Source organism: Hippopotamus amphibius, chromosome 3, assembly GCF_030028045.1.
Source record: "Hippopotamus amphibius kiboko isolate mHipAmp2 chromosome 3, mHipAmp2.hap2, whole genome shotgun sequence".
NCBI lineage: Eukaryota > Metazoa > Chordata > Mammalia > Artiodactyla > Hippopotamidae > Hippopotamus > Hippopotamus amphibius.
In genome coordinates, this window is record NC_080188.1 from 30,774,837 (window position 1) to 30,835,882 (window position 61,046).

Genomic DNA, 61,046 nt, shown 5'->3' on the forward strand with positions numbered 1-61,046 from the left:
AATGGGCAGCTCTCACTAAAACACAAAACGCAAAATTCCACTCACTTGATCTCTGATGGAGGTTCCAAGGAGGCAGATTTCAGCCCAATGTTAGGGAGAATTTCTTAGTTACTAGAGCTGCTTAAAAATGGGGTGGCTGGGTGTGTGCCAGAGGGATGGGGATGCTGAAGGGCAGTTTCTGCACTGGGTGAGAATTTAAGGGAGCTGAACTTTAACATGCTGTCCAACTCCAAGAATCTGTAAGTCTAAAAGTGTCTCCATGGCCAAAAATAGCTCACTATCGATCTGCTCCTTCTGCCTGAAATTTCTGATTTCCTTTGGGTTTTAAAGCATTCTGTTCTCTCTAGGTCAGAAGCCTTTATTTATCCTAGGCTGCTACTTTTCAATTACATATGCCCGTGGGAAAAGCAAAACAGTAAAACATGATCAGTTCTTAACAATTTAATGTGATTTCCTTTATTAGCTAATTACAGCTAATATTGTGTTTCCCAAAGTGTGTTACATAGATGTTAGATTTTAAAAAGGGGAGAGGGTCAGTTTGACAAAGAGGTCTGGGAAATCCTGGACCAAAACACATTAAATAGGATTCTTTACATAGGACTTTGCAGAGCTGTTACCATGCCAGTGTGCCCTGGGAATTTCCAAGAAGAGGGATGTAGTTTGCAGCATTTCCAAGATTCCTTTAACCACAAATCTTTTGTTTCACAGAGAACATCCATTGGTATATATTAAAGCTACCACATATTAAAGTTACTACAGTGTGTTTTGCATAGGTGAATTCCTATAATACTTACCACGACTCTCTGAGATTGACATTATTATTCCCATTTCAAAGATGAGAAAACTAGGGCTAGAGTATGACTTGCTGGTAAGTTGCCGAGCCACTATTCAAGCAGTAATGAGTGCACTGGAAACCATCCGCTGTTCCGCCTCTGTATTCTGCTGCAGCCATACTAGGGAGCTAGTCACATGGCTCTGAGTTCTCCTGCTGGTCCTGGGTCACCAGGCTCAGGTATCTTCCTGCCTTCAGCTGCCTGACGGAGGCTCTGCTACTCTTTGGGACACCACTTGTCCTACTTCCAATTTCTACCTAACACCTGGCGTTTACTCTATCATGCACAGCTACAGCACTTTACAGTAAGTGCCAGCTCTAAGCATGGTGAGAACAGAAAGGGCTCCATGGAGGGTGAGCTCACTGTGGGGCTGGAGCAGACAGGAAGGGGCTCAGGAATGAGGAGGCCTTGAGCTGTCTCCCAACAAGGGACAGGACTTGGAGTGGCTGAGAGGCAAGGTACGGATGTTTCAGATCAGGAATGGCATGAGCAGAGACTTCCACATAAGAATGAATGTGGCAAGTAGAATAGGAGGAAACTTTCCAACTCATTCTGTGAGGCCAGTATTACCCTAATACCAAAAACCAGGCAAAGACATCACAAAAAAAGAAAACTACAGACCAATATCCCTTATGAATAAAGATATAAAAATCCTAAACAAAATACTAGCAAACTGAATCCAACAACTTATAAAAGTGATTATACACCATGACCAAATGGGATTTAAGCCAGGAGTACAAGGTTAGTTTTATAAACAAAAATCAATAAATATAATACACCAATTAATCAATAAAATAAAGGACAAAACCACATGGTCATCTCAGTTGATGCATGAAAAAGCATTTGACAAAATCCAACACCCTTACAAGATAAAAACACTCAAAACTGGGAATGGAAAGGAACTTCTTCAGCTTGATAAAGGACATCTATTAAATCCACAGCTCATATCATACTTAATAATAAAAGAATGAATGTGTTCCCCTTGAGATCAGGAAAAAAGACAAGACAGACTTCCCTGGTGGTACAGTGGCTAAGACTCCACGCTCCCAATGCAGGGGGCCTGGGGTCAATCTCTGGTCAAAGAACTAGATCCTACATGCCACAACTAAGAGCCCACATGTCGCAAATAAAGATCCTGTATGCCGCAACTAAGACCCGGTGCAACCAGATAGGGAGATAGATAGATAGATAGATAGATGATAGATAGATAGATAGATAGATAGATAGATAGATAGATAGATAGATAGATAAATGGCTCTTCAACACTGTACTGTACTATACTGTAGGTTATAATTAGGTCAGCTAGGCAAGAAAAAGAAAGAAAAGGCATCGATTTTGGAAAGGAAGAAATAAAACTAGTTGCAGATCCCATGATCTTATATTTAGAAAATCCTAAGGAATCCACAAATAAACCATTCGACTAATAAAGCTGAACAAGGTTGCAGAATACGAGATTAGGGTTCTCACATTTCAGTGTGTCTGCTCCTCCTGAGAAGAGTCCAGGCTTCCCACAGCCCTCCTGTTAGTCCCACTGGCCCTCCAACCAGCCAAGGGAGCTTATTTTCCCTGTGTTGGACCCCAGGACGGGGGCACCCAATATGTGGCTTGAACCCTTCACTCCCCAGGGAGGATCTGTGCCCATACATCTCTCCCCTTCCCTCTGAGTCCCCTCTCTGGGACACAGGTTCTGACCCAATCACTTCACACCCATTAGGAAGGCTATAGACAGACAATAGTAAGTGTTGATGAGGATGTGGAAAAATTGTAACCCTCATACATTGCTGATAATGTCAAATGATGCAGCCACTTTGGAAAACACGTTGACAGCTCTTCAAAATGTTAAACATAGAATTACCATATGACCCAATAATTCCACTCCTAGATATATACCCAAGAGGAATGAAAACATATGTCCACACAAAAACTGGTACATGAATGTTCTCAGCAGTGTTATTCATAATAGACCAAAAGTGGAAACTATTCAACTGTCCATCAAAAGATGAATGGATAAATACAATGTAGTGTATATGCACATGATGAGATATTATTTGGGAATGAAAAAGAATGAAATACTCATACATGGTATGACATGGATAAACTTTGAAGACGTTACATTAAGTGAAAGAAGCCAAATAAAAAATACTACCTATTATATAATTCCATTTATATGAAATATTCCAAATAGGTAAATCCACAGAGACAGAAGGATTAGTGGTTGACAGGTAGAGTTGGGGGTGACTGCTAATGCGTACCGGGTTTCTTTGGGAGTTATAAAAATTTTCTAAACTTAGGTGGTAGTGATGGTTGCCCAATTTTGTGAACATACTAAAAATCATTTAAATGTACCTTTTGAAAGGATGAATTTTATGGTGTTGGAATTACACCTCAATAAAGAGGTTTTTCGGACTTTCCTGGTGGTGCAGTGGTTAAGAATCCACCTGCCAATGCAGGGGACGTGGGTTCAAACCCTGGTCCAGGAAGATCCCACATGCCATGGAGCAACTAAGCCCATGCGCCACAGCTACTGAGCTTGTGTGCCGCAACCACTGAAGCCCATGTGCCTAGAGCCCGTGCTCCACAAGAGAAGCCACCGCAACGAGAAGCCTGTGCACCACAAAGAAGAGTAGGCCCCGCTGGTCACAACTAGAAAAGAGTAGCCCCTCACACAGTAATGAAGACCCAGAGCAGCCAACAAACAAACAAACAAATACATAAATTTAAACAACAGCAACAACAAAAAATATATATTTTTTAAAGTAGTGAATGTAGCATTGATGAGATCATACCTGGCTGCGGTGATAAGTTTATGTTGGCAGGAGAGAAAAGGGGCTTATTTTCCTCCTCTAAATCCTTAAAATAAGAGGTAGAAATTTGGGGTGGAACGGAAAGGGATAATTTTGAAGTAGGACATAAATGCAGAGTGTGACAGTCTAGCTTGGAAGGCTAAGACAGTTTATCCCATTTACTTAAGGGTTTTGTACCCTGCACTGGGGGTACATGGGCATCTTGATAGGAGAGAGGACATGGGGAAAGATACAGGTCATGTTTGCGCTGCCTGTGTAAACTGTTTGCCTCTGGTTGACCCCACACCCCTACTCCTCCTCCCCCCACCACCACCCAACAATGTAAATTCTACTTTCCGCTTATATGATACCCTTATTCAGTAGTCTCCACCACCCCCACACACAGATACACACACACACACACACACACACACACACACACACACACACACACATGCACCCACCAGCGTTAAAAGTTTAAGTAATTTTTAGTGCTGATCCAGTACCTTCGAGATATGACTAGACTCCAAGTCAGCTGATTTTGCACATGGTAATCCTTTTGTCTAGAACAATCCCACCCCCACCTCCACCTCCTTCACCCAGCTCATTCCTCTTCGTCTTTCAATTTTCTGCACAAATGCACCTTCCTTGAGGCAGCAAGCTTTCTCGGGCCCCCAGAGCCTAGATCAGGACCCCCTGCCATTGCTCTCACAGCTTTCTTTACTTTTCCGTAAAAGTAGGCCTGCATGCCTTGCCTTTCATCGTGTTTGCAGCCTCTAGCATGGTGCCTGGCACATAACAGGCATCCAGTGATTATTCATTGAATGATGAGTACATGAATCCTGCCCTTTTTACCATACTGCTCCCACTGTACCAGTCAGTGTTCGTCTAATTCATCCTTCAGTTTCCCACCATGGTGAAGAGTGTCACCGTCCCTCTGACCTGTTGGAAGAGGAAAATGACACGGTTGGTGTAGTGAGACAGCTTGTCACCAATGAAATTACAGTGAAGCTCCAGCTCCCTGATTACCATGTGCTGCTTTTCAGAAGATGAAGTCAGAAGAGACTTATTCTACTTGATCATTTATCCTCCATCCAGAGGAACCTGGGATGTGCTGAAATTGAATAGGGAGTAGAGAAGAGTTACGAAAAGCATTAAGTGCATAAAACCGAGGACTAATCAGGAGAAGTAATAGAGCTGGGCTAAGTTTGAGGAAAAGAAGGTTGATGAATCAGTTTCGGCAATTATTGGAGATACAAGATGTGGGAGAGCAACAGATCAGGAGCCAGGGTCCTGTTGTGAATCTAGGTGTTTTCACTCAGAAGCTGTGACCTAAACCGAGACGGCCTCTTTATCTGTTAAATGAATATGCTGTCTTCGAGGATTATTATGAGGACAAAAAAAAAAATGCATGTGACATTGTTACTGAGTCTAAGCTCGCTCTGCTCACCACATGACAGGCCAGTGAATTGGAGATGAGGTATTGAGGCAAGGAATACAACTTTATTCAGAAAACCAGCAGGCCAAGAAGATGGCACACTAGTGTCTCCAAAAAGCACCTTTTTGGGGTCTGGATGCCAGTTTCTTTTATAGAATCAAAGAGGGAGAGGCGTGGGGAAGTAAGGTAAAAAGGCAGAAAGACGGTGAGGAAGTAAAGTAAAAGGGCCATCTGTCTTGCAAAACATCTCCAGGAATGACCAGCCTCTGTGAGGGGATGTGTTCTTCTTTCTTGCAGACATTCACAGGTGGGCAGGGCAGATTGTCTCTGTCTGGGAGCTGAATAGAGGCACTTAAGTTTAACATTCAGGTAGAGGGGCAGGGTTCCCTGAGGCAGGCCATCGTGTATGATTATAATAACAAAAGCAGCGAAAAGCAAAGGTTAAAGTCAAAGAAACAGATCAAACATGGAGTCCGATTTAGCTCTTCCCTGTTACATTATACTATCTGCTGTAAAAAGGCACTTTACAAACACAGGGTATAATATTACTACTGAGATAAAGAGGATGTTGATAACTAATCTTCTATTTCCAGAGCACAGACCAAGGCTAAATTGATTCCAACGATGGCTAGAGAGGTTTATGAAAAGATCTTTCTCTAGGTGGGGCATCTGAGGAGTGGAACAGATAACATGGAAGCTCATGGAGTCCCTACAGAGCGTTAGAGGTAGGCCCGTCCCGTGATATAGACACGGGACTGAGCCTAGAGGCTGGAGTAGATGATGCTTTGACTTCCAGTTCTGAGAGTCTGTGTTTTAAGATTCCAAACTTTCTTCCTCTTCCTTGAATTTTTTTATGACATCCTGTTTCTGTTGTAATTATTAGGTGATTTGGTACTCAATAGCTTATTGAGTAGCAGATATTTTCATAGAATACCAGAGTCCAGGATGAGCCTCAAAGATGCCACACAAAGTATAATCTGACTTCACTCTCTCCCAGCAACTCTGGTTTGTTTGATGAGGATAGTTAATTGCTCTTTAGCATTTCATTTGAATGAGACTCACGGATCTGTTTAAGAAGAAAAGTGCTGATCAATTACAATTGCCCCTGTTGTCACGGCAACAAGCTGCAATTGGACTATAATTATATTTCCTTATTCCTGAAGTGAATCCCTAATCATTGCCATGGTAATTACCCAATATCTATGGTCCCAAATTACATGATGCTTGTCCAAAAAAGACAAAGGAGGAGCAGGAGGGCTGGCCTGAGACATGTGTTAACTGTGCAGCTGCAGAGAGCCTTCTTTTTTGGGTGGGGAGAATTTCCCTCTGTAGGCTTGTACTCCAAGGATGGATGATGTCAGTGGGTCTTAGATGTGCCCAGAGTTTAGAGTAGTACCTAGGAGACTCTATCAGGTAGGATGATTTCAGTTGTAACAGAAAACACATCTACTGGTGTCTTTCTTCAACAGTAATGAAATATATTATCTGATCCTGATAGTCTGGAAGACTTTCCAAATTCCAAGGTCCATTAATAAAGCAGTCCAACAACATCATCAAGATCCAGTCTGATTCCTTTTTTTCTCAGGCATTTTCAGGGAGTAGGCTCTTGTCCTCAGGCTTGTTTCCTCATAGCTCCAAGATGGCTGCCACTGTTCCAGGTGTCACATGCAGACCACACAGACTGTTACTGAGTCTAAGCTCACTCTGCTCGCTGCACAGCAGGCCAGTAAATCGGGAGACAGGTGTTGAGGCAAGGAATAGTGACTTTACTTGGAAAGTCAGGTGTCTGAGAAGATGGCGGACTAGCGTCCTAGAGTGCCATCTTATAGGGGTCTGGATGCTAGTTTCTTTTAGAGAACAGAGATGGGGAGGAGGTGAGGAAGTAAATAAAAAGGCCATAAATCTTGCAAAATATCTCCTGGTTTTAGCCAGCCTTGGGGAGGGAATGTGTTAATTTCTTCTTTTCTGCAGCCATTCACAGGTGGGCAGGGTCTGGGTGTCTCCTTGTGAGCTGAACAAAAGCACTTTAGTTTAACATTCAGGCAGAGGGGCAGGGTTCCCCAAGGCAGGCCATTATGTATGCCTATAGCTATAGACAGAACAAAAGCAAGTGGAAAGCAAAGGTTTAAAGTAGAAGAAATAGGTCCACCATGGAGTCAGATTTTGTTTTTCCCTATTAGAATCCCCCACTGTCAATGCCCATTCCACAGTCTTGTGGGAAAAGGGCGACAACTGCTCTAAAACTGCTTCCTTCTGTGTAGAGGTGATGAAGGGTGATTGTGGAATGGAATTGATCAGCCTTGAGCAGGAAATAATTCTCAGAAATTTTGGTAAATACTACTACTCTCAGTTATTTGAACCTGATGCTGTGTTATTCAGTAGAACAAGATTAAACAAGTAGATTAACCCACTCTTCTCCAGAAGTAAGGAAATTGCAATCACAAGTTAAGGAATTTAGTGCTTTTCTATGTATGGGAAGATGCAAGAGTCTGGGCTCACTGAAATCATTGCTTTGATATGTACCTCACCTATCTGGGGCCAGTATCCTGTGTTTTCACATCCTGAGTTTCCTCAAGGCTCACTGTAGGAAGTGGTGGCGGTCTGATGGCTGCTAGATGGCAGGCATTCTTTCCTTCCTGAGTTCCCTCAGTGCTCACCAGCTCACCATCAGTGGTGGCTACAATAGCTGATGACTGGCAGGAAATATTCCATTTCTCAGATCCTCCTCTTGGTCAGGAATTCGACCAATATTTGGGAGACCTTTCATGACCAGATTTGGTCCCACGGTGCTGGGAGGCTCATCCCAGGTCAGGTGAAAATTTTTGTTGATATGCCACTCCAGGTGGCCCTGTTTCCAGTTTCCAAATCAGGCCCTGTTGATAATTACAGATTCTCTGATCGTCTGTCTTACTAGCCTATTGTGATCCAGGAAATGTTTTCTCTTATTGCTTTTTCTCATAACTAGAACCACACTATTACAATTATTCTATAAGAGTCATAAATGTGATCTATTTCCTCAAGATGTTTAGCCATCATCAGTTTTGTTGGAGGCCTGGTTACACACTGGTTACTGTAGGAGGCAACAATCTTACAAAATAGACAGGATATAAGTAATGCCGCTAGTAACACTGACAAAGTCATAGTGCAGCAGGCAGACACAAAGCATAAACAATTTGGAAACAAAGAACAAAGTAAAACAATGCTTAGTATAACTGGTTGTAATCCAGTTACAGTAAACCTTCACATCTACAGGAGAGCCTTCTGTAGATGCCAAATTCTGGCAGGATCAGGTAGACAGAAAAGATAAATGTTTCATCTTTGTTTACAAGGTTATACTTACTTGTTGTAGGTCATAGCATAAGAGAAAAGGTTTTTCAGGAAAACAAAGATTTAGGCCAGTATATTTCCCAAAGTCATAAAGTTATAAATCATATTCATCAGTTCATTCAGTCCCATGTAATTAATTCCTGTTGATCTGGATGAAGTAATCAGGTTTTCCATTAATTTTGTCATTTGTTAACAGTCCAGGGTATAATATAAAGGCTGTCAGAAAGTTATATTTGTTAAAAAGTTTCCTTTTTATGAGTCTTCTTGAAGATGTGGCAGTTTTGCAAAGCATCACCTTAGCTGCCTATGAATGATAAAGGTCTTAAAAAGACAAGGTTAAAGATCTGATTACAGTTCTTCTTGGCAAAGTGTTGCAGAAATTGATCCCACGAGAAACCAAGCACCACACTCAAAGGGTTGGAGAACTCAGGTTTATTGAGCCAGTGGACCCAGATGAGCTAATGCTCCAAAATTCTGGGCCCCGTTTTGGCTGAGACTTCTCCTTTTATAGGTTACATATAGTTACAGTTGACACTAACTGATTGGTTACACAGTTTCTGTAAGTTACAGGTGGTTACAGAACACAGGGGCTACTAAGGGTTACAGGACACCGGAGTTCAGACAACCGGGGAGCAGAGGCAGGAACAGTACATTTTCTACTTATCCAATCATCTCTGCAATTATTAGCAGGCAGTGTTCACAGAGCAGGCCTCAAACTATAGATTTCAAATCTTCTTCATCAAAGAAGCTTATCTAAGTTGTTGCAACATACAAAATTTTAAGTTAACTAAAATTATGATTATATACCAGGACAGATACAAATTTCAGAAACTTTGTAAAATTTCTGGTATGTCTATACTAATACCATTTATTCATACCACATAATCTGAGGAGGCTTATCAATCATTTGACAGTGCTTTCTGTGTAAGTGAGTATACCAACCAATTCTAGTCAGTTTAATATATATATATGTATTTTTTTTTTCTGAGGTGCCTCAGGGGCACAGTTCCCTAGCCCTAAAAAAGGAAGATTCCCAACCAATGCCCCATCAGTCGAAAAGGAGAGAACCTCAACCAGTGCCCCATCAGAGATGCAGCTGAATGAGTGACCAAGGCTAGTTCAAAAGGGAAAATCCCAACCAACGCTCTGCTGCAGGCAAAACCTATGCAATAGGGAAGGATACCCTGGTGTTATCACACACGAGTCCTGTTATTCACCAAAGATGTCTCAGGCAAACAGCAATTCAAATCAGTCTCTCAGGGTCACAGTTCCCTAGCCCCCAAAAAGAAGAAAACCCCAACCAATGCTCTGCAGCAGGCAAAACCTACGCAATAGGGAAGGTTCTCAATGGGCCCTCTGAAGCATGCCAAGCTAATGAAGTCAAAAGAACTTTATAATTTGATAGGAAATTTGTCAAAAATATCAAAATTTTAAAAAACACTTGGTCAGGTAGAATCATAGGTCACTGTGAATATTTGAAAACAGATACAGATTATTGAAAGGCAAGGAAGTTCACACAATCTGTCATCAAAAGCAGCATTCTAAGTAAACTTGCTCTTTTAGCAGAGAGGAACCAGGGCTAGTTCTGCACCAGTCTATTTTTAATAACAAAATCCATTTACCCAATTAGGTTTAATTGCAGCCTGACCATGCATAAAACTCCTTTTTACTCAAAACACATATCCCACTTTCCTATTATATAGTGATATGTTTTATTACTATTAGTAGCTTTAATTACATATTTAAATTAGAATCCCCAAATCTTAAAAACCTTAATTTCTAGTGAAAACCAAGAGGCAAGTAATAGTTATCAAAATCTGGAGAGACTATTTTAAGTAATTTTCAGAACATAATTATTCCTATAGAGTTTACCTAAAAGCCCTTATCTGGTTTGCATTTAATTCATTCATAAAAATTTCATCATACCAAGTTATTTTTCTTGCTGACAGATTTGCAACAGATATAACAAATTTCATTTAACTTCTATTAAACCTATGTGTAGTAAAAGTATTATACTTAATGTTGATGACTCTAAAGACAGGTCTATATTAATTAGATAAACAAGCTTAAGCCACCTTCAATACTGGATATTAGTTTAATGTTGAATATTTTATAGATCACATGAACTCAAAATTCATTCTGGCCAGTTTTATATTCCTGAGTATTTATATAAGTGCTTAATTTTTTTAAGTCAATTAAGTAGAGCTCTTTTATGAATTAATTTTGGTAATACCATATATCTACAACACACACAGACACATACAAACACACAAACAGAGAGACCTCATAGTTCTTATTTCAAAATTTCAGCCCTTAGTCAGGTACAGCAATGTAAAATCCATCAGTTTACAAAAGAGGTTGGATTAAAATTGGGTTTCTGGCAGATGGAAAAAATCAAGCTTACTTGTCTAGATGGCTCAATCTTTTTACTAATATTTACAGAAAAGACACTTAGGATTTCTATTTATCTTTGACAAGTCAATTTCTAAATTACTTTACCCTCTTCTTAAAATTTGCATTTTAAAAAGATGGCAGGGCTTCCCTGGTGGCACAGTGGTTAAGAATCCAGCTGCCAATGCAGGGGACACGGGTTTGATCCCTGGGCCGGGAAGATTCCCCATGCCTCAGAGCAACTACAGCTGTGCACCACAACTACTGAGCCTGCCTTCTAGAGCCTGCAAGCCACAACTCTTGAGCCCACGTGCCACAACTACTGAAGCCCATGGGCCTAGAGCCCATGCTCTGCAGCAAGAGCACACCACCACGAAGAGTAGCCCCCGCTCTCCACAACTAGAGAAAGCCTGCGTGCAGCAATGAAGACCCAACACAACCAGTAAATTAATTAACTAATTTTAAAATAAATAAATAGATGGCAGAGATAAGGGTTCCTGAGAAGACCAGATAGGACGTTTCCATCTCAAAGATACGGGCAAGTTTCTCCTAGGATGACTTTATTTCCCCTTTGTTTAATATTTATAAGCTTTTTAGGATAAATAGGTAAGGTTTTGAGAGTGGTGAAAGAATTGGTGGGCTTTGGATTATTTTTGGAGCCATGTCTTTTGTCCTGTGAAGACAAGATTTGTAAAACAAGGAGAGTTTCTTTGTTTTATTTTGTTTTTCCATTTTCAGAGACTTAGGTGGCTACCTCAATGTTATTGAGGGACTGACATACCCATTTACCTATGTTGGAATGTTTTACTTTTAGCTGCTGTGATTATTCTGCAATAGGAATGCAGAGAAAGCATCTTTCAAGTCCAGGACTGAGAACCAGCCGCGTTCTCCTGGAATAGTCGTGAGCAGAGTGTATGCATTACACACCTCAGGGTGTGAGTCTTGGACTACTTCATTAACAGCCCCTCACATCTTGGACAAAGTGATACTCTGCTGAGTTTGGCCTTTTGACCGGGAGGATAAGGGTGTTATATGGGGACCTGCACGATTTAATCAGTCCTGTTTGCAAAAACTTTTCCAGAATTGGCTAAACTCCCTTTTGGGCCTCTTGTCTCAGAGGATATTATTTTAGATTAGGTGTCCCAGCATCCCTTTTACAAAGGAGATCTCGTCCCAAAAGGGGGATAGGATACTCTGGATATTTCAGGGTGAGGTCCCCTAGCTGGCATTCTAGAGGTTGTAGGAACGAACAGTTTTGTATTTCTCCAGAAACTCCCGTGACAGGGATAGACTGAGATGTTTTCTGTGCCACCTTGGTATTTTCCACAGAACATGTGGCACCCATATCTACTTGTTCCTCACTGTCAGGGTTACCTGGGCTCCTGTGGAGAAATTAGAATCGGATGCCTCAAGTCCAAGGGAGTCCCCAGGCCTCTTTATTTATTATCAGTGTGTTCCTCTCTTTCTATCATATGAGAGGCTCCTGTCTCCCTTTTTATTATTTTCTGTCTTTTTCTTTAGTCTAGGGCAGTCTTTTTCCCAATGGCCTTCCTCCTTGCAGTAAGCACATTGTTCCTTTCCCTGTGGTGGTTTACCTTCCTTTAGGTTATTCGCCTTCCAGGTGTTCAGTGCTGCTGCCAGAAAAGCTGCATTCCGTTTTGCATCTTCTTGCTTCTGTCATTGTTCCCTGTTGTTGAATACTTTAAAAGCAACATCTACTAATTGAAAAAGGTTCATTCCAAATGCATCATCTACCTTCTGTAATTTTCTTCTTGTATCCAGGGTGCTTTGCCCAATGAAGGTCATATGGGTTTTCTTTCAGACTGCTGCACCATAAGGTGGCAGTCCTCTGGCTCCTTTTCCTCCTGATGCAATAGCATAAATGCTTCTACATATGGAATCTCATCTCTTTTCCCGGCCCAGTGGTTAAGAATCTGCCTGCCAGTGCAGGGGACACAGGTTTGATCCCTTGTCCTGGAAGATCCTATATGCCATGGAGCAACTAAGCCCATGTGCCACTGTGCTCTAGAGCCCGTGAGCCACAACTGCTGAGCCCATGCTCCACAACTACTGAAGCCCGCATCTAGAGCCCATTGCTCTGCAACAGGAGAAGCCACTGCAATGAGATGCCTGTGCACCTCAGTGAAGAGTAGCCCCTGTTCTCTGCAACTACAGAAAGCCCGCACACAGCAACAAAGACTCAATGCAGCCAATAAATAAAATTAATTAATTAATTAATTTAAGACAACAAAACAAAAAACATATATTGGGTTCACATCCTATTACAATAGTATATCATCTCTTTCTCAGTCATAGACTCATGGCTATGTTTTGCCCATTTATCTGATACACGCCACAAAGGGCTCTCCTTTGGGATAGATGGAGTATTTCCCATTTTTATAAGTTTGATAACACTAAAACAAAAAACACAAACAAATTCCAACACAAACAGCACAAACAAATTCAACATCGATGCAAACAAAAGAAAAGCAAATGAACTGGTTCCCAAATCAGGTAGAGTCCAACAACAATTCCTCCCTCCAACATGGTACCCCAGTCAAATGCAAAACAAATTGAGGCAGGAATTTGTTCCGGTTGTACACACCAGAGCAACTTACCCTACAAAGGTTGAGTCCGTCAACTCATAGAAGTTTGTTGATTCCGTGCTCCAACTGCCAAGCACTGGGGTAGCCGGTGCTGCTTCAGGGAATTTTGAAGGGAAGATCCTCAGAACAAATGGTCCCACCAGCTGCTAGGGCCTTGCCCCAAGATTCCCTGACCAGGGCCCCCTAGCCATGAGCAGCAAGGCTCCTGGCTGGCTAAGCTAAATTTGTTACCAAGTCCAAGCTAGCTCTGCTCTCCACACGACAGGCCAATAAATTGGAAGACGAGGTGTTGAGGCAAGAAATAGTGACTTTACTTGGAAAGCCAGGTGTCTGAGAAGATGGCAGACTAGCGTCCTAGAGTACCATCTTATAGGGGTCTGGATGCTGGTTTCTTTTATAGAACAGAGATGGGGTGGAGGTGAGGAAGCAAAGTAAAAAGGCCATAAATCTTGCAAAACATCTCCTGGTTCTGGCCAGCCTCGAGGAGGGGATGTGTTAATTTCTTCTTTTCTGCAGCCATTCACAGGTGGGCAGGGGCAGGGTGTCTCCCTGCCAGCTGAACAAAGGCACTTTAGTTTAACTTTCAGGCAGAGGGGCAGGGTTCCCTGAGGCAGGCCATTATGTATGCCTATAGCTATAGACAGAACAAAAGCAAGTGGAAAGCAGAGGTTAAAGTAAAAGAAACAGATCCACCATGGAGTCAGATTTTGTTCTTCCCTGTTACAAGACCAGGAACAGAAAGGGGATCATCCCTATCTTGCATCACATTTTATTCAGGAGGAGACTTTGCCCAGAAACACCTCTCCCAGCAAACTTTCCCTCCCTTCTCATTGTTCCTTTCACCCTGGACCCCACTTCAAACAGTAGTTCTGGACAACAGAACTTAAAGTGGAGATGGCTCTGCTTGACTCCTCCCTGCACTCCTTAGCACTGACAGCACAGTGGGTCAAGGATGGAAGAGCATGTGTAAGGGATAACTTTGTTTTGCTTTCCTTGTCACCTTCTGTCTTGTGCCTAAGCTGCAGTCCGCAGGCCCATCACTCACCCTCTGTCTGATCTGTACCACTTCTGCAGAGAAGCATGGGCATAGGGCACTGGACCTGGGCTTGGACGCCCTAGGAGCGTGGAGCTTGGCATCCTTTGCTCTCAGGCAGCAGCATGTGCTACCAAGAAAGAAAGGGCAGCCTCTTGGGGGAGAAGTGGCATCAGAGCACCAGAGAATTGTTCCAATGAGCTGTCTGTGCAGATGCGCTAGGTGGGGAAGGAGAAAGGAAATCCAGAAGCACAGTGTGGTGGCTGTTTTTGGTCATTCAGCTGTGAGCATCAAGTTCTCCTTCTCAACAGCACCCACATTTCCTTTCAGGAAATCAACCTTGCCTTGCTGTGTGCCCTTCCGACAGGACATAGTGCCTGCTTCATATGACAGAAGGCAAAAGGGCCAGATCTCCTTGCCCTCCCACTGAAGCCTGGCACGAGCATGTAACCCAGCCTGGCCAATCAGTCTTTGTCTCCTAGGGCTTTGACTTGGCAGGTGGGTCCCGGAAGTAAGGACACAACCACGAGAGCAGCCTGTAACTGGGCTCTTCCCGCGATGTGATGGCAGCTGTGGTTCCCGATGCCTAGATCTCTAGAGCTCTCTTTACCCCCGTCTTTCTCCAGGCTTTGACTCTAGCTTTCATTGTTCTCTGAGCCCTCACTCTTCGTCTAGTAGATTTTCTTTTGGTGGAGTGAGACTAAGTTGGTTTCTGTTACTTGCAACAAAGGACTATAACTGACATGGAGTGAAACCTGAAAAACGTGGTGAAGGAGAGAGACGGCGTGAAATGGAAGGTGGGAAACAAAGTCTGGAGCAGTTCCCTGGCTTGAGTTGAAAAGGAGGCCTAGAAGGAACCTTTAAAGGTGCTGAACATCCTGACTTGCCCTCTCTTTGGCTTCTCAGAACTTTCCCTGATGGCCTCCTACGCAGGCCTGCCCTCCCTGAAAAATACCCACTGTCTGAAAATATTCCGCCTCCTCCCATCAGTATGTTTGCATCATGCTTCCACTCCCTCAGTGACCTCTCCATAGGAAACGCCTCTGATCACCCCACAGCGTTAATCGTTTACTCATCTACTGAAAAAACTTATTCACAAACTTTATTTTGTAAAGTTCTGTGGGAGAAACAAAGATAACAGATGTGATCCCTGCCCTCATGCAACTCCTAGTGCTGTGGTGGAGACAGGATGATACCATTATCATTATTAGAATCACATCTGTGGAGCATTTTACAATATGCAAAGCACTTTTATTTTCCCTCTCATTTAAGGCATGATTATACTAACCATAACATAAACGTGTACATAACAAGAGATACATACATAGGGCTTTCAGCAGGAGAAAAGATCCCCTTCTTCCAAGGAAACAGGAAAGCCTATGTGGGGTTGATAAGATGTGAGCTGGACCTTGAAGGATAGGTAGGACCTGAATTGAGAGATTGGCACTGGGCAGTCAGTCCATGGGGAGGAAGAGCCCATGCAGTGATAGAGCCCAAAGAGGGTGTTTGGGGCACTGAATGGTTGGGTTTGCCTTACAGGATGTTTGAAGTAGGGTGACATGTGATAATAATAGGTAACAGTTCTATAAGCACTTAACTCATTTAATCCTAACAGCTGCTCTGTGAGGTAGGTCCTATTATCATCCTCATTTACAGATAAGGAAACTGAGGCACCTGGAGGTTTAGTGACGTGCCCAAGGCCACACAGCTGTAAGTGGGAGAAACAGCTTTCACAAGGAGGCCCAGTGGCCTGAGTCCAAGCGCTAAATCCCTGCATTGCATGGCCTCCGTTTCACGCAGAGTGGTTTAGGGCCCTTAAATGCCAACGTGAAGAGCCTTAAATGCCAAGCCAACATTGCAGCTTCATCTGGAACGACTTTGGCAAAAAGGAACCACTAGAGGTTTCTAAGCTGGCAAATTAACTGCTTGAAGATTGATGTAGGATTTGAGAGTGAGTGGAATTGGAGAGGACTTCAGTTGGAGACCATTTACAGATGTCAATCCTATTTCAGAAATACATGGCAGGTCCTCTGAGGGCAGTTGAAAGGCCAGTGAGTATTACTGTCACTGTCCCCCTGGATTCAGTTCTGTCTTGATCAAGTCTTTCTCTTCACTTCCCGGGGCCTCAGCTTCTTTGTCCAAGAGCACTTCTGTCGTGGCCCCCGTGATCACAGAGTCAGCAGAGACTGCTGGCTGCACCAGGACTGCCATCTGTCAGAGCTGCCACCGCCCTGGATTCGCAGCTCCCTCTCTCGGTGCTGGTTTCCGTCAGAGACACACTAGAGATGTGATGAGCAGCTCTCCGGGCCTCCAAGCACAGTTGTGGAGGAGTGTGGCTTAAAATGGGTCCAGGAGCTCAGGGTTTGCAGTCCTACTCATGGATTTCTTTATTGTTTTTTTGCTTTTTTAAACATTCTTTTTTCTTTTTAAAATTTTATTTATTTTTGGCTGTGTTGGGTCTTCCTTGCTGTACGCCAGTTTCCTCTAGTTGCGCAGAGTTGGGGCTACTCTTCATTGTGGTGCGCGGGCTTCCCATTGTGGTGGCTTCTCTTGTTGCGGAGCACGGGCTCTAGGAGCGCAGGCTTCAGTAGTTGTGGTGCATGGACTTAGTTGCTCCGAGGCATGTGGGATCTTACCAGACCAGGGATTGAACCCGTGTCCCCTGCATTGGCAGGTGGATTCTTAACCACTACGCCACCAGGTAGGTCCCTTGTATTGTTTTTGAAGGATTTCTGCCTGTGAAAGGACAGATGATGTTACTCATTAAGGTCTTTTGCACAATGCCTTTCCCCTAACCAGGGTCTGACCTCACTTACAAAATATTATAGCACATATGGGGATATATGTATAAATACAGCTGATTCACTGTGATGTACCTCAAAAATTGGCACAACAGTGTAAAGCAATTATATTCCAATAACGAATTTAAAATAAATAAATAAATAAGTAAATAAATAAAAATGTTATAGCACAGAACCTGAGGGATAATACTAACAAAGAAATAGGAAAGATTGGAGTTTTGTGGGAAACACTTGATGAGTTTGGTTTTGTCCTTGTTGAGTTTGCAGAGACAGTGGAATAGCCAAGTAGCAGGGTCCACTGTGTAGCTGGAGACATGTGGGTAGAACAGAATGTAGAATTGGAGTTAGATAGACAGTTATTAAAAACGATTGTTAAAGCCAAAGAGTACCCTCAGGCTGTTCTACCATCTCTGCCTTTGGAAGGATAACCGTAGGAGTCAGTGAAGAGGTGAGGAGAAAGACAAAAATCTGGTTTCCATGGGCTGATTAGAAACCTCTGATTAGATGTTTGGAATCCCACCCTCTCTGTGAATAACAATATTATCAATGACAACAACAGCAAAACCTTTCTTTGCATAAGGCCCCAGGAACTTATGCTTTTTGGACCTCTGCGTCCAAACAGACCATTTTTCTGGCGTCTGTAAGTCATGGCTCTGTGATTCTTCTCTAAGCTTATGAAAACTGTTCCTCAGAGCCCAGTGTTGTTCTAAATTTCCCAAGAGGGCCTCTTTTCCTCTCCTTCTAGAGTTTGCTTTTCCCCCATGTGCTCTACATTTGACTTCAGATCTTGTTTAAATTGACTGTTAAATGACTATTGACAGTCTTTAGAAGGTAAAAATCTGGGGGATTTATGGAGGTCTTTATACATCTCACAGTCAATCAAGAGGTTACTCGGTGTTCTAAGCATCACAAGAGAAGCAAGTTTGTTTCTTCCATTTGAGCAGATAGTCTGAGGGTAAGTTGCACCACTGAGACTCAGAGGCCCCTCGCCTCTTGGCTCACTCATGATAAATGGGAGAGGGGAGAACTGGCCTACTTTGCAATCAATTGTGAAAGATCTTTAAATGTCAAGAGTAAAGAAGTCCAGATGAACTCAGCTAAGGTGCAGTTTGTGCTAATTTGCCCCTCCACCTCCTAATCATGTAACTCATAGTTCCCCACTGGTTAAGGACAAAGATCCTACCAAGCTCTTTGTTCATTAGAACATAGTTTCAAGCTGAGATCTCCAAACATGGGCTATTCAGTTTCCATTCCATTCCATTCAGTTTCCTGCCTCAAAATCTGGAACTTTGGGCAACATTCTTACCCACTCTTTGTCTCAGCTTCCTCTTCAGAGAAAAGGAAATAATCTACATTATAGGCTTGTTTGGAGCCAAAATTGGTAACCATGATTACCAAAGATCTAAAGTTACACAAGTTGCCAAGGATGTAATATGAACTCACATTATGTAAACTGAATTATTTAGAAGAGTGTTCATTAGTGTAACTAATAAACCAGTGACCATTCTCCAGCTGTTTCTTCTCAGAGTTTTAAAAAGGGACAAAAACCAAATATAAGAAGAAAAAGGTACAAATGTTTTTCATCACTCTGAAAAGTAAGCCTCTTACGAGCAATGGCCATATCAAAAAGTAGGTTCTGACATGTGTAGAAACTTAATAAATATCAAAAAATGTAGTTACTTTCACTTCTGGCTATAATGAAGTAGCTAATAGAAAATCAGTGTTCCCACTGAGAACAACTGGAAATACATATAAAATATTAAAACAGAGACATCTGTTTGAAGGTATCAGATTGCTGCTAAGGCAGCAGACTTAAGCAGTGAGATCCTGAAGAGAAGGGAGGCCCATCGAGTTGAGCCCAGCTTTCTGCATATTGCTTCTCTCCTGTTGGCATTAATTGACTCCTGGGTGCAGGTCAAGAGACCAAGAAGGCTCAGGTTGGCTGCCAAGAGGAGGAGAAGGCAGCAGAGCTGTAAGGCAGTCTCATGGAGCTGGGAACACAAAAATTAGAGTTAGAGGCTGCCATCACAGCCAGGACTCGAGGGACTAAATTCCCCAAGAGAAGAGAAGCCCAGAATGAACCTAAATGTAGGTGACAGTTTTCCTTTTGAGGACTCTGTTGATAAAGCTGCACAGGGATAAAGGCTGAAAACCAGGGCAGTCTGTGGTGCTGGAAGGACAAAAATTGGAGTTTAAGAACCGACCAAGGAGAAGGGCCTTAGGAAATAACCCAGGTTCTTAGTTAAGACTCCAGGAGGCCTGTACCCTAGACAAAGCAGAGGTAGTCTGAGCCTTACAAAGGTTGCTAACCAGCCATGATCGGTTTGGTTTCTGATTGGATTGAGGTGTTCTCCTCCTTTGCTGTGTGCTGGAGGAGCCAGCAAATCCTCTCTGGAAGGAGAGAACTCAGCCTCTACAGTTTTTCATGCATTATGTATAGAATTCAATTTTAAAAATTACCAGGCAGTTAAGAATCAGACTGTGAGGAAAACGAGATAATGGAAATAGAGCCAAAGAGGGCTAAGATACTGTAGTTTCAGACAGGGTCTTTTAAATAATTATGATTAATGTATTCAACAAAGTAGTAGACAAGATGGATAATTTCACTAGAGAACTGGAATCTATTAAAAAGGATCAAATGGAAATTATCAACTTGAAAAATGCTACTGATAATAAAAACTCAGTAGGTAGTTTTGACAGCAGACTAGACACCACTAAAGAGAGGATTCATGAGCTGAAAGCTAGGTCAGTAGAAAAATCCAGACTGATTCATATTGAGTAAAAAGAATGACAGATACACAAAAGAGGTTGAAAGACATGTGGCTCGTTGAAAAGGTCTAACATTGGAGAATCAGAGGGGGAATGGAGGAAAATGGGGCAGAAGCAGTATTTGAAGAAATAATGGCTGAGAATTTCCCCAAACTGATGAAAGACACCAAACCACAGGTTTAAGGAGTGTTCTGTACCCTAAGCTAGATAAATTATAAGAAATTCACACCTAGCCACAATAGACAGCAACTGAGAAAACCAAAGACAAAGAAAAATCTTAAAATCAACTATCAGAGACAGACTGCTTGTCTTTTCAAAGAAGAGTAATATAAGTGCACCTACAGAAATTCAATAGCTAACATCATAACTTAAGGTAAAATACTGAATGCTTTTTTGCTTAGTTTGGGAATATGACAAAATCCACCATCACCACTTCTATTTAAGTTCACATGAAGATCCTAGCTAGTTGCAGTATGGAGGGAAGGAAGGATGGAAGGAGGGAAGGAGAGAGAGATGGAGATTGAAAATGAACAAATAAAACTGTCTTTTGTCACAGATAACATGATTGTATACATAGAAAATCCAAAAGAATCACCAATCATATTATTATGATTAACAAATAAATTTAGCTAAGCCTAGTTATAACATCAATAATCAATAACCAAGTGATATTTTAATATTCCACCAATAAACATTAGAAAAATAAAAATTATAACTATACCATTTACAGTAGATTCAGAAACATCAAATATATAGGAATAAATCTATCACAATATATAAAAGACCTCTATACAGAAAGCTACAAAACACTATTGAGAGAAAATAAAGAGGATCTAAATATTTATGAATGAAGGAATATCCAGTGTTCATGGATGAAAAGATTGAGTATTTTAAAGATGTCAGTTATCCCAAAGTTTATCTATAGATCCAGTGCCATCACAAAAGTAATCGTTGGAGTGTGGTAGAGTTTGTGTGTGTGTGTGTGTGTGTGTGTGTGTGAGAGAGAGAGAGAGAGAGAGAGAGAGAGTTGATGTAGAAATGCAGAGACAAGAATAGCCATCCTGAAAAATAAAACAAGCTGGAGAACATAAACTGGTAGATATCAAGACTCATTAAAAAAACTATAGTAACTAAGACAATGTGGGATTATTGCTGTAAAAACAGACAAATAGACACAGAGAACACAGGCCAGAAATAGGTTCACACGTACACAGTCATTCAATTTATGGCAAGGCACTCACCGTCTTCAAGCCTCAGTTTCCTCATCTGTAAGTAGACTTAATAATAGTGCCTGCACATAAGGTTTAAATATTGTATATCACAGGGATTTGGGGGTTATATTAAAGAAGTTAGCACACATGGAGGGGACATAGTTAAGTGCCCAATAAGATTTTTAGCCAGTATTAATGTTACTGTGTGACTACTGCTATTATTATAATTATTACTACTACAGCTATGACTCTTCATTTTCTTTATTTTTCAGTAAGATCATCTGGAAGTGAGGAATATGGGGACATTAAATCCTGGTTGGCAGCAAGGAACATTTGGGGCAACACAGAAGAGTAGGAAATTGTCAGTTCTTAGCCTTTCTGGAAAAAAAGCATTAGAGCAGAGAGTTAAACTTCATGATTCAGTCGAAAGATTGACTTGGAAACTGCAAGGGAACTTGGCCTAGTGCTGGTGTATTATGTACATATAACTGTGAGACATTAGTAAACATTCATTAAGCATCTAAAGTGGACTTGTGCATATATGTGTTTGTAAGAATATTTGAGAGCCTGTGTGTGTATCTAAGCCATTTGTAAAAACACTGTGTAGAAAATGAAGTCAGTTACCTCTTCTTTCATCTGGATCATAGCCAGGGAGCTGAGAAAAAAGTTTAGACAGGATATTAAAAGGTTTGATTCCATAACTTTGAATGAAAAGTTTATTTCATAGCATCTTCAGGTGGACTTGTAAGTTCATTTTGTAGCACAGGTCACAAAGTCTCTGAGGACAGGGAGATAAAGATACATTTAATTTCCTTTTCATATTCATATCCTAAAACAATGCCTCGTATTTCGTAAAGTGGGTTTCTGCTGTACAGTGTCTTGTGCCATGTCGCCGAAGGCTTACCCATTATCCCAGCTACTTAGTATCTCCAGCCCTCCAGGATTCTGGCCCACATGGCACTGGCATCCTGTCTTCCTCTCCCATTGACCCACCCACCTCCGTCATGGGAAGGAATCCTAGAGACCTTCCACCCCTTTAAAAGACATCATCTGCCTGGCCTGGAATTGTATTCAGCAGATCTGAATTCTGTTTCTCACGCTACAACTTCTATTTGGGCGACTTTAAATAAGGGGATTTACCCCCTGAGTTTTATTTGCAACAAGATGTTGGTGATGAGATAATGAAAGTAAAACTCTCAGCACAGTGTCTTCATCAAAGTAGGGATTAGTGGTTATTATTGTTATTGCCGAAGATCAGACAGTCAGGAGGCTCGTGTCCACGTCTTTTGTTTCTAAACCTCATATGCTTTGTTACCATGCTACTTGTAATTTGGCAAATTTGATGATATAATTTGGTACTTAGTCTTTCCAAGGATTTATAGGTCTAAACTTGGTCGGGACCCCACCCGCTGCATTTCTGTAATTCAGTTCAGAGGTACCAGCTGGAGGCCTCTTTCCCCCAGTGCTGACTCTTGTTTTCTGCCCTTGGTCACTGATAAAACCCCCAGGCGGGACCCCTTTCTGGAGAGGGGAGAGGGGCTCTCTCACCCCTGGGAGAGCTGCCTGTATGCCTGGCATCATGGAAATGTGCCTGCTGTCTTGCCGTGTGGAGAGTGTGTGATTCTTCCCCTGTATGTTCCTTCCCAGAGATAACTTCATTTCCAAGATCAAGTAAGGATCAGTTGGTGTCTGCTGCTTCCTCTCCCTGCAGTTCAGCCAACCTGTACCTCACAGTCGGAAGTCCAGACTTCCTTGAAGTGTAGCCTTTCACCTGAGAGGTGTTTATTGTTGGGTACCTACCACCTATAAGCCGCTCAATGCATGACACCCGTTAGAGTCTCGTTAACACACATTTCCCCTCCTCTTCTCTGAATTCCTAAACAGTCTCCACAGAGAGACTCTTTATCCCTACAGTCCCCACCAGCAATTCCCATCCTCCTCAAGTCTTTGTTTTAGATGTATTATCTTTCTTTCAATTTGATTGCAATCTGAAAGAAAGAAACTGTTGCCTGTTCCTTCTGGATCTGCGTGTTACTTAGAAAGTGCTTGTGGACAAGACTTATTGGGGTAAAACTGATAGTGACAGCTCATCGGGAGAAAGGCGCCTGCAGCTAACATTTCTGCAGTGCCTTCTGTCCTGGGTCCTCTACAAACAAGTGGCGGTCAGAGTGAGTGGCTCTGAAACGTTGTTGTGTTGGAGACATGATCCCTTATTCCTGTGAGATCCTTCCGGCTACCCAGCTACTTGGCTGACCCCTCGCAGAAAAGGACACCATGATGAAAGTGCTTTCTGAATGAGACAGGGGTTGCGGGTAGAGTCCCCTAAACCAGGAGGAAAAGGAGACTGAATTGCCAAAAGGAATCTGGTCATCCGAATAAAATGAAGCACATGATTTGCATTCCAGGTCCTTCAACTATTCTATGGGAACCCGGGCGTTTTCCCATGACAGTATTTTTATCCCTGATGGGGGAGCAGAGAGTGAGCAGACAGTTCAAGCAATGTCACAGGACAACATCCTGGGCAAAGTCAAAACTCTTCAGGTAAGACAGCTTGAGATTGGAGGGTCAGAGCCCCAGGAAGGGGCCCAGCTACGGAGGGAAGCGGGAAGAGTCCCTGACTTGGCCTTGAGTAATGAATTGGGAGGTCCAGGGGTGGCTTCTGGTCAGGATGTTCGCTTTCTCAGACCTCACTCAGTTCTCTGGGAGCCTCTGTCCACCTGTGAGAAGTACACTGTCGCTGTCGTACCCACCTGCATTACACCCCTTCTTTTCTCTCAAGTTGTCCCCGCATTTTTAACTGGACCTAATAAGGATGAGTGCCCTAGAGAAGCTGCAGAGCTTGGGTGAAAGGAAAGAGCTCCTGACCATTAAGTGTTGGCATAATCCCTGAGCACAGGGTTGACTGTCAGCTGAGGCTGTGCACGGCACGTGCTCCCTTTCCAAGTCTCCATACTTGGGCAGTGAACAGTGAGACTCCATTATTCTGTTGTGTTTGTAAATCTGGCTCCCCTGAGCCCCTCTGTCTCAGAGGGGTGCCGTGAAGCTCTTCAGCTTCCTCTGTGTTCACACTGCAGATTTGGGCAGTTTTCCTCCATACAGTTGACTCAGACGGTAGGTAGCTCCTTAATAATGAAAATATAATAATAAAATCATTCTTCACTACATGAGACAAGTAGTAAATGAGACTGAAATAATGGGAAATCCAGGAAAAGCAAGGGGAGCAGAGGCCCCTGGGATCTGACTACGTAGGTTTGCCTGAGAGCTTAGTAGACCTCACTTGAAGCACTAGAAGTAGACCTCACTAGAAGCACTTCTCTGAGCTGGGGGTACTTGGAGGCAATCCAGACTATGAACGGGAGACTCTGGTTTGCTGGTTTCCATCTGTTTCTAAGTCTGCAACAATGAGTGAACAAATAAAGAAATGAATGAATGAACCAGCACAAAAAAAAAGGGGGGGGACAGCTGGCTTGAATAGCTACTAACACTCAAAATTTTCTATTTTCTTGGAATATTCTTGTTTCTACTGAATATGAGCAATGTATTTTGCGATCTGTGTTTGGTTACATATTTCTCACACCCTCAGCTGAATGTAGCATATGGTGAGCTGAGAAATAGCCAACACCCTGAAACCACACCCAGACTTGCCTAGATCTTTATACCTACCACACCACTGCCCAAGGCCGCAGTCCTGCCCCTCAGGACTCACCTAGGCACTTCCTTCAAACGTCAGCATTTCCTAACCAGCTCCCTCACTAGTTCTTGGTTCTTGTTGGTTTACTGCTACATGTTTTATAGACTCAGAGGAGAAAGTAAGCGGCCACCTCTCGTAAGTTGGAGAAGGGGGAAGGGTGGTGATGGCCACAGAAAACCTTGATCCCCTCCTCCTCCTTCCTTCTTGAAGTCTTCTGATTCCTGGAATATTATTCCTAAGAAGTAATGAGCCCTCGTGAGATCCCCTTTCTAAGGGGAATGACTTACAGCTTTCAGTCTACAAAACAACTGTATTTTATAAGACCTTTCAAGGAGTTCTTTAAAAATTAGGTAATAGTCTGTTGTCTTAAATGGTATCAGCTTTATAAGGTCACACCACATGCCACTGCCACTCCAAGAAGTGGATTTAGAGTTGTCAAAAATAGATAATTCTGCAGGATTGAAAATATAGAAACTCCATAGAAATAATGCGAATACCAGTTGTTCGTATTAATGATGTAAGGCTAAGTGTAAAGAATCTGATCTCATAATTAATAAAATGCGAAAACAACTCACTTCTCTGAGCAACAATTCTGTGAATATAGGAGAAGAAATGTGAGTTAAGAGAATAGCTATCTAATTTGAGTGCTCTCCTTTGGACAATACCTGCTCACACGAGGTCTGCCTAATTTTGCTTCTGCGGCATGGATTTACAAGCTTCCTTACAGCTCTAAGGTTATGTTTTTAAACAATAAAATAAGAGATTTTTGCTCTTCGAAGAGGGAAATGGGGACCATTATCATAGCAAATGTGATTTTTGGAGTGACATAAGATATAACTGTATCACCCCCAAAAGACTGTGCTTTATTTTTCAGTCGACTAAGCAGTATGTTCCTGGTAAGTCGTAGAAATAGTAGTTAACTTTATTAACTTGCATGAATGCTTTGCATTTTCCCATAAAAACGTTATGCTGGTATCGATGCTTAGTAAGCAGCATAAAAGACCGCCCCCTCGTAGACTCCAGCATGGAATGAGGGTGTTTAGTTACGTCAGAGGCATGTATGTTTTTTATGTCTGAAATTGTCTTTGTGTATGTGTGTATGTTTTAGAGAGAGAAGTAATGGATAACACCTATTTGACAGTAAATGTCCTAGCAAGCTGATATGCCACCATTACTAAGACATTCTTTTGAAATGAGATTTCTACTGGAATGTCATTTAAAAAAAAAAAAAAGCCATTTTTCTCTGGCTTAAGAAACTTCCCAGCCCTTGGAAACCAGAGCCGCGCTTGTAATGACTGCACTTGGAAAGGCTGCCCCCTAGTGTCCATACATGGTCATCTCAGCCAGAGCTGTCCTATGTTGCACCCGTGATGGTTTGTATCTGTCTGCTGATGCTGAGTACAGAATGACTGAATACAGCATAAATAAGCCTACTCTTTTCTGAACAAAGTGAACCTACCACCTGTCAAAATTTCTGTGGCAAACAGTTGAATCTTTAAAAGAAAAATTACCTTTATTTTCCCTGGGTATAAAAATAATGTGCAGAGTGAGAACAGATTTAAATATACAGGACAGTTGTAGGGACAGAAACAACAATGGTGTCCTTTTTGAGGACCCTATCCATTAACAGTCGGTTGTTCTATGGCCAGTGGGTGAAATGAAAAGCCCCTGCCAGGCCTCTGCCACCACCTGGCTGTGCAGCCTTGGAGCAAGTCATTTAACCTCTCTGACCCTCATGTTCCCTATCTGAAAAATAAGAGGATGCATGTGAAGGATGATCTGAAGAGCCCCTCCAGTTCCTGAAATCTGCCATTTATACAAAATCACTGTTCACCTGCTATAGCACGGAGTGGCTTTGTAAGCTTTGCACTTCATTGCATTTGGACTGCAATGACCTTGATGTTCCCTACAGCTGCCCAGAGCACAGACTGGGGAGGTGGCTGTTTATTTCAGATCAAATCAGGCTGTAAAGTGCATGTGTACCTACTGATGACAAGACTGAGGAACATCACAGTCTAAGCCGGCAGGTGATTTTTAGAATTATACCAGACCTTTGTCAGAAAATACTTAGTCTATTAGTCCACGGACTGTTTAGCTCAGGAGGGTAAAACCTCCATATTCAGTAGCTGCTATGTCCTGCTGAGCTGGATTTCACTTTAAAATGCAGAAGTGTCTTGCCTTTGAGGATCTGGGCACCTCATGCAGCTGTCAAGGACACAAAGAATAAATACCTGCTCTTAGCCACTTCTGCACAGAGCGAATGTCTTTAAATCTGTGTGCTTTTGATTTTGCTTATTCTTTTAAATTCATTTTAACTATGGGAGTATCTGTAGTTCGCTCAAGAAGACAGCAACTTTATTTTTCTTCTGCCTTGTTCTTAGAGATGTGGTCTGAAGGATGGCTGTGAGAAATCTGGGGAAATCTAAACTGGCAGTGTGAGAGCTGCAGAATATGATGTGCTTGGAATTTCCACACCATAGGAAAAAAGCCTCATAAATATGGATGTGCATGCCTATAACATCATTCTCCAGCATTCCATATTACAGCAAAATGGCCCAATTTGAATGAATAAAATATTGCCCTTTTTAGCTCACATCCCAGTCTAACAGTAACTCCATTCATAGCCGCAAGTAACAGGGACTCAGTTTAGGCACAGCGGTTCCACTCTCCCCTCGGTTATTATCTCAGTACATATAAAGAATCCATGGGTATGGGTTTTTTATATATATGGAGTGGTACTAGTTTATTTCCCTGAAGACTGAAGGGCAAGCTCATCTTAACAGACTGGTTTTCAGTGATTGCTTGTGTCACAGTTCTTCCCATGACAATGCCTGAATAGTAGGCAGAATAAAAGTCACCAAAAAGCCACATTTATCCCCGTATTCAATTCACTCGACACCTGAGATTGCCAGATAGGTTTCAGCAGTCACCTTTTAGTTGTCAGTAAATCACACAGAGTGTCCAACAGCCCAGTCTCCTTCGAGTCAGCTGAAAGAAGCACTTGGAGCAGGAACCACAGGGCAGTGCAAGAACCTTGGCCTTGAGAGCCTGAGGCTCCGTCACCATGGCCTTGGACCTTCAGTTCTGCCCTGGCCTGTTGCACTGTCTCATCCCCCGCCACTGCAGGGTGTGTCTGTGAAGACAGTCCTTTGTCTGGACAAGGCTGCAGCCCTATCCCTAGACGATGGCCGTCATTTCTTTTCATCACCTGGGTTCTCCCCTCCTCCACCCCACTCCCTCCTCCCCGGCTCCCTCGCCAGCAGCTGGAACTTGTTTTGTCCGGAGGGATTTTAAATCAGCTGCTTTATGGAGGTGCTCACGGTCATTCTCAAAGGCAACAGCATTGTGTTTCTTTTGCCAGGATGAACATATCCATGACAGAAGTCAACCCTTTGATACACACACACACATCCTCCCTCCCTCCCTCCCTCCCCCCTCCCCCTCCCCCCTCCCTCCTCCCTTCTCCCCCTCCCTCCCTCCCTCTCCCTTCTTTCCCATCTCCCCACCTCCACGCCCTCTTTCGTTAACTCTCTGCTTCATTTCTTAACATCCCTCTCTCCATTTCCCAGCTTTAGTCCCTGTGCCTTATTTCACCTGTTCTTATTGCATCTAATATTTTTTCCCATGTTCTCTTTCCTTTTCCATTGGTAGCCACGATAGCCATCCCATCTTTGGAGTTTCAGTCTAGACTGTATTTACATTTTGCCATATATATATATATATATATATAGTATCCTAAGCATCAGGGTGGACCAACATCAGTGTTCTAAAAAGTGCCCTAATGAAGAATAATATCAGCATATTCATTTTTGTGTGTGTGTGATGGTGGCAGAAATCCTAACTAAAGGGCATTAGGGTATTAAGCCAGGTTCTCCTTGGAAGCTCATTAAAGAATTATTCTTTCCGTTATAAGTAGAAGAAATATTCTCATCTTAGACATTCAAGAGCGTTGGTAGATGGCACGCCCAGACAACAGGAGATGTCTCAGTCTGAGGCGACTGGGGAAAGTTTCCAGCTCTTGACCAGCACTCCTGGAGAAGGGATAACCGGTCGCAGAAGGCTGGGCTGGGAGTCCGAGAAGGAACCCCTGCCAGGCTGTCACTAAGATGCAGGAACTCTTCCTGCCACTTCTGCCCAGGTCCTCGTTCCTCTCCCACAGGGTAGCAAGTGAGACGGGCCTATGGCTTTGTGACACCGTGTCCTCTTGTCTGACACCATCGGCTGTTCTAACCGTGCCTGCTTATTGATCTGCTTAGAGTAGATACTAACTGCCGCTTCCTGCTAAACTTGTTTTTAGAAGACACCCTTTTTCAGCCTTCTCCTCCCCGAAACCCTTTTGGGCTGCTCAAGCTGTACTTCACTGGCTGAACTCGGGCTTTTGATGTGTGCTCCCTCCCTGTGGTGTCAGGGAAGCCAGGCTCAGGCTGAGATACCAGCAGATCAACTACGAGTCCTTGTCTCTCTGTGCTCCTGACCTGGCATGCTGGGGTGCCCGGGGATGTGGGGAGGGGGGCCTAAAGTTCATCTCTTTCATGTCTCTGCCATCTCACCGTCCACCATGCAAGGCCGAGGGGCAGCTGAGTGAAGGTGGGTAGAGTTTTCACCCTTGAGTTCAGAGAGAAAAGGGGCATATTTCCCTGGAGGGAGCCCTCTGCTCGGGAACTTCAGTAAGGTGGTGAAAATGCTGCATCCTCTCTCTCTGCCCCTATAAGAAGAAGGAAGTGCGATGTCAAATTTATGAGAACCAGTGGAGTACGATGAAGATAACACCAAGTGTGTTTTAGAAGATGTGGATTCAGATCCCTTTGGGACCACTCATTCTTTCCATAAGCTTGGGCCAGTCACCTCTCCCCCACTGGACCTCTGACTTTTTTTGTAAAGTGAGTGGGTTGGATAATGTGATTGCTAAGGCTTTTTGCAGCTTTGTGGGATTAAATATTAGCCATATTGAAGATAAATATCAGATAACGTATTCTCTTTTTTTTTTTTTTCCTTTGAAGCATAAAAAGACTGTGAAACCCAAGTACCTAGATCTAGAGCAGTAATTCTCAGCCAGAGGCGATTTTACCCACCCAGGGGACATTGGACAACGCCTGGAGGCATTTTTGGTTGTCTAAATAGGTTGAAGAGGGGTTACTAGTAGCATCTGGTGTCTGAAGGCCGGGGTGATGTTCAACATCCTACAGTGTACAGGAGAGCTCCCCACAGCAAAGAATTACTTGGCCTCAGATGTCAGTAGAGCTGAGCTTGAGAATCCCTGATGTAGATTCAAGCAGTAGTTTGCACAATATATTCAATTCAGTACTGTAGTCTTTCAGATGACCACAGCTTACCTCTTTTTCTTCCTGAATGTCATTCACTTTCTCTACCCATTAAATATTTTATATCTAATATATCTAGCCATTAAATATTTTGCCTCTTATTAAAAACTATTATGTATATTTATTTTTCTTAAGGGAATATAATTCCTTTTTTAATCTGGCTTTTCTCTAACTCTAAGTACTATTTATCTTTCTAATTTCTATCCTTTGTTTTTCCCTCCTTCTCCCCAGTCATTCAGCTCCCTCTCACCAGTGATCAGTCCCTCTTTGGCCCTTCCTCCGGCCTCCTTCTCTGTGCCTTCCCCACTTGGTTCCTTCTGGCCCATAGGTCACAGTGGGTAGCTGCAGCAAGGCAAAGAGGCCGTCCTATTGGCAGGACAAAATTGCTTCCATCTTTTCTGTGAACTCAGCATCAATCATGGAAAGACTTGTGGGCCCTGGGGCCTTCTTCCACTTGGCAGTGGTACCCACTGTAACCCGAGCAGGATGTTCAGGCTAGGGGCTGATGAGGAAGCTAGATGAGACATAAATATTCAAGGGGAGTGTGTCCAAAAGGGGCTGGAGGGGTCCCATGTTTGTGCAACCACAAGGGTCCTGATTTCCCCCAGTGGTTCTTATATTTCATGAAACTATTTTCTAAACAATTTTTGTACCTTTAAAAGACTTTTATATAAATAAATTTATAGGTTAATCAAAAAATTTTTGTCATACCCAACTTTCAGATCAGAAATACAGTCTCTCGCCCCTCTGGAAATATTGGCATTTGCATGAAAGAGGTGGCTGGATGAAAAAGCTCATGGCTCGAAGGTGGAAAAGAGAAAAGAAATACCGGGAAACAGATTCAGTTATTCCAGGACTGCATCAGGGTTTACTGGCATGGTGTCTAGGCTAGAAACCAGTCGTGTACAGAATATGCCTCAGTGCCTGCTAGCTATGGGGAAGTCGGTTGTGGTTATTGTGGACCGCTTCACTGCTTCAGAACGTCTTTCTTTTGTTTCTCTCCAGCGACAGTTGGGCAAGAACATCAAGTTTGGGCAGCCACCACCCAATGCCATTCCCATGAAGAAGGCAGACAGTGACGAGGATCCGTTCTTGACCAGTCCCATGGAAATTGTGACTCAGCAGGACGTTATCCTCTCAGACGCTGAGAACAAAGTAAGGCTCCTCCAGGGAATGACTGGATTGCTCACAAGCCCAGGAGGGTGCTAGGCAGTGGGCAGGGCGTTAGTAACCCCGAGGTCTGCAGTGTGGGGAGTACGGTGGGAGGAGCTTTCCTGATGAGTAGCCCAGGGCTGGAGGGCACTTCCGGGGCAAGCGCCTTGATCTGCAGGGGGGCCAGCTTGGAAGAGAGGGAGGCAGGGGAGACGTGCCTTTTGCACCCGCTCTTCCCAGTGTCTTCCACTTACTCTCAGAGACTCGGGCTGGCCCACCTCTTCTGGGAGCCTTGCCTGGCCTCACCTCCAAGCTGCGCTATCTCCTCTGGGCCTTAGCTGTACATCCCAAGTGCTTCCTACACATCTGTACTCCGTCTGCATCTGTCTCCATGTACCTGTTTTCTCTCCATCTCTAAACATTGAGTTCCTTGAGGACAAACTGGATCTTACATGTCTTTGTCTCCCAAGGACGTCGTTACTGCTTACCTAGGAGCACTGAATGATGACTTGTCAAATTGGACTAATTTAAAGGAAAATGAGAAAAGAAAGAAGTAGGTGTTCAACAAGACAGAACACATCAAGCACACCAGCTTGAACTCTACTTAGCGTGGGGAAAAAAGTCACACTGGTCCAGCACTATCCTATCTAAATTTGGTCTCTTGACACTTTGAAAGAAACACTGTGAGCATATCCTGAAACGAGAGTCCCTCTAGAGGCAGCCGAAGGGGCACCCTCAGGCCTTTTATGGGAAAAGGAAGAAAAGTCCTACCAGTAGCTAGATAAACGGTTCTCTGGCTGAGGCTCTGAGTCTTCGCATGCTTAAAAGAAAGCATTCTCTGTGCTGCACCTGAAGTGCCCTTGTCGGTGTTATTAAAATGCTCCTGAAAGAAGTGGTGTTTGTTACTAGCTACTATATCATAAGAGTAGAACGAAAGATAAGTGACTTGCAGAGCAAAGGAAGGAAGGAAAGAAAAGACGGACAGTCTCCTCTGTTGTCCATCGCTGCCTGCACCTGGCGCCCACACACGTGGGTGGTGGCGAAGCAGGCACGGGGCCCGTCTCTCCCGCTGGTCCAGCAATGCTCTCTCCGGCCTCTTGAGTGCTGGGCGGCAGCGCTGGCCATCAGCCTTGATTCAGGGGTTTCCTATGGACCAAGGCAAAAGCCTTCCCTGTTCCTGAAGATCTAACAGGTGCAGGGCACTGTGGCGCTGATGGGGGAGAAGGAGGGTCATTCGTTCAGCGGGTGCTTCCCCAGCGGTGGGCATCACAGAGATGGGCCGGATTAGACAGGGGGCTGCCTCTGTGTCGTTTACATCCTGAGGAGAGTCAGACAGCAAACAAGTCCACAAAGAGATACATGTCAGAATGTTGGATTAATAAAAATGTTGCACAGAAAATAAAACAGGGCGATGGAAAAGTGAGTAATGTGGTTGGAGAGAGGTTGCTTCTTCAGATGAGGAGGTCAGAACAGCCATGAGCAGACCCAGAAGGGGTGAAGGGTGTTCTAGGAAGAGCCAGTACAGAGGGCCGGAGGTGGGACTGAGCTTGTCCTGAAGAAGGAACAGAAAGCAGGCCAGTGTGGATGAGGGCAGAGGGTAGGTAGAGCACAGTAGAGAGGCTGGAACGTGTAGATCACAGGAGAAGGGGTGAATTTTGTTCAAGAAGTAATAGGAAACCCCTGAGCAGTTTTAAGCAGGGCAGTGATACTCTGATTTGTGTTTTCTAAAGATGTTTCTAAGTGTGGGGCAGAACATGGACTGAGGCAGGGCAAGCTGATGTAATAGCTCTGGAAGTGATGGTGAGACTCTTTTGTAAATAGATACAAGACAGAAGGTATAGCTGGTGCAGATGACATGATGTGCATGCACCCAGGGCAGGCAAGGCGACTGGGATGTGACTCGTTAGCCTTTTTCTTCTCTTTCCTTCCTCCCTCCTTACCTCCCTCCCTCCCCTCCTCCCCTGCTTCCTTCCTTCCAAGTTTTCTTGCCGCCTCTGCTCATCCACCTCCTCAGCCCAGCCGCCGTGTGCACCACTGCAGGGGCCCGCTTTCCTTCTCTGGCAGGTGAAGGGGGTGGAAGGCAGCCAGCAAAGCCGAGAGCTCTCAGGTTGGAGCCCTGCTTCCCAGGTAGGGTAGTGGCAGGGCAGCACCTGAGGTTCTGTCCGCAGTGGGGAACACATGAAGGACTGAGGTTGGAGAGCGCCTAGATGGGAAACATCTAGGGGACTCGGGGGAGAGGGGAGCACACACCAGGAGCCCTGGTGGAGTCCGGACATCGGCAGAGTCCCCCCACCGTGAAGCTGCCGGCTCTCTGCAGCCAGCGGCGCCCCTGCGTGGGGGAGGGGGTGGCCCTTGCCAGCACAGACGCTGTCTGGTTGTCTGCCCAGGACTTCCTGTGCTGGCATTTGACTTGAGCACTCTCTCTACTGTTCCAGTCCAGTGAGACGCCAAGTTCTCCGAGTCCTCTGAATCCTCCTGGAGCCAGAAGTGAGATGGAGGAGAAGGTAATATGATTTGAACTTGTGTATGTAGCTTCCTTACTTTAATTTCCAGTTTTCCTTTTGTTGGGTGATTTGCGGCTTCACTTTCCCACTCATAAATGCTACTTTCATCCATTACTTTATTTTTTTTTAATAAATTTATTTATTTAATTTATTTATTGGCTGCGTTGGGTCTTCGTTGCTGCACACGGGCTTCCTCTAATTCCTGTGAGCGGCCTCCTCCTTCATTGTAGTGGCTTCTCTTGTTGCGGAGCATGGACTCTAGGTGCGTGGGCTTCAATGGTTGCGGCACACAGGCTCAATAGTTGTGGTGCACGGGCTTAGTTGCTCCGTGGCATGTGGAATCTTCCCAAAGCAGAGCTTGGACCCGTGTTTCCTGCATTGGCAGGCGGATTCTTAACCACTGCACCACCTAGGAAGTCCTCGCCCATTACTTTAAATTCCTTCAAAATGCAACCAGTGGTAGATGTTGGAGCGTCTGTTTCTATGGCGATGCAACTGCTGGAACTGAACCCTGCTCTGAAAAATAGCCACACTCCCGCATGCCTGTGTTTGGAGTCTCAGGTGTTGGTAAAACACCTCAGGTGTTGAAAAAAACATTGAAAAACACCTGAAGGTAAACAGTCTGTAAGGAAAAGTCTCCTTCCTATTTAGAGAGGCCCCAAAAAAGACCTTTGCATTTCTCTACTGGTGTGTATTTTTGGCTTTTAACTTTTACACGGTCTACTGAGACCTGGGACGTTACCTGCAGCAGCCTAGGAAGCGCTGTGGAGATTATGTGCACCGCTTCTACAGAGGCCAGTCCACTCCCATGAGGACTTTTCACCTGCACAGGGATCCTGGCTCTTCCTGTGGTCTGGCAGACAGTACGCTGAGAACAGGGCATGTCCCTGAGTCTTGTGAGGGGAATGACTCGAGGCAGTTCCACCACCCAGATGAAGGGGCCCAGCTTGAATAACAAAGGAAACACCGCATTTAAATCTCAGCTTGAAATGCTTTATCTGTGTCTTCAATCTATCACTTTTGGCTCTAACTCCTTTTACTCATGCATCCATTAGGGGATGGAAATAAATGTTTAATTCATCTCTCTTCAACAGCAGTTTAGAATTTGACACCTATTATAAAGATAAGCATAAATAAATAAAAGCTTAGGAGACCAAAGGCTGGAATTATTTTTCCTTACTTCTGTGCTTCTTGTCATAAATTAACATTTACTGAGCATTCATTTTGCTCTTGGAGCTAGCTGGCTCCTTTATCTTTGTGCGTAAATATGGAAGGTAATTGCAGAAAGCAAAGCCATCAGCTAAATCCCAGTGACTGCACGAACACAGTCAAACAGGTGAACCCTGGCCTGGGCTGATGCGGAGCCTGTGTCTCAGCTGCCGGAGGAGGCAGTTGGGGCCGTGAGCGCCCTCTGCTGCATGGTGGTGTGCTGTGCAGGAGCCCTTGCCTCGCTGATTGCCTGTGGATACTCTGAAGTTACAGGCGTGGCTTCTTACCCTCCGATTCAGCGTGGCCTCTGAGCCTCGGTCTCTGTGACCTAACTGAATGTATACAGCTGGTCTGAGGTTGTGGTTTTTTTGTAAGTGACCACACCTGTATTACAGAGCTGCCAGCACTTCTGTGGTTCATCGTTTGAAGAATTGCTTTTCCCCTGAGTGTAAAACGTTTCTGCCCTTCACGTTCTCACCCCGGCCTCCTCCTTTTCGTTTCCGGTGCACCAGCACTCTGCAACTTTGCTAAAGTGATCGTGCTAAAACATGTTTGCTGATTAGAAATTTTATGCCCTAGGCAAAGAGGTTATACTTTATTGTTCCTTCATTCTCTTAACAAATATTTATTGAGCTCTTACCAAATGAGATTTGCTGCTTGGGCGTAAAGAGGATTGATAACAGAGGTGCAAAGATACATTCCTTGTTTGCAGTGGCTAAAGTAGGAGCTGAGGTATGTGTACACCATGTCAGCAGCAGTGGAAGGCTCTAGAATTACAGAGTTCTTAGCATAGAGATGAGCTAGTCCAGGGCTTAGCAAACTACTACTTATTTTCGGCCTTGTGGCCATAAGTTGCAACTACCAGACTCTACTTTGTTCTGCTCTTCGTTTGTAGCGCAGAAGCAGCCAAGGACAGTGGTGTGGCTGTGTACCAGCAAAACTTTCTTTACCCAGTCTTCAGGCAGGACTGGACACCCCCCCAACTATGTCTTACTGTCCCCTGATCTAATCTAACCCCCATATCATTCAGAGTAGGAATATTAGTCCCTGAAAGATTAAATGACCCTTACAAGTTAATATAGATATCACTGGCAAAACAGATACTCAGTGTCTTTTGATTCTAAAAGCAGTGTTCATTTCTGTGCCCACGAGCCCCTTCCCCCCCCCGCCCCCCGCTTCTGGCATCTCGTGGGCCAGGCTGAGCAAGGCGCAGGCTCCAGCAGGTGCCGCCATTCCAGGATTCCCTGCAGGTTGTTCCCTGATCTGGACTGACTTCATATTTCCATCTCCACTGTAGGCTGCTCCAGTTAAACCGTCTCGGCCAAAAAGGCACTTCTCTTCTGCTGGCACCATCGAAAGCGTCAACCTAGATGCCATCCCCCTGGCCATCGCTCGCCTGGACAACAGTGCCGCCAAGCACAAACTGTCTGTTAAGCCAAAAAACCAGAGGGTGTCAAGAAAGCACAGGCGACTTGTCGGGGTGCGTAGGGCCTGGCCGACCATGAATGCTGCCTCGCGGGGGGGTGCTGTGAGGGGCCTGTAGAAGGAACTCAGTCTCTCCCTGTCGGGGACGTGGCTGTGTTACAGGCACAAGGGTGAAGCGGCCCATTTCCTTTCCACCCTTTCTGACTTGTTGCCTGCTGGTGGCTGGTGGACCTGAGAGAGAGAGAGAGAGCCTTCGGAGGGGCTCCAGACACAGTTTACTTTGCAGCAGACAGATGGCCCACGTTCATGTGCCACGGCTTAGCCAGAGGTTCTTCAGTTTGATTAGACTTCGGAGTCACAAGTTTCAGGGGACGTTGATGACATGCAAATCTCATTTTTCCTCACGTCTCTAATGCTGGTCTGCCGGTTTTCCTATGATTATGCATGTGTATTAAGAAAAAGGAATTTGAGGATGACATATAGAGAGGAAACACAAAGATGAAATTCTTTTTCCCACACCCACAGTTTACTCTTGATGTGAGGGATGCCCAAGGCTACCTGTCTCTGTGTATGGAGAGAGGAACGTTGTCCCTCCTCTTGAGATTAGGAGGGCCACCCACATTGTGAATAGGATTGTAATGGTAGCCTGTGCACAAGGAAAGCTAATTCTGTTTCCTTTACCAATTTAGGACCGACAGAAGGAGCAAGGTGGCTTCCTGCATCAGCTGTCCCTGGACCAGAATGGACACCCTGGAGAAGACAAGCCAATTTGGCATGAAGAGGAGCCAGAGCCACTGGACTCGGAGGAAGAGAAGCGACGCCAAGAAGAATACTGGCGAGAGCTTGAGGCCAAGTGCAAACGGCAGAAGGCCGAAGCGGTGGAGAGGCGACGCCTGGAAGAGCAGAGGCTCCAGGCCCTGGAGAGGAGGCTTTGGGAGGAGAACAGAAGGCAGGAGCTCTTGGAGGAGGAAGGGGAGGAGGAAGAGGGAGAGGAGAGGGAAGTACAGCTAGAGGCAGAAAAGAGGCAGCGTGAGGAGGAGACGCAGAGCGCGGAAGAGCCAGGCAGCCGAGGTCCAGAGCAGGCGGAACAGGACGGAGGAGGTCGCCTGGCAGCCGAGGAGCCGGTGCGCCTGGAGACACACGCGCGGCGGGAGGAGCTGGAGGCTCGGGGCCGGCAGGAGGCCGAGGAGCTGCGGCGGGAAGAAGAGGAAGGAGCGCTGGAGGAGCTCAGCGGACTGGAGGAGCTGGAGGGGCAGAGGCGGCGGGCGGCCGAGCAGCAGCGGCTGGAAGAGGAGGAGAGGCGGCTGGAGGAGCTCAGGCTACGGGAGCTGGAGGCGCAGAGGCGGCGGGAGGAGGAGGAGGCATGGAGGCGGCGGGAGGAGGAAGAAAGACGGATGGAGGAGCTCAGAAGGCAGGAGGAGCTGGAGGCGCAGAGGCGGCGGGAGGAGAAGGAGGAGGCGGCGAAGAGGAGGGAAGAGCAGAGGAAGCGGGAGGACGAAGAAGCGAAGAGGAGGCAGGAAGCGGAAAAGAAGCTTCGGGAAGCACTGAGAGTGGAAGAGGACAGTCAGCCGCAGCTGGACCACAAAAGGGGCTTGAGGAGCCCATTTCAGAGCGACTTTGCAGAGAAAGCAGAAGAACAAGAACACCTGAAACTCGAGAAGCCAAAAGAAAGTTCTGAGGAACCGAGTATTTGGGTGAAGCAGAGCCAAGAGGCCACTGAGCCAGCAGGAGAGCAGCCGGGAAAGCGGGGGAATGTTCCCGGGGACCATGGCTGTGGACGGCAGGAAAAAAGGGAAGAGACCAACGCACAGCCGCCCCAGAAACAAGAGGCCCAGGTGGAAGAGGCGTTGGCTCCAAGAGAGAAGAAAGAAGCTGCTGCTGCAGAAGCGGACAGAAAGGTGGAGGAACTCAGGTGGCAGGAGGTGGATGAGAGGCAGACCATGCCCAGACCCTACACTTTCCAGGTGTCATCAGGGGGAAAACAGATCCTCTTCCCCAAAGTCAATCTGAGCCCGGTGAAGCCCATGAAAGACGAGGGGCTCACCTCTGCTCCCCAAGAGCCAAAGGCCCCCAAAGCCAGCCCGGCCTCTCACACCCTCCCCTCATCCCTGAGCATCCCCCACACGGCCATTCTGGTCACGGGAGCCCAGCTCTGTGGCCCAGCCGTCAACCTGAGCCAGATCAAGGACACAGCGTGCAAGTCTCTCCTGGGCTTTTCAGAAGAAAAGAAGCACGTGGATGTCCCTGCCCTGGAGAACCCACCACGAGCCCCAGGCGACCCCCGGGCAGGCAGTGGGAAGACCAGGCCCCCACAGGAGTCTCCGAGCAGCAGCGTGGCCGCGCTGGCTGAATGGGCTTCCATTCGGTCCAGAATCCTGAAGAACACAGAGAGTGACCAGCGTGGCGAGAGAGACCAGTCTCGGCCGGGTGATGAACACATTCCCAGGGGCCGATGTGATTCCCGCGGGAACCTCCGGAGGACCCCGCCGGTAAATGCAAAGTTCTCCATTAAGCCTGCCTGGCAGAAGTTCTCTGATGGGGGCGGGGAGACCTCCAGACAGAACACAGAAGCCGAAAGCATTAGGAAAAGATCCGTGCCCGGATCCAGCGAAGAGGCTGCACCCCAGCGCCCAGCTACTGATGCTAAAGAGCCTGTGAAGGGTTTAGAGAAACCGGGGGCACACCAGGAGCCAACGGACACCACAGAGGGGTGCAAATTTGCCAAAGACCTTCCATCTTTCCTTGTTCCAAGCCTTCCTTACCCTCCACAGAAAGCAGTGGCCCAAGCAGAGCCCATGGCCACTTCAGACAGCGAGAACACAGGTGGAGTAGGAAAGCCTGAGCCCGTGATGCCAGGTGGGGAGGATAAAGCTTCCCCCTTTGGAATAAAATTGAGACGGACCCACTACTCCTTGCGCTTCCACTGCGACCAGCAAACAGAACAAAAGAAGAAGAAAAGGCACAGCAGCACAGGGGATGGCATCGATGCGGTGCCGTCAGCCCCAGGGAGCAGGACTGGGGAGACAGAGACTGCGCCCCTCAAGCATGGCCCGTCCCTCCCCCTGGAGAGGAAGCCAGCCCCGGCCGCCTGGAAGGACTCTGCTGAAAGCCCTCCCAGCCACTCTCTTCCTGCAGCTCAGCCTGGGCCCCCACCAGCCAGCAGCCAGCCCCCGGCGCCAGAGCAGGACAAGGCAGCAAACAGAATGCCCTTGGCCCAGAAGCCAGCCCTGGCTCCCAAGCCCTCGGGCCAGACCCCGCCGTCCTCCCCGCTCTCCAAGCTGAGCAGGCCCTACTTGGTGGAGCTGCTGGCCCGCCGGGCGGGGAAGCCCGACCCGGAGCCCAGCGAGCCGTGCAGGGAGGGCCGGGACAGGGGGGACCCCTGGCTGCCCTCACCCTCGCCCCCGCCGCCCCCTGAGGAGAGGAAGGAGCAGAAGCGGGAGGAGGAGGAAGAGGTGGAAACAGAGAGGAAACCAGCTTCCCCGGCGCCTTCTGCCACCCTGCAAGAGAAGCCTTGCCCAACACCCGAGGCCGGGAGGAAAGGTGCGTAGCCGTGGGTCGCAAAACCCTGCCTCTGTCCGGCCTGGTGTCCGTGCCCAGGGCCGGAAGTAGCCCCTGGAGCTGGTGTTGGAGCACTTCCCTTAACTAGAGGCTGGTGCCCCGTTCCCCAAGGGTCCTCAGTCATGAGTTGTAGTGAAGCTCTTTACTTTGCGTTACAGTTTTGGAAATGTGGACTGACTGTTGGGTGTCTGCAGCTCACAGGGTTAGTGATGCTCACCTAGCAAGTGATGAGTGGAGGTGCTGGCACAGACGGATCGCTTTCGATTGACAGTGGAAATTGAAATGTGGTCCAAGTTCATGCGGATGTCATTAATCTTTATGAGGGGCCCGTGCAGTGATGGTAAAGGCTGGAGTTTCTAGACCAGTGTCTGCTCTATCTCCGGGTAGTAGAAGTGCCAACGTGGGAAGTTAGGGGGCTTTAGACGGCCCCCGCGGAGCCTTTGTGTGTGTGATCGACTTTGTCTCAATTTTATGCACAATGCCCTGCATTTGCATCCTGGCCCCACCAGCGTGCCGCTGAGAAGCCCTCCTGTAAAGAAATTTTAGAGCGACCCTTACTCTTAGCTGCCTCATGTGTCCTCATACTGGATGTTTCGGGCAGCGTGGTGATCACTTGGATTGGCTTTGGGACCCCAAGAACCTTCATCTCATACTTTTTCTTTTCTGTTTTACAGAGCAGGTGGTCAGGTGTGGTTCACAGCCCAGGAAATTCCTCATATTTCTTAGAGAAATTCTCTCCTTAGGTTTTTTAGGAAAGGTTTAGGCAATTTAGATTTGGGGCGATTTTTAAAGAGAAAAGAGCTGTTTCTCAGGGACGTTGGTTTGGTTACTTGCCTTACAGAAGACCCTGTTGTCCGTTTTAACCAAGCCTTGCTTGGTTTCCTCAACCAGCATGTTGATCAGCAGGGTCCAGACCATGTCTCCCTATGGGTTTCTGTTTGTCCTGCTGAAGAGGAGCCCGTTTTCAGTTGTTGTTGCTCTACCTCTGCTGGGCTCTGGGGGATAGCCATGGTAAAACCCCACAAAGCCTGTTAAGAGCTGTGCCTTAGTTTCCCTGTGGCCTTGTGGGTCTCGTGGGCATAGGCCCCATAAGCTTTAAACTGTAAACGCAGTGTGTCTGTGAGGGGAATGGAGTTCAGGACCCTCCTGTGTCACCCTCTTGAACTGGAACCCCCGTGTTCAGTTTTGACATTAGCTGTCGTGTTGTTAGCTTTGGTGGTATCATCAGAGTTCCTCTCACAGCCTGACCAGCTCTACCATTCTCTTATCTTCTCCCAGAGAAATAACGCTCTGTTCTGCTTCTTTCTCCTAGAGAGATTCTGACAATTTTCTACCAAAAACTGTTGCTGCCCCTGTTTTCTCTCTCAGTATCCAGGTTCTGGGCTAAAAGTCTCTGCTAATTGAATTTTTCTTTATTTGGTAGAAAAGAAGCGCGAGAGCAAGGACCATGTAGTGGTCTCTACCTAAGACCACTCGGGTTTTACACGCCCTCGGACTCCAGGCCTGGGGGGACCAAATTTGTTTAACTGAACATCTTATCAGGATAAAAATGCTAAGCCTGGACCATCTTATCAGGATAAAAATGTTAAGCCTGGACCTCCAATTTATTTGTTAATTGCATATATAGATTACAATATTAGCTAAAACCCATGGGCACCATGTGCACTTAGGGTGAGGTTCACTGAAACAACAATGGATGTAAATCCACATTGCAAGTCGTGGTGCCACTTTTTATGTTCTTTGGCCAACTTCTTGTCAAATCTGATTTCTTCACAAAGTATCAGGCAAAGAGCCTGACAGCTCTGCTTTGTTCTTATGCTTGCATTATTAGTGGTATAGTCAATCTGTGGTTTGCTTGCTGGAATTTCTTTACACCATTTGTCCATTTCATAACAGATCATTTGATACAAAGAAGATATGATATGCCATAAACTCAGTGAACTGCCGAACCTCACAATGCTAATAAGCAAAACAAGTGAGGACAAGAGTGCAAGTGCTCTCCTTACGTCACATCACAGTGCTCCCAGCTTCGCTCCGGAGTCTGTCTGTCTGTATTTATTTTCAGTTTCTTAAAATTGAAGTGTAGTTAATTTACAACATTGTGTTAGTTTCAGGTGTCCAGCATAGCAATTCATATTTTGTGCATTTTTTTTTTGCAGATTATATTCTATTAGGTTGTTACAGGAGATTGGGTATAATTCCCTTATTGCTTATATATTTTATGTATAGAAGTTTGTATCTGTTAATCCCATACTGGTAATTTGTCCTGCCACCTCCCTGTCCCCATTGGTAGCCATAAGTTTGTTTTCTATGTCTGTGAATCTTTCTGTTTTGTATACAAATTAGTCATTTGTATTATTTTTTTAGATTCCGCATGTGATATCATATAGTATTTGTCTTTCTCTGACTTTTTTCACCAAGCATAATATTCTCTAGGTCCGTCCATGTTGTTGCAAAAGGCAATATTTCATTCATTCTTATGGCTGAGTAATAGTCCAATATATATATGCCACATCTTATTAAGTCAGTTATCTGTTGACAGGCACTTGTGTTGCTTCCATGTCTTGACTGTTGTAAATAGTGCTGCTGTGAACATTGAGGTGCATGTATCTTTTCGATTTAAAGTTTTCGTTTTTTCCACATATGTATCCAGGAGAGGAATTGCTGGATCATATGGTAGTTCTAATTTTAGTTTTTTAAGGAACCTCCATACTGTTCTCCATAGTGATTGTACCGAGTTACATTACTGCCAACAGTGTAGGAGGGTTCCCTTTTCTCCACATCTTCTCCAGTATTTAGTGTCTGTAGACTTTTTGGTGACAGCCATTCTGACCTATGTGAGGTGATACCTCATTGTGGTTTTGATTTACATTTCCCTGATAATTAGCATCTTTTGAGCATCTTTTCATGTGCCTGTTAGCCATCTGTATGTCTTCTTTGGAAAAATGTCTGTTTAGGTCTTCTGTCCATTTTTTGATTGGGTTGTCTTTTTTTTCCCCCTCTGTTTTTTGGCTGTGCCTCACAGCATGCAGGATCTTAGTTCCCCGACCAGGGATCAAACCTGCGCCCCCTGCAATGGAAGCATGGAGTCTTAACCACTGGACCACCAGGGAAGTCCCTGTTTGTCGTTTTGATACTGAGTTGTATGAGCTGTTTGTATATTTTGGATATTAACCCCTTATTGTTTGCAGTGTTTGCAAATGTTTTCTCCCATTACGTAGGTTGACTTTTCATTTCGTTGATAGTTTCCTTCACTGTGCAAAAGCTTTTAAGTTTAATTAGGTTCCATTTGCTTATTTCTGCTTTTATATGTTTTGCATCAGGAAACTGATCTAAGAAAATATTGCTACAATTTACATCAAGAATATTTCGCCTGTGTTCTCTTTTAGGAGTTTTATGGTGTCATTTCTTATATTTAGATCTTTAAACCATTTTGAGTTTATTTTTGTGTATGGTATGAAAGAATGTTCTAATTTCATTGTTTTACATGTAGCTGTCCAGCTTTCCCAACACCACTTGCTGAAGAGACTGTCTTTTCTCCATTGTATATTCTTGCCTCCTTTGTTGTATATTAATTGACTGTAGGTGTGTAGGTTTATTTCTAGGCTCTCTATTCTGTTCCATTGATATATGTCTCTTTTTGTGCCAATATTATGCTGTTTTGATTACTGTAGTTTTGTAGTATAGTCTGAAGTCTGGAAGTGTTATACCTCCAGCTTTCTTCTTTTTTCTCAGGATTGCTTTGGCAATTTTGGGTCTTTTGTGGTTCCATACAAATTTTAGGATTATTTGTTCTAGTTCTGTGAAAAATGTCTTGGGTATTTTGATGGGGATTGCATTAAATCTGTAGATTACTTTGGGTAGTATGGCCATTTTAACAATATTCTTCCATCCAAGAGTATGAGACATATTTCTGTTTCTTTGAATCATCTTCAGTTTCCTTTATCAGTGTTTTATACTTTTCAGAATATAGGTCTTTGATCTCCTTGGTTAAGTTTATTTCTAGGTATTTTATTTTTTTGATGTAAGTGTATATATATATATATATACACACACTTATTTACTTATTTTGGCTGCATTGGGTCTTCATTGCTGTGCATGGGCTTTTTCTAGTTGTGGAGAGGGAAGGTTACTCTTCATTGTGGTGCATGGGCTTCTCATTGTGGTGGCTTCTCTTGTTGCAGAGCATGGCTCTAGGTGTTCAGGCTTCAGTAGTTTGCAGTATGTGGGCTCAGTAGTTGTGGCATGTGAGCTTCAGTAGTTGTGGCTCATGGGCTCTAGAGCACAGGCTTAGTAGTTGTGGTGGTGCATGGGCTTAGTTGCTCCAAGGCATGTGGGATCTTCCCAGACCAGGGATTGAACCTGTGTCGCCTACATTAGCAGGTGGATTCTTGACCACTGCGCCATCAAGGAAGTCCCTTTGATGCAATTTTAAGTGGGATTTTTTTTTACTTTTTCTGATAGTTTATTATTAATGTATATAAATGCAACAGATTTCTATTAATCATGTATCCTGCTACCTTGCTGAATTCATTTATTAGTTCTAATATCTTCTGTGTGGAGACTTTAGGGTTCTCTATATTGAGTATCATGTCATCTGCAAATAGTGACGGTTTTACCTCTTCCCTTCCAGTTTGGATACCTTTTACTTCTTTTTCTTGTCTGATTGCTGTGGCTAGGACTTTCAGTACTGTGTTGAATAGAAGTGGTGAGAGTGGGCATCCTTGTCTTGTTCCTGAATTTAGTGGGAAGGCTTTCAGCTTTTCCTGTTGAGTATGATGTTAGGTGTGGGTTTGTTGTAAGTGGCCATTACTATGTTGACGTATGTTCCCTCTATATCCACTTTGATGAGAGTTTTTGATGTGAATGGATGTTGAATTTTGTCAAATACTTTATCTGTGTCTCTTGAGATGATTGTGTGGTTTTTGTCTTTCCTTTTGTTAATGTGGTATATCACATTGATTTTTTTGTGTGTATGTTAAACCATTCTTATGACCCTGGAATGAATCCAACTTGATCATGGCGTGTGATCCTTTTTATGTATTGTTGGATTCATTTGCTAATATTTTGTTGAGGATTTTTGTGTCTGTATTCGTCAAAGATATTGGCCTGTAATTTTTTTGTAGTGTTTTTGTCTGGTTTTGGTATCAGGGAAATGGTGGCCTCATAGAATGAATTTGGGAGTGTTCCTTCCTCTTCAGTTTTTTGGGAATAGTTTGAGAAGGACTGGTTTAAGTTCTTTATATGTTTTGTAGAATTCTCCAGTGGAACCATCTGGTCCTGGACTTTTTGTAGGGAGTTTTTTGTTTTGTTTTTTAATTACCAATTCTATTTCACTTTTAGTGATCAGTCTGTTCAAATTGTCTGTTTCTTCTTGACTCAGTCTTAGCAGACTGTATGTTTCTAGAAATTTTTCCATTTCTTCTAAGTTGTCCACTTTGTTGGCATATAACTTTTCATAGTATTCTCTTATGACTTTTTATTTCTGTGATATTGGTTATTTCTCTTTCATTTCTTATTTTCTTTATTTGGGTCCTCTCTCTTTTCTTCTTATTGAGCCTGGCTAGGGGTTTGTCTATCTTTGTTTATCTTTTCAAAAAAATCAGTTCTTGGTTTTACTAATCTTTTATATTGTTTTTTTTTAATCTTTTATTTATTTCCTCTTTATGATTTCTTTGCTTTGGGCTTTATTTGTTCTTTTTCTAATTCTTGTAGGTGGTAGCCTAGTTTGTTTATTTGAGGTTTTTGTTGTTTATTGGGGAAGGTCTGTATTACTGTCAACATCCGTCTTAGGACATCTTTTGCTGCATCCCATAGATTTTGTAAAGTTGTGTTTTCATTTTTGTTTGTCTCAAGGTATTTTCTGATTTCTTCTTTGATTTCATCAATGACCCATTAGTTTTTATGTAGCACGTTGTTTAGTCTCCACGTGTTTTGTTCTGTTGCCTTATTGATTTTTCCTCTGGAAGGTCTGACAATTGATGTCAGTGTTAGTCTCCTACTATTATTGTATTATTGTCAGTTTCTCCCCTTATGTCTGGTAGTATTTGCTTTACTTAGGTGCTCCTATATTAGGTGAGTACATGTTAACAAGTATAATATCCTCTTCTTGTATTGATCCCTTTATCATTATATAATGCCCTTCTTTGTCTTTCTTTATGGCCTTTGTTTTAAAGTCTATTTTGTCTGCTATGAGTATTGCTACCCCACTGCTGCTTTCTTGTTATTTTCACTTGCATGACAAATCTTTTTCCATCCCTTCACTTTGTATATGACTTTTGCCCTGAAGGGAGTCTCTTGTAGGCAGCATATTATAGGTTCTTTTTTTTTTTATCCAGTCAGCCAATCTACGTCTTTTGATCGGAACATTCAGTCCTTTGACATTTAACATAAAGTAATTACTGATAAGCATGTACTTATTACCATTTTAATCCTTGTTTTCCAGTTGTTTTTATAGTTCTTCTATGTTTATTTCTTTTTATTTTTCCTTTTGCGGTTTGATTTTCTTTTGTAGTATGCTTCAGTTCCTCTATTTTTGGTTTTCATGAATCTGTTGTATGTTTTTGATTTGTGATTATGATGGCATTCCTGTATGTTGACCTATAACCATATCTATTTGCTTTAAACTGATAGTCACTGAAGTTCAAATACCTTCTGAAAGATCTAATTTCATACTCCCCTCCCTCACATTTTGTGGTTTTGCTGTCCTATTTTACATCTTTATGCATATCCTTTTACTGTTTATTGTAGTTATAATTGCTTTTATAATTTTTTTGTTTTTTAATCTAAGTACTGGATTATTTAGGTGATCTTCAACCTTACTCTATGTTTGCCTTTCCTATCATGATTTCCCCTTTCCTACAGGTTCTTGCTTCTTTTCTATTTAGAGAAAACCCTTCAGTATTTCTGTTATAGTAAGTTTAGTATTGCTGAATTCTTTTTGTTTTTGCTTGTCTGAGAAATTCCCTCTCTCTCCTCCCATTCTAAATGATCTTACTAGGTTGCAAGTTTTTCCCTTTCAGGACTGTGAATATATATGCCACTCCCTTCTGACTTGCAAAATTTCTGCAGAGAAATCAGCTCATAGCCTTATGGTGAATCCCTTATAAATGATTCTGTTTTTCTCTTGCTGCCTTTAAAATCCTCTGTTTAACTTTTGTCTTTTTAATTATGATATGTCTTGTTGTGGTTCTGTTTGGATTCATCCTGTTTGGGACCCTCTGAGCTTCTTGTACCTGGATTTCTGTTTCCTAATTTAGGTTTGGGAAGTTTTCAGCCACAGTTTTTTAAAATACATTTTCAATCCCCTTCTCTCCCACTTCTCCTTCTAGAACCCCTATTATGCATAGGTTGGCAAGTTTTATACATACCATAGATCTTATATGTTGCTTTCTTTCTTTTTTTTTTTTAATTTGTTTTTCTGTCTGGTGTTCTCATTGGGTGGTTTCCATTACTCTGTCTTCCAGGTCACTTATTCTTCCATGTCATTTAGTTGGCTCTTCATTGCTTCTGGATTGCTTTTTTTTTTTTTCTTTTATCGTGGCAATTGAATTATCTATTTTTTATAGTTTATTTATTTACTTATTTATTGGCTGCATTGGGTCTTCGTTGCTGCGTGTGGGCTTTCTCTAGTTGCAGAGAGCAGGAGCTACTCTTCATTGAGGTGTGCAGGCTTCTTGTTGGTGGCTTCTCTTGTTGTGGAGCATGGGCTTTAGACATGTGGGCTTCAGGAGTTGTGGCTCATGGGCTCTGAAGTGCAGGCTCAGTAGTTGTGGCACATGGGCTTAGTTGCTCCATGGCATGTGGGATCTTCCTGGACCAGGGATCGAACCCATGTCCCCTGCCTTGGCAGGCAGATTCTTAACCACTGAACTGCCAGGGAAGCCCCTAATTATCTATTTTTGATTGGCTCATCTTTCTAGTTTCTACTTCCTTGTTACAGTGATTTGCATTTCTATTAATAGCCATTTCTTATTCATTTACTTTTTTTTGTTTTTTCTCTATAAAAACCTACTTAATATCAATTAAAAGTTGAAATGCACTTAGTACTGGGTTTTCAACTCTATATTCTTTAAGCATTAAGAAAGCAGCTTTGGTTTTGGAAATAAAGTTTCTTTTACTTATGTTCTAGGTTTCCACAGCTTTTTTGTTCTGAACATTTTATTCCATCTTTATGTGGAGGAATAGTGAGGTGAAGGGAATTAGTTTTTCCATTAATATTTTGAATATATAGAATTTATACATCCATGTTCAATTAAGATCCTCTGTGACCTGAACTTTAGTCTCTTACCTTAAATTCCTTACTGCTCTCCAAACTAAAGAGTCACTTCTATTTAAATTAAGGGGTAATGACTTATATAAAAAACATACATTATGGGAATTCCCTGTGGTCCAGTGGTTAGGACTCGACAATTTTACTGCTGGGGCCTGGGTTCAATCCCTGGTCGGGGAACTAAGATCCAGCCAAAAAAAAAAAACCAAAAAACATGAAACAAAACAAATACGTATCATGTTTCTTTAAGTATTAGGTCCCCAATACATTTTAAATTAAAATATATGTATGTGGTGTGAGATACACATTGAAATATGAAATACTGGTTATTACAGCTGTTGTAGCAGCTTTTCCTGGTTAAGCATGTTCTTTGTCAATGAAAACTTTTAGTAATTTTCAGGCTTTAAGTTAACTCAACAGTTACATTTTTATCACCACCTTTTTGAATTGGGGTCTGGTAGACTGGTGAGCTGTGTTTCATTATTCTTTCAAGGAATTTCTTTTGCTCCTTTTTTAAAATTTATTTTGTGTGTGTGTGTGGCGCACGGGCTTAGTTGCTCCGCAGCATGTGGGATCTTCCTGGAGCAGGGATCGAACCCGTGTCCCCTGCAATGGCAGGTAGAGTCTCAACCACTGTGCCACCTAGGAAGCCCTTCTTTTGCTCTTTTAATTGGGAGTAGTTCCTCTGCATTTTCATTTTGCTTAATATTTCTCTTAAATTCATAGAGAAAGTTATCTGCTGTGGTCTTGCAGGAGTGTTTTTATGTGGGAGCATCCCTGTGTAGATTATGTGTGTCCAATGTCTTTGGTGTGAGGGCTGCTTTGATATGGATGCCAGCCATGTCTTTTCTCAGGGTGTGCTGGCCGTTACCACCTTGAGAAGTGGTGTGGTTGTTGTTGGGGGATCTAAAGCCTATGCAGGGTGTGAGATGGGACTTCCTCTCTGCTCTGTGGCTGTTGCCGCCCTGTTAGCAGCAAGGTCTGCTCTCCAGTTGTTGGAGTAGCCTTGTGGGTCGGGCTCGATCAGGCTCTGTCCCCTTTAGTGTATGCCCTGCCCCAAAAGGAGGGGATTGCTGAAGCAAGTGAGGCCCGTGCGCTTACAGAGGACCTGCGCACCTCCTCTGTAGGCGTCCGCGGCTCTGCTCAGACGCAGTCCAGGGTTACGTCCCTTCCTCCGTTGTGTTCATCCCAGATCTAGTGCCGGGCTGTGGTGTCGAGTAGGCTGGGGCTGCAGATCCGGGTGTTGTGGCCGCAGGAATTGAGGTGGCTGCGCTGCCACCAGGAAGGTGGGCTGCCTCTGTGGCAGTTTGTTCGCAGGGCCTGTCTGCCCTAGGTCCAGCGCTTAGCTGCGGTGTGGAGTGGGTGGAGCGCTCTTGCTAGGCTGGGAGACAAGCTGCAGCATGCTTCTGTGGGGCCGCCCGAGCGCATGCTGACAGTGGCCACCACCCCACCCGGATCACACCCCAGGCCCACAGTCTGTCTCTGCATAGCTGGACCGAGTCTTTTCCCAGGGGCCACTTGGCCCAGGTCTCACGCCAAGCTGTGGAGTGCAGTGAGTGGGCTGGGGTGTTCGCCCAGCTCGGACTGCGGAGTGCAAGGTGGCAGCCACCAGCTCTCTCCACCCTGATTGTTGACAAGCCAGTACATGCACACTCCTCACGAGCAGAGTCTAGGCTTCTCCAGCCCTTCTGTCTGTCCGAGAGGTTCTCCCAGCGTCCAAGGGGACTTGTCTCCTCCATGTAAGACACTAGGACTGGGATGCCAGGGCGAGGATCTGCCCATAGACCTTCTCTTCCTTTCAGATCCCTCTCAGGGGCAGAGTCCGAACTCTGCGCCTTTTTTCCATCCTACCCAATTATGTGGAAATCTTTCTTGCTGTTTTGGTTATATAGGAGTCCTTCTGCCAGTTTCCAGTTAGTGTTCCATGAAAATTGTTCTGCATGTAGATGTATTTTTGATGTGTTTGTGGCAGGAGGAGCTCTGTATCCTCCTACTCTGCCATCTTGACCCCTCCCTGCATCCAGAGTCCTTAAACATACCATTTGTTGTACACAAGTCTTCTGATATATGGGCTGAGTGAGATGTCTGCATCTGAGCATTCAATATTAGAAAAGCTTGATACTGTTATTTCCAGATTTTAAAATAGGTAAATAGAAATTTTAATCTTTTCTTTCTTTACTCTCAGTGAATTGCCTTGCATATCCTTTAGGGCACACACACATTTTTTGGAGACACTGATTTAGAAAGAGGTCTCCATTCCTTAGGTGGAGGTCAGCGAGGACCAATACCTGGGCCAAGGCACTGGGCAGGCATTGACTCTGAACCCATTTCAGTGGGAATGAAAATAGCAATGATAACCCGCCAGTGCTTTGATTACAGATATCGCCAGATATCTCATTCTGAGATGCTCACCTCCTTCTGGTGAGTAGAACAGATATTCAGTGGTCCTTTCTCATTCAGTGTCACGGCACATGTGGATCATCTTGGCTCCATTGTACAGGTGAGGACATCAGCATCTGGAAAGTTAGGTGACTTGCCTGCTCCTCACAGTGGCAAAGCCTGGGTGAGGAGTTCTTTCCCAGGTTAAATGATCTTCCTGTTTGTTACCCTAGGACTTCTTGCTGTAATTCTCACTTGATACTTGTAAAATGTTGTAATTAAGCCTCTAAAAACACTTTTTACACAACTGTTCTTAATATTACTTCATGGACTGAGTGACTATAGTCATATATTTTTTAAAAATTGTTCAAAAATTCCACAGAATTTAGCAAAATCCTTGTTTTATCTTTTTTTCTTGCTGTTTTAAAAAATCTGATCTGTGATGCTCATTTTTTCCCCATCTCTTGGATAATATCTTGGGCATAGTTCTTTCAGTCACTTTTACAAATTTCTGTGTATGTGTGTGCATGTGTGGTAAAAAATGCATAACATAAAATTTACTATCTTAACCATTTCTCAGTGTATAGTTCAGTAGTGCTAAATATATTCACATTGCTGTACAACCAATCTCCAGAACTTTTTCGTCTTGCAAAACCGAAACCGTATATCCATTAATCAATTCCCATTTTCATCTCCACTAGCCCTTGGCAGCTACCATTTCACTTTCTTTCTATGAATTTGACTACTCCAGATACCTTATATACGTGGAATCATACAGTATTTGTCCTTTTGTGACTGGCTTCTTTCGCTTAATGTTTTTAAGGTTCATCTGTGTTGTAGCATGTGTTAGAATTTCCTTCCTTTTTTAAAAAAAATTTTTATTGGAGTATAATTGCTTTACAGTGTTGTGTTAGTTTCTGATGTACAACAAAGTAAATTAGCTGTATGTATACATATATCCCCTCTTTTTTGGATTTCCTTCCCATTTAGGTCACCACAGAGCATTAAGTAGAGGTCCCTGTTCCATACAGTAGGTTCTCATTAGTTATCTATTAGAATTTCTTTCCTTTTTAAGGCTGAATAATATCCCATTGTGTGTATAGACCACATTTTGTTTATTTGTTCCTCTGTTGATGGACACTTGGGTTGCTTCTACCTCTTGGTTATTGTGAATAGTGCTGTGATGAACATGGAGGTGTAAATATCTTTTCTAGATCCTGTTTTCAATTCTTTTGGATAAATATCCAGAAGTGGAATTGCTGGATCATATCGTAATTCTATTTTTAACCTTTTGAGGAACCACCCTACTGTTTGCATCGTGGCTGCACCATTTTATATGCCACCAGCGTCACTCAAGGGTTCTGATTTCTCCACATCCTGCTCAACACTTGTTGTTTTCTGGGACACACACACACACACACACACACACACACACGTGCGCGCGCCTCACATCCTCACAGATGTGAGGTGATATCTCATTGTGGTTTTGATTGCATTTTCCTGATGATTAATGATGTTGTGCACCTTTTCATATACTGTTGGTTATTGTATGTCTTCTTAGGAGAAATGTCCATTTAAGTCCTTTGCCCATTTTTTAATTGGGTTTTTCATTTGTTGTTGAGCTGTAGGAGTTCTTTCTGTATTTTCAGTTACTTTCAGATAGTAAAAAGTCCTCTAGGCACTTTTAGTCACAACTTTCTCACGTTAGTAATTAACATGCTGCCTCCAGTGTCATAATCGAGCTCCAAACAATATTTCAAACTAAGTGTCTCCCTCCTGATTTGGCCTGCTTTGAGCTGTCTACGGTGGGGATGCAGGCGTGATCGACTTCTGCCCCTCCTCCTGGCCCAGAAACAGGCTCCATAGCTGGAGCGCAGGAAGGTGAGGCAACAACGTTCACTGCTCTTGGGGGATGTTCAGTGCTGATCCTTCTGTGCGTTCCTCAGACCCCTCACCGACTACCTGGGTTCTTTCTCCTCCTGCAATTCCCTTACCTCCGTGGTGCGTCCTCCAGGCAGCCCTGGGTCCTTGGTTCCCCTCCAGGCTGCCCCTCCCTCTCCCACGCGCATGGCCTGCACCAGCACTCAATAACAAATGTCTTCCCAGCACAGGCGCCTCTTCTCCAGGCCCCTGGCAGCCACCATCCTCACCTCACCTCACCTCGCCCTTTTCCGGGTGTGAATAGAACCTCAAGTCTGTGCCCCACAGACTCCAGGAGACCCAGTCAGTTTGTCTAAGTGGTCTCATTAGAGATCCTCTCACTTGGCTTAGCCCCCTTTCCTCTGCTGGGGGGAGGACATGGCAACACACCATGCTCCAATTTCAGAGATACTCTGGCTGTTTCCGCCTCAGGTCTGATTTTTCTATGACCTTGAGGTGCCTGTTTTGGCCACCTCATTGGCCAGCCCTGAGTAGGTGATCAAGCACAGGGGAGTAAGTGCCATTGATTATTTCTTTCAGACCTTTTGAGGCATCCCCAGCTGAAACTCAGACATTTTAACATCCTATTTTCTGTTTATTCATGCCCAACTGCAACCCAGACCTGTTAGACCCTTTACACATACTGTGTTCTATCCTTTCAAAAAGTCTGGTCCATAACTCTAGGATGTGCTATTCAAACTACAAATCTAAGAAGATAAAAATCTGGCTATAGGTTTATGTTTTCCTTTTTCTTTTCTTTTTTTAAAAAACATTTATTTATTTATTTGGCTGCATTGGGCCTTAGTTGCGGGACACGGGATCTTCATTGCAGCATGCAAGATCTTTTGTTGTGTGGTGCAGGCTTCTCTCTCTAGTTGTGGTGCACGGGCTCAGTAGTTGTGGCACGCAGGCTGTTTGTGGCACACAGGCTCTAGAGTGTGCAGGCTTAGTTGCCCCACGGCATGTGGAATCTTAATTTCCCAACCAGGATCGAACTCCTGTCCCCTGCATTGGAAGGAGGATTCTTAACCACTGGACCAGGGAAGTCTCAGAGAATTATCTTTTCATATTATTTTAGTCAACTGTAAGTTTAGGCAATTATGCTTTAAAGGTATTTAGACCCTTGTGATAAACCCATTCAAGGTTGTTGATTGGAAACTGACTCCTTGCTTGAATGACCTTCCTAAGCAAGTTCAGGTGGGACTCTTACATAACTGCTTTAAATGGAAATGAGTTAGATCTGGGGAATTTGGTTTTTAGCCATTTTACAAACAGGTGTTATACAGCCCTCGAGTAAAAGTGAAACATTTCCAGTGTAGGTAAAGCTTCTCAGTTAAGCAGAATGCTTGAAGTGGTGAATGTTTTTTGGTTTTTTTGGTTAACTAATCAAAAACTCCTTTCAGCTTTTAAAAAAATACTTCTGAAATTTGTCAGTTTTCTTTCCTGTTAGATCATAACTAAATCCTTATTCGATGATTAGGAAAATTACAATTCTCAAGGCTTATTATAAATATGAATTCTTTGTGCAGCCTTATAGACCTAAAAGTTGTAGAAAATTAAGGCTCTGCCTAAATTTTTGTGCTTGAATTCCTTTTTAAAAAAAATTTTTTTGGCTGCGTTAGGTCTTCATTGCTGCATGTGAGCTTTCCTCTAGTTGTGGTGAGTGGGGGCTACTCTTCGTTGCAGTGCTCAGGCTTCTCATTGCGGTGGCTTCTCTTTGTTGTGGAGCATGGGCTCTAGGTTCTCGGGCTTCAGTAGTTGCAGCATGCAGGCTCAGTAGTTGTGACGCATGGGCTTGGTTGCTCCAAGGCATGTGGGATCTTCCCAGACCAGGGCTTGAACCCGTGTCCCCTGTGTTGGCAGGCGGATTCTTAACTGCTGTGCCACCAGGGAAGTCCCTGTGCTTGAATTCCTAATTCAAACTTACTTTGGTTCTTTCTCCTCAATATATGAAGTTCACTTAACTAAAAGCGCTGGTTGGTAAAGTCTGGATCATCAAAGTGTAGACTTCTGTTTGGTTTCAAACAACAGGACTAGAATGAGCCCTTTCCCTTGGAGATAGTAGAGGATTCAATGCCAGGCTGGTTATCTCCAAAAGTGCATAATTTTTACTTGGGGAGTAGGAGGGGGTGGGGAGTCATTGTCTCACAGACATAAATAACAAGAACACTCACTTTTGTAGTGCCGTTCCTATATGGCAAGCAGTATTCTAAACGCTCTCATACCGTAGACCTCTTTTAATCTTCACATCAGCCTGATGAGGCATGTGCCATTCTCATCTCCATTTTATGGATTAGGAAATGAAAGCTTGGAGAGGTCTAGTAGCTTTTCTAAGGTCACGTGAGGTCAAACCCAGGTCTGTTTAATTCCAGAGCCCAATTACTCAACCTCTAATCCCATCCACCTGGGAAGTCTGTTGCCCCCGGTTGCATAAGCAAGACAGTCCACACCACAGTAAAAGCACAGACTGGAAGTCAGAAGTCCTAGGCCCAGGCTTCAGCCCACGCAGTGATCCTGGTCGTGCTGGGTGATCAAGGTCACTGCAGTAGATGGCTGTGGACCCAGTTACTCACATCTATCAGATGAGGGCATTGGGGACTTCCCTGGAAGCCCAGTGGTTAAGACTCCACGCTTCCGCTGCAGGGGGCACGGGCTCCATCTCTGGTTGTAGAAGGTCCACAGGCTGCATGGTGCAGTGAGCAAGTAAATATTTTTTAAGATATGAGGGCACTGGACCCAAATCGTGGTTTCCCACTCTGTTCCTCAGAGTCCTGGTGCCCTCAGCAGCCCCTGTAGGCAGAGCAGTGCCCATTTTTCCTCTTTCGTATGTTGGGCTTCCACTTGTTTGCTTGGGGACAGTGGGAGGGGGGAGAAGTTTCCATTGAAAAAATAAACTTAAAACAATAAATAAAAAAGAACATGAATCAAATAAGTACCTGGGTCCTCTATGGGCCTGAGGTTTTTTGACACTGGAGACTATTTTTTCTTCCATTGTGAGGGAAGACAAATGCTCCTGCTTTTCCCCATTGATTGAAGATGTTACTTTCCCACCCCGTGGAGTCACTCAGGCATTGGCACAGTGTTGTGTTAGAAAGGGATAGTTGACGATTTCTTGGGCTGATTAATGTCACAAGCTTTAGGGGATGAGGGACCGAGATAAGTGAGCAGTTAGTTTTAATGCAAGTCTGATTTTGTCTTTACTGATTCTGTTGGGTGGTTGTGGGGGGTGGGGGGTGGGGGGTGGGTTCCCACACCACCAAGCAATTCTGACACCAGCTGGTGTGAGTTCAACTCAGTTCTGATTTTCTGCCTGGAGATGGCATCAGATTCCACAGGTTATGGGCTCCGTCCTACCAGACTGCACCCAATTTAGATGCCAGTTGCAAATCCACGGTGTTCAATTAATTTGCTAGAGGGGCTCAGGGAACCATTTTACTTACTAGGTTATTAGTTTATATATAGAGAGAGTTTATATATAAAGAATATAACTCAGGAGCAGCCAGATGGAAGAGATGAATAGGGAAAGGTATGCGGAAAGGGGCATAGAGTTGTCATGCTTCAGAGCTAGTCACTCTCCCAGCACCTCCACGTGTTTCCAACTCAGAATCTCTCCAAACCAGTCCTTTTGGGTTTTTATGGAGGCCTCATCACATAGTTGTGATCAATTAAGTCATTGGCCATTGGTGACTGGACTCAGCCTCCAGTCCTTTACCCCGCCCCAGAGCTTGGGGGTGGGACTGAAAGGTCTAACCCTCTAATCACATGATTGGCTCTACTGGCAACCAGCCTCCATCTTTAGGTGCTTTCCAAAAGTCACCTTATTAGCAGAACAAAAGGTACCTTTATGCTCTCATCACTTAGGAAATTGCAAGGGTTTTAGGAGTTCTATGCCAGAAACAGGGACAAAGATCAAATATGTATTTCTTATTGTACATCACAATATCACAGTCTTTTTTCCCACAGAAAAGCCAATGCTTCAGAGCAGACACTCTTTAGATGGCTCCAAACTTGTGGAGAAAGTTGAAAGCGCGCAGCCACTGTGGATAACGTTGGCCCTGCAAAAGCAGAAGGGGTTTCGGGAGCAGCAGGCAACTCGCGAGGAGAGGAAGCAAGCCAGGGAGGCCAGACAGGCAGAAAAGCTCTCCAAAGAAAACGTAAGTAGCCTGGTCTTCAGCTTTAACTCTATTTTCCTAAGCTTGGCTCTCTCTTTTTTTCTTTTTTTGGCTGTGCAGCTTGTAGGATCTTAGTTCCCTGACCAGGGATTGAACCTGGGCCCCAGCAGTGAAAGTGCTGAGTCCTAATCACTGGACCACCAGGGAATTCCTGAGCTTGGCTCCTTTCGTTCACAGGATTTAAAACAACAGTAACAAAAAAAGGCTAGCCGGGAGTGGTGGAGAATACTTAGATAGTAGAACAATAAATAAGTTGACCACTGTTAAGCCAAGGAGGCATTTTAAATTGGAAATCTGATTTGGTTTCTTTATGCTCTTAGGTTAACCTGATTTGGCAGAATCCACGCACACAACAGTTATATGAAAAATATGAAAAAGATTTTATTTGAGCAGTAAGTAGAGAGGAAAGTAGAAGTCTTGTTCTGTGGCCCTGATGGTATAGTTTGAAGGGCTCTTCTGGGAAGGTATGCAGCGTCCCCTCTTTGGGACATTTGCACTGAGCTGCTCCATGGTTGGGGGCTAGGGTTGAGCACACACTGCTCCCCTGTGCAGTCCAGCTCGTCTTCTGGGAGCAGAGAACAGGGGCCGGCCAATGGAAGCCTCCAAAGCCTTGCCTTGCATGGTCAGTCTTTCCCTGTCTCTAGGCTGAAAACATGCTTTCCCTGACTTTCTCTCTCCACCCAGGTCAGTGTCAGCCCGCAGCCTGGAAGCAGCGGTGTCAGCAGAGCTGGTTCCCTGCACAAGTCCACCCCTCAGCCAGAAGAGAAGCAGCCGGAGACAGCAGCGTCCAGGCTCGAGCGCAGAGAACAGCTGAAAAAGGCCAACACTCTTCCTACGTCTGTGACAGGTAGAGAGAACAGGTCCATTTCTATTTAACCGTACTGAAAGGTTTTTCTTCTTAGGGTGTATCTCCTCCAGTGTAATAACTAGCACAGCATTTTAGGCGTTTCAGAGCACAAGCGGTCTCACAACCCCATTCATAAACTCTGACACTGATAAAGCGCATCTGCTAAAGACCATGAGAAGCTCACCCACTATCCGTGGTGTGGTGATAAATGTTTAACAGTCACTTCTTCAGGGACTGGAGAGACCTCTGATTCGTAGTATTTGCAGTGGTGTAAATACTCCCAACCATAGCTAATTTCAAGCTTACCAATGTTTTATCAATGTGACTTGTTAAATTCCTGAACCTTTAATGAGGTGATAGGAGCCTTCTCCAACTCCACTGCCTGTAGTCCAATAAAATTACGTTTATTAACTTTCTGTCGGAAGGAAGACTGCATACCATAAGAACCTTCTAAACAAAACAAGAGACAAGATTATATTAGGATTCGGGGGAAAGGGTGAATTTTAGGTAAAAGTTAAATGGAGCAGTGGCTCAAAGCAAAGTAGCTGATATCCAGCCTGAGCTGAAAAGTGGACTCAGGAGCCTGTTTCCTTCGACATCACAAACTTAAGATAAAAGTGAGGAAACTATGTCGAAAAGCCCCTGCCTGGAGCTCTGCCCCAGTTGGACGTGGAAATTGCTTCCCTGAATCATGGTCATCCAAGTGGCTCAGATGCTCCAGGCAAGAGTGGGGTGGTCCCTTCTCACTGACGTGATTTCAGACAGCAAATTTCTGACCCACATGTGACTTTAGAGAGTAAGGCTGTTCTGCTCTAAGTCCTTGACGTTAATTAACAACAGCAATGTTTATATGTTCATGACACACGAGACACATGCACATTAAAAAAAAACAAACACTTCTTTATTCTGTTGAAAGATAAAAGGATCCAATAATGTTTATAACTATTTCCTTGTTACAAATTACTTGGAGGATGGAGAGTCCGAAAGAGCTTCTCAGGGGTTATTAAGGCATCTGTTTCCCCAGTAGGCAGCCCTGTTCCTCAGAGGACAGCCAACTTCTAGAGCCAAGATATTTTTATATCCTTAGATACCTGCTAGCTGAGGTCTGGAAATGTAAAGAGGTCTCACGAGGGCATTATTTCATTTGATCTTATACCTAGGAATTAAGGATTCTAAACATCATATTGGTGTGTGTCAAGAAAGAATTCTTTCAGAATAGTGAAAAGCTCCAAAGTCAAAGAGATCAACCTTTGTCCGCCTGATTTCTTAGAAGCACCAAAGGGTTAATGCAATTCAGAGTTTGCTCCACCTTAATAAAGCAAGCCTTCCTGTGAAGCTTTTGTCTTTTCAATCAGTATCTCCAGAGTTCTACATAGCTGGTAAGGCCACTGCCTACAATGTGACTTAAAGATAAGATGGGAACCCTCACCGCACAGAGCCTCTAATGTCTGATGAACAGTGAGGGGATGCAAGGCATTGGTAGACAAGTCTGAGCGGTGAGAGCGGGCAGGATCCAGGGGCCTCAGGAGGAGGGACCCAGGGCTTACTTGGTAGGAGGAGGTAGCTTTTAACCTCACGAGCTAACAAGTTCAAACTTCAAACTGCTGGTTTAAGCTTCCTCTTCATGAAATTGACTGGTTATATGCCTAGAATCACAGAATTTACCTCTTATCATTATTATCATACAGGCATAGGTTTTCTGCACAAAGAAAATTTGGCTTCTAGAAATTCTCTGAAATTAGAATTGACAGCACAATGATCACTGTAATTCTGTATGTAACAGTTATGATCACCTAGCTTTCTTTCCCTAATTCTTCTTGCCAAGGATGCCCAGTGTTTCACTGGGTTTTCCTTTCTGAGTCTCATACTTCTGATAAATCAAAATGTGGCTCTCACTTATGCCTTTCTTCTTTTCCTTCAAATTGCAATCTAGTGGAGATCTCTGATTCGGCTCCCTCAGCACCACTGGTGAAAGAAGTCACAAAGAGGTTCTCCACCCCCGACGCTGCTCCCGTGTCAACAGAACCAGCGTGGCTGGCTTTGGCCAAAAGGAAAGCCAAGGCCTGGAGCGACTGTCCACAGATTATTAAGTAAAGACTGACTCTTACCCATTCCTATTGCCAGTTACTGGCTCTTCTCGTGCCCTTTTAATTTATTTATTTTTTATATGAGGTAAAGAAACCAAGCTACGGAAAAGAAGCATGTTTTATAGGCTCTAAAATAATGTTTAGAACCTGAACTGGTGGTGTTCCTTGTAAAGAGTGTATTTGCACAACCCTAGGTCCTGGTGCCTTGAGCTCCTCCTAGTTCTGAAGAGAAAATTCCGTCCGAGGGACCACAGGAAACAAAATCTCTAGACTAAAAGAAAACTCACGAGAGCCTGCCACACCCATTCCTTGGCCCTTCCACACATATACACCCACACACCATTCAGAACATGCACTTTTGCCAATCTTTGTAATAATAGTTTTCTTGCTTCTTTACTCAAATTTCTTTTCTCCAAACCATTTACCATGTGCTTAGGGATTTCTGCCCTTTTCTGTAGTAATATTGAAAGGATCACATATAAATAAGAATGCCTGTTCTCCTGAATGCAGTGAGTAACTGGGAATTGCAAGTGAAAGTCTGGCTTCCGGCTCTGTGCCCACGTTTGTTTCTCACGATTTTGCCCCAGCTTCAGGAACTGGAAGGCAGAGAGCAAGTTCATTTACTCTTCTACCGCACTGTTGAGCTACAGGCCCCGTTAGATCACAACTCTCCTTAAGGACATGTTAACTATTTGGTCCAGCTGGCTCCTAAGGAACATTTTTTATTTAAAATGATTTTTTAAAAAAAGGAAGCTACAAATTCTCTGTCTCTGAGAATCCCCATCTAGTGCAGTTGTTCTTAAGAAGTTCAGGCTTCATCCCGGACCTAGTCAATCAGAGATCTTGTGAGGATGGGGCCAGATGTATATATTATGGTAAAAACCCTTCAGAAGATTTCTGGTATATCACAGAGGTCGACAAGTGTAGGATACATTGCTTCTAGTGTAACCTAGTTTTTAAAACTCTGAAGGGGAAGCTCATTTCACCCAAAGCAGCAAAGGTGAGACAGGAAAACTAATAAAACAACCCCCTAAACGAGCCATTTATTACAGGGTATAAGAGGCTATTGACGTTACATGTTTCTGAAAATCTTTTAAGTCTTTAGGGAAAGTTAACAGTAAGACAAGATTTGAAGCCTTTGTACTAAGGACTCCCTGTGGGAAATTTCTTCCTTTACCATAATCAGGTAATCTATATCTACAGTCAAATGTTCAATAGCATTTATAGAGTATTCACCTTGCTTCCTTTAAAAACATCTCAGAGTTTTAAGTAGCCTTGTTATTATACACGTGATTAAGAAAAGGGGGAAGTTGGCAA

At 44.1% G+C, this 61,046-nt stretch overlaps 1 protein-coding gene and 1 non-coding gene across 2 annotated transcripts; one reads left to right on the forward strand and one right to left on the reverse strand.

Moving 5' to 3' along the window:
- The first annotated feature begins 23,613 nt into the window (after positions 1-23,613).
- Positions 23,614-59,900, forward strand: CRACD (capping protein inhibiting regulator of actin dynamics). Its single transcript, XM_057728758.1, has 9 exons — positions 23,614-23,733; positions 31,210-31,359; positions 33,792-33,860; positions 36,367-36,549; positions 37,184-37,618; positions 37,751-40,034; positions 56,587-56,777; positions 57,480-57,642; positions 59,576-59,900. Exons 1-9 carry the CDS (start codon positions 23,614-23,616, stop codon positions 59,734-59,736), a joined length of 3,756 nt encoding a protein of 1,251 aa, XP_057584741.1. The 3' UTR covers positions 59,737-59,900.
- Positions 56,871-56,942, reverse strand: TRNAE-UUC (transfer RNA glutamic acid (anticodon UUC)). Its single transcript has one exon. It is a non-coding gene; the product is annotated as a tRNA-Glu (tRNA).
- Positions 59,901-61,046: the final 1,146 nt, after the last annotated feature.

Bases quoted from the DNA above. Each gene is read 5' to 3' on its own strand.
- CRACD (XM_057728758.1), top strand. From the start codon at position 23,614: ATGGGAACCCGGGCGTTTTCCCATGACAGTATTTTTATCCCTGATGGG. The intron at 40,035-56,586 runs GTGCGTAGCCGT...TTTTTCCCACAG, and splicing joins ACCCGAGGCCGGGAGGAAAG to AAAAGCCAATGCTTCAGAGC. The intron at 56,778-57,479 runs GTAAGTAGCCTG...CTCTCCACCCAG, and splicing joins AAAAGCTCTCCAAAGAAAAC to GTCAGTGTCAGCCCGCAGCC.